General features: G+C 43.1%; 2 protein-coding genes and 1 pseudogene across 3 annotated transcripts; 2 read left to right on the top strand and 1 right to left on the bottom strand.

Moving 5' to 3' along the window:
- Positions 1 to 11,640: 11,640 nt before the first annotated feature.
- Positions 11,641 to 12,785, top strand: LOC147620175 (uncharacterized; annotated as a pseudogene).
- A 13,017-nt stretch (positions 12,786 to 25,802) lies between these two features.
- On the top strand, positions 25,803 to 26,827 carry LOC147620174 (uncharacterized). The gene is made up of 2 exons (XM_086772370.1): positions 25,803 to 26,574; positions 26,723 to 26,827. The coding sequence occupies exons 1-2, from the start codon at positions 25,915 to 25,917 to the stop codon at positions 26,729 to 26,731; spliced, it is 669 nt and encodes a 222-aa protein (XP_086628496.1). The 5' UTR covers positions 25,803 to 25,914; the 3' UTR covers positions 26,732 to 26,827.
- A 4,581-nt stretch (positions 26,828 to 31,408) lies between these two features.
- LOC147620173 (adenine phosphoribosyltransferase 1-like) lies at positions 31,409 to 69,423 on the bottom strand. Of its 2 annotated transcripts, XM_086772369.1 has the most exons (6): positions 68,518 to 69,423; positions 67,873 to 67,983; positions 32,507 to 32,599; positions 32,193 to 32,342; positions 31,998 to 32,056; positions 31,409 to 31,693 (listed from the first exon to the last, which is right to left on the bottom strand). In XM_086772369.1, exons 1-6 carry the CDS (start codon positions 68,729 to 68,731, stop codon positions 31,640 to 31,642), a joined length of 681 nt encoding a protein of 226 aa, XP_086628495.1. In that variant the 5' UTR covers positions 68,732 to 69,423; the 3' UTR covers positions 31,409 to 31,639. The 2 variants fall into 2 exon arrangements, with proteins under 2 accessions (XP_086628495.1, XP_086628494.1); XM_086772368.1 differs by lacking the exon at positions 32,507 to 32,599 and having other exon boundaries at positions 68,518 to 69,422.
- Between the last annotated feature and the right edge of the window lie 2,666 nt (positions 69,424 to 72,089).

The raw sequence follows: 72,089 nt of genomic DNA, 5'->3' as shown, positions 1-72,089 counted from the left end.
CTTACGAAGCTTCTTAAAGAATTCAAGGACATATTTGCTTGGACATATCATGATATGAAGGGTGTTCCACCCTCGGTGGTGCAACACACGATTCCAATGATTAGCACTGCTAAACCAGTCCAGCAACGTCCCTACCCAATGAATCCTAAGTACGCAAAGATTGTACAAGAGGAAATTGAAAAGCTGGTAAAATGTGGATTCATATACCCAATTGAGCACTCAGAATGGGTTTCTCCGATAGTCATCGTGCCAAAGAAGAATGGGAAACTCAGAGTGTGCGTTGATCTCAAAAAGGTTAATGCAGCCACCAGAAGGGATCATTACCCCTTGCCATATTCTGAACATGTGCTTGAAAGAGTGGCAGGCAAGGAGGCATATAGCTTTTTAGATGGGTACTCGGGTTACAATCAGATCACAATTGCAGACGAGGACCAAGCTAAAACAGCATTTATCACGGAGTTTGGAGTGTTTGCCTTTCGCGTCATGGCTTTTGGCCTGACCAATGCACCTGCAACATTCCAACGATTGATAAACACGGCCTTTAAGGAATATCTAAGGGACTTCTGTGAAGCTTTCTTAGATGATCTTTGTGTTCATTCCTCTTGGGACGAGCACTTGATGTGTTTACGAAAAATATTTGAAAGGTGTAGATTATATCGCATCTCCTTGAATCCTTTCAAATGCCAATTCTGGGTTAAACACGGAGTTATCTTAGGGCATATAGTGTCCAAAAATGGGATTTCCACTGATGAGAGCAAAATCAAGGTCATTCTGGAATTACCCCCGCCCACCAACTACAAGGGAGTCCAACGCTTTATGGGCCACGTTGGTTATTATCGAAGGTTTATTCTCTTCTTCGCCGAGATAGCTCGACCATTGTATAAGCTTCTCATCGAGTTTATTTGGACCGAAGAATGTGACCGTGCCTATGAGCTATTAAAGAAGGCCTTGGCGAGTGCTCCAATCTTGAGAATGCCTAACTGGGATTTACTCTTCCATGTGCATATTGATGCATCAAACTTTGCTATTGGGTGTGTGTTAACTCAACCTGGAGAACACAAGCTAGACTACCCCATTAGCTTTGCCAGTCGCCAGTTGAACGATGCTGAGATGAACTACACCACTACGGAGCGAGAAGGGTTGGCAATGATATATGCAGTAAGGAAATTTCGTTATTACCTCCTTGCCACCAAGTTTGTTTTCTATGTGGATCATCAAGCATTGTTGTATCTGGTAAACAAACCATGCTCCACAGGAAGAATCACACGATGGCTATTGATTCTTCTTGAGTTTGATTTCACGGTTGTTGTGAGACCTGGCAAGAAACATGTTATGGCTGATCATTTGTCTCGCATACCCAATGGTGAGGCTCCTACAGGGGTTGATGATGACTTACCTGACACTTCCCTGTTCATGGTGGAGACAATGCCTGAATGGAGTGAGAAGATTGTTAACTTTTTGGTTAATGGCTTTCCACCCAAGGAGCTTCGTAAAGATCTAGCTCGAAAGCTGATCAAAGAATGCGAACCCTATTGCCTGATAGCCGGGACTCTTTATAAAAGAGGAAAGGATGACGTTCTTAGGCGTTGTGCCCGAGAGGATGAGTATCTATACATTTTACAAGAGGCACATATGGGCGTAGCCGGTGGTCACTTCTCAGGAGACTTAACTGCGCGAAAGATCTTACAATCAGGGTATTGGTGGCCCACTATGTTCCAAGATGCATCACTCTTTGTGAAGGGTTGCGATGAATGCCAACGATATAAGAAACCCCAGAGGAAAGATCAGATGCCCCTACATCCAATCAAAGTAAACCAACCATTTGAAAAGTGGGGTTTAGACTTTGTAGGTCCAATTAGCCCAGCGGCCCGAAACACACAATCTCGCTATATTATTGTGGCCACTGACTATATGACCAAATGGACTGAAGCGAAAGCGACACGTAAGGCAGATGCGAGGACAACAGCCAAGTTCCTCTTTGAAAATATAACCACACGCTTCGGTTGTCCTTTTGAACTTGTGAGCGACAATGGAACGCATTTTATAAATGACGTGATTAAGGAGCTCACAACAAATTTCATGATATCCCATCATAAATCTACTCCTTACTATCCGCAAGCGAATGGCCAAGCCGAGAGTACCAACAAGACCTTAATCTCTATTTTGACAAAGACAGTTGAAGCTCATCGCACAGATTGGGATCTAAAGCTTACGACAGCTTTATGGGCCTATCGTACTGCGTACAAAGTGGCTATTAATTGCACACCATTCAAAATGGTATATGGCCAAGAAGCAGTCATGCCGTGGGAATTTGTCATTCCAAGTCTTCGTGTTGCTACTCAAGAGGGTTGGGATGGTAATCCCTTAGCAGAACGTCTGTATATCCTTGAGCGGCTAAACGAAGAAAGACAATTGGCTGTATACAATGCCCTTGTGGAGAAGGATAGAAGGAAAAAATGGTTTGATCGCCATCTAAAGGACAAGGACATCAAGGTTGGGGATAAAGTCCTGATGTATGGAGTGCGAAACGAAAAGAAGAAGCTCAAATATGCTGGTAAGGGACCGTATAGAGTATGTGAAATTACACCGCAAGGTACCATCAGAGTGGAGACTCTCGACGGAGTTGAAACCATTGGATTCCTTAATGGGAGTAAATTCAAAAGATACTATGACCCCCTGAGCCAGGAGGAGTTACACGCAATCCATCAAAAGAAGGCAGCTAAAGAACAGGCTGAGCTTAAAAAGATACAAGCAAGAGTCGAAGCCAAAGAACGTCAACAGCGTGCTAGGAGACAACAAGAAGACAACTTGGGAATTACGCAAGTATTTTTCGAGGAAGCAGAGGAGGATGCATTGGAATCTGACCCACCTCTAAGATACCCAATTGAGTTACAGAGTCCTTACGGGGAGGTGCTGTATAATGCATTATTGGATACAGGAGCTCAACACAATTTGCTATCATATGGCGTGTGGTGTCAACTGGGAAAACCACCTTTAACCAAGAGTTCTATCCAAGTCCAAGGAATCAACAAGAAGAAAACCCCTGTCTCAGGAATTCTGCACACTCCGGTTGCTTATGACAAGGGAACCATAATTCAAAGCTTTTTGGTTATGCCTGCTGGTACCATGGAAGGGACTATAATCTTAGGGCGTAAATGGATGATGGCCACCAAGTGCAATATCGATTGGGCAACCAGACAAGTCACAACGCAAGAACCAACACTAGGTCTGACCGCTCAAAATCCCGCACCTAAGTCATCCACTCAAATATTAGATAACGAAAAATCACAAAGTCCAGTGGCAAAACCATCTTCGATTGTTGGCCACCCCTCTAACGCTTCAACGCCAAGAGTGGAAACAGGCAAGGTGGTTCCTAAAGCTTCGCTTACTATGCCAAAGAGTACATATAAATGGGTCCCCAAAGCTTCGTTAACAGTTACTTCCCCTGCTCAATCTCGTTCAGCCACCAAGAAGCCTCGTAAAAGGAAAGTAGCTACCCACCCGAGAAAGGGCAATGTAACATTGCGGTGGATCCCTAAAAAATTATTAGTAGCCCAAGGGTACTACGAGGGGAATGACCAGATTTGGGTTCCTAAACATAAGGTGAATCCCTCTACATCACCTATAAAACCTTGCAAACCAATTGTTGCCACCCCAATGACAATTCAAGACCGTGGTAAGGGAAAGGTAACAGAGTGCTCCGCACCACTTCCAGAGTTAGTTTGGATTCCCAAACGATATCGATCATTACCACCTAGCTCAGGAAGAGGGGAGCCACATGAAGCTTCTAGCTCCTCATGCCAGGCACACAATCATATAGAAGTTTCTACATGCTCTACACCTACTCTTGTCAACACCCAACAAAAAACCGATGAGTCTACGTCTCCCCTTGTAATAGTATCATCGGAAACCATTTCCTCCATTCGTCAATGGGAGCGTACACTACCATCTCTACAATTGGATGTGGCCACAAGGGTCATAAAAAGCTATTTGCCCACATCACAACCTATGACCCGCTGGACAAATTGGTTCCAAGAGGCTGCAACATCATTGCAAATAATATGATCTACCCAAGGAAAGGGGGAGCATGTACTCACGCTCGACATTCTAATGCTTCCTCCTTAACCTTCTCCCCTGACCATGTAATTGCCAAATTCAAGGGGATGTATATATATAGCTTCATACATAAACAAAACAAAGAAAACAAAATAAAAAAATAGTAAAAAGAGCAAGAGCACGTTAAGAGCAGAGATATCCGTATACAATCAAGAACTAGATTGTCCTGTCATAAACCTACTGATGCTATATCTGTGTTTGCAGATATGGCAGATGCCCGATCATCATACACTTCATCCACTCCTACCTTTGGTGAGAGGTATCATCTGTACCTTTCTCAGATATTCCACATGTGCTATCCTGTAATTGAAACTGAATGGGATCATATAGATGTATTAGCCAGAGAGGAAAATGTTGAGGAATTAGAATGGCTAATTCGCCTATTAACCATGACTGACCCCTACTCCGTAGAGGACATATCCCCGATAGCCCAATGCTTTCCTTTTCCACAAGATGACTATCCTCGCATCGTTACATTCTTAATGAGTCTATGTGGATGGGAAAATGAAAAGGAAATATCTGACAATGATGAATGGACGGATGAAACTCATGGCACTACTGAGGTTGATTTTATTTATTTGGATGAGGCGGATAGAGGCTTAGCCTTAGGGCTAGAGCCAGGACTCTACAACATCCTCTTACCGTATCCTCAGTAGTAGTGTGGTGACTGGTAGGTAGGTTAGTGTTTTCAAGTTTTTTCTAGTTTAGATTCTTTAAACGAGTCTTGAATTTTCACACTCATGTGCCTCTCGAGGTATAGTGCTTGTTAGTTGATTGTACAGGTTAAAAAGTTTGAGATGGGTTCGCTTCCAAGTCCAGAGACTGCCGCAACGTTCATCAAAATATATCTACATCAAATTGCAAGCTGTCTCGTCAAATCAAGGAGATCTCCAATTACAGGTGTAATTCTTCCATACCCACTCTCTTTCGTTTTTACTGTTCAATCAATTGCATAAACTATAATGCATGACCACATGGAAATTATCAATGTACTACTTAGTTTTTGAAGTTGCTTGCATGCTAGTGTAAATCATTAATGAGCTTAACTTTATTGGAAATATTCCTAGGCAGCATGACGTCTTTAGTTAACCTTGGAATACGATTGTCTTAGGTCTAGGGTCAAACCAACTTAATGTTTGAACACCTGGCTGTGTGTGTGTTGACCTCTAGGACATAGATTTTACCCCTTGTCGAAAAGATGTAAGAACACATTTTAGTTCAGGAGCGAAGATCAAAACAAACTTTTAAAAAAAAAAGCCTACAATAAATGGAAATACAAGTCTATGATGTGCTTTAATGTTGGCCTATCGCCTTATTGATACTTGGTAGGCGAGGAGTATTCTACTCCAGACCGATGCCTTGGTTGGTAGGGGGTAGCCTTGCCTAAAGTGAGCTAATAGATTCCTGGATAATGCCTTGTGTTAAACATGGTACCAGGATCGATGTTAGTTTTGCCTTAGGAAGGTCGCCATTGTGTATAAAAATTGTCATGTGCAAAAAAAAAAAAATAAAGGCAAAAGGCTCCTGTAACTCTGATGTTTCTTGTGTCCCTAGGCTCGTGGTAACTACTTGTTCTTAGAGTAGACATAGTATGGTCATCTATTTATTTATTAAGCTTGGTTATTTTCCTTGACTTAGGCCAGTTATAAACCTTGATTAACCTTTGACACCTTGCTAACTCTTGAATTCCTTTCAATAATTTTAAACTCCTATTAATTTGCTACACTAGCTCACTCATGTACCCTTAAACTAAGTTCTAATAGCATCATCCATTGTGGTCTCACACGCTTGAATTTATACACTTTATATCTTTTGAATTCCAGCATACCTTCACTCTACTTCCCTGTTTTGCAGACGGTCTACCACAACAACCCTCTCGAGCTTACCATACCATAGCTTCCGAGGACGGAATCTACATCAGGAAGGGGGGCATGTTAACCCATGGCGGACATTGCGACATACTATATTTTACGTCATTAATTTAAATATTCTGAGTCATGGGCCGGGCTTGTCGGCACCATATGTTAAGGATGAAGGGATTGGGTGATCGCCGATGAGAGGCGCACCTTGGATATCAGTAGGATAAGGGTTAGGGTCGGCCGGCCATGTATGGGCACCCAAGTGTGAACGGCCAAGTCACCTATATGAGTCAAATGTAACCCTAAAATCCTCATTCTCATGTGTTGTGAATAGAAGAGTGCTCTTGCCTTATCTCCTTGTTTTCCTTCTCCTGCGTGTGTGAGAGAGAGAGAGAGAGAGAGAGTGAGAGAGCGATCGAGCGCACTGTGTAGCGGCACGGCGAGACGGCGGAGAGGCGGTAGAGCGGCGACGGCGGCTCCTCCTTCACGGCTGCGACGCGGGAATCCTTCAAGGCAGCAGTTAAGCGGTGAGTGACACACCCTTTGGCATTCTGTTTGAGCTTCCTTCCCTGGTTGTATGCTTGTAGCCATTCGTGGCTCACATACGGTGTCTGGCAAGTCCCCAGCTACGACCTGTGCGGCAAAAGCGCACAATTATGTGTGCTAGTTATATGCACATTATGTATGCATATACTAGGAGGCTAACCCACATTAGGCTTGTGAGCATGGAAGCATGGGAACAAGCTCTAGTGGAGCATGGGTTAGGACTAACCTTAAGGGTTAAGGTTAGGGTCAGTCATCCAAGGGTCACACATGGAAAATGGAGAGTCAAGAGTCACTTGAGGGCCCTCCTATATAATAGGGACATGGGGCACACTCAAGGGAGGCTTCGGAGGCTTGGACGCTATGGTCTGTTGTAGAGGATCATATCTACTCACCTACCATTTCACACTATAGCTACATGCTATTGGATTGGAGTTATACCTCTTGATGGTATGGAACATCAAGGAAGAGGTATGATGTATTTCATTTATAATTCATGTGTGCATCTCTTGGGCTCGGAGGTGGTCGGGTGGATGAGTTTATGCCTGATTTATGTATGTTTATACATAACAAATATCTAGAGAGATTTTAGAGTTTTAACAGTGGTATCAAAGCAATCTCTAGTTAATTGTTGTTGTTTTTTTTGAAGTAAATTTTAATATTTACTAATAAAAATGTTATTTTATTAACTTGTGTTTATGATTTGCACATGGATCGTCGATATGGCGATTGGAATGCGTGTTACTACAATTCAATGGACGAATCGACGTTGCGGGGGAATTTCGTGAGTTTAATGCTATTTTTCAGTTTAAAATAAGCATTAATGGAAAATTTTATGAAAATACCACATATTTTATTGTGAATATTTTTGGCAAAATGGATTTCCTAAATTTCTAGAATTTTTAGGAATTTTTTAATAATTTTTTAAGAATTTTTTCAGCATTTTTATGGTTAAAAATGTATTTTTTATACATTTTTGCGAGTTTTTCCGCGGGTATGCGATCAAATTTTTGTCAATTTTCTATTGAAATGCAGTAGGGGACAGCATGTTGATGCATGAAATGCTCTCCCGTGTGCGTGGGGTCCTCTCTGCCTCTCAATTCTTATTTTCCTGTGTGAATTTCTCTTAAAAGGGATTTTTTTAACTAAACATTAATCATAATTAATGTTAATTATGATTAAGGGTTTACTTAAAAACCTTAATCAAATGATTAATGTTAACCTCTCTGTTAAAACAGAGAGGGGAGGAAAGAGAATGAAAGTGAGAAGAAGGAGAGGAAAGAGGGGAGAAGAGAGAGGGAGTTTTTTTTTATTCTCTCCCTCTCCCACTCTTTTGCGCACGGGGAGGGGGGGCAGCAGTAGCAGCTGGCGGTGGAAAAACCGCTCCCCCCTAAAAAATCAAAAACCATAATAAGCTAATGGAAGCTTATTAATATTTTTTAAAATGAGATTTTTTTTAAAGCTTTTGGAAATGTTTCAAAAAAAAGCTTGAAAAAAGCCTAAAAATTATGAGAAATTATGGGATTTGAGGAAAAAATCTCTGGGAATTTCTGAATTTTTTTTCTCTTAAATTTTTTTGGCTTTTTATCTTCCGAAAAACCTTTGGCTTTCCGTTTTCCCGAAACCTTTTGGCTTTCCAAATTCCGAAAAAACTTTTGACCTTCCATATTCCGAAAACTTTTAACCTTTCACATTCTGATTTTTTTTTTGTCTTTTCATTTTCCCAAAACTTTTGGCTTTCCCTATTCCAAGAAAACCGTTGATATTCTGAAATTTTTTTGACCGTTCGTATTCTAAATGCATTTGGGGTAATTTAACTTAAAAATTAGTGGAAATTAGACAAAGGTTATTTTAAATTTTGGGAAAATGTGGGGTTGGTGTTTGGCATGTGGTGTGTCTAGTCAGGCGCCCGTGACCATTTAAATTCCTTTAAAATATATTTTTTGACCCAAAAAATTAAAAGATCCATTAAAATTAAAAATTTTCATTGGATTTGAGAATTGTCGGGCGGAATTGGAAATTTCGTGAACAATGGGATTCTCAAGAAAAATCAGGAATTTTCTAGAAATTATTTTTAAAAATCCTAAAAATTGATATTTTTAAAATATCAATGGTATTTTGGCAAATTAAAATTGCTAAAAAAATTCTGAAAAAATATAGGTTTGGAATGCCATAAGATAGGTTTGGTGGAACTCAAAATTATCATATTTTGAGGCCCTAGAAAATTAGGAAAAATTAGAAAAAAATTATGTTTTTTTTTCTCAAGAATTTAATATTTTCGAGGGTTATTTAATGTTGAAGTATGTTTTCTCGTGCTAACATTAGATAGATGTAGGTTATTCACATATTATTAATATGATTATACCTCGTATTAATAGTTATTTCTGTTTGGATTAATTCTAAACGATGTTTTCATGATTTTTTACCATTGTTTAGCCATTCTTTTTGGACATGCTCCATACTTTTGATGGCTACAATCTGTGTTCAAAGTGTGTCTCACCTTTGACACTTCTCCATGAAAATTTATTTTGCACTTATTTAAGTGTGGTTTGTGCTTAATTTCTTTAGCCTAAGACAAATTCTATCATGGGTCAGTTGATCATTTGTTTTGGTGGATTTTATTGGATGTTTTTCAAGGTTTATATGGACTCATCAGGTTTTGCCTAGATCACTTGTGTCTAGGGTTTTTTTTATTGTGTGCTACACACGTGTTTGACTTGCTTACTTTGGAGTTTTGTTTGAAAGAGACTACATTCATATACTCCGGATTGATGAGTTGGCCACCAATTTTAATGCTTCTTTTAGCATGAAAAGCATAAAAGCTCCTCGAATCCATAAAAACCATAGTTGATCATAAAAATCAATGCATGCCATCTAATGGGTCGCCGAAGATACCCACATGTGTGTCGGGAAAATGAGTAAATGCTCACATAAGATGAAGAGTTGACGAGTACAAGGTTTATTAGTAAAAAAGTATGAATATTACTAAAAAAAATGAGATATTTTAGGTATAATGATACATTTTTGACACCTTGGTAACGAGAAGGGGGCTCTTCAAGGAGGCACCTATTTCACATGTGTGGAGGTGTTTTAAACTAAAAAATAATGAGATATTTTCATCTCTCCTCTCTCCTGTTTCAACTAGATCCAAAAAGTAAGTTGAACTGACCCAAAAATGGTCAAAAATTGACCAAACTGGTCTGGAAAATTCTAAAATCAGTTTGCTTGGTTAGAGGCTCACGTTTTCCTATAAATAGAAGCCTCCCCCTTTGTAAAAGCTTAACCTTTTCGAGAAAGATAGTTCAGGAAAAATCTTATCCGACTCGAACGTTGAATCAGACTAATACCAAGACCAAACTCTTTCGTCAGTTTCGAGGAAAGAAGGTGCTTCTCCTTGATAATCTCTCACTCATCAAGCTTGATGACAAACTGAAGTACACCTCCTATCTCCTCAAATGTAATATCATAGAACTCCACCATTCTCTTTTGCAAGAGCTCCAAGTCCATGAATATATTGTTGTGTTCATGTTGTAGAATATGCTGCCACCTTCTCCCTTAAACTCTCCTACAATGTGGTATGAGTGACCAACATAGTGAAGCTGTTCTGTGTTTAATTCCTCCCTATGTCTCCAAACTTTTGTAGGTGTTGGAAGTAGCTTTGCTTTAATGCCTTTGGCCTCAAGGAGGGATAACACTGACTTTTGGATGGCACTATAACCCTTACGAGACTGACTCCACTTGATTCCATGGTGGATTGAATATCCCCAGCTAAAACTGTATTGTTGGTTACAAATTCATCCACTATATCTCGTTGAACCATTGAACTTCTTCTCTTTTTTCATTTCTCTTGCCATTCTTAATGTCACGAATGGTTTTAGTTGCTTTTCTGGATTAAGTTTGGGATTGATATTCTCTTTGTCATCAGGATGTATGAGAACCCTACAAATACAACACTACTCATTACTAACGTAGAGAACATGTAAATCCCAAAGAAGTCCAACAAATAAAATAATATTAACTGCTAACACAAAAGACATGTGAATGGGAATGCATTCAATGCAATCTTACCTTATGGCTTGGATTCTCTTCTTCAGGCCTCTAGAACCGAGCCTCAAGTTCTCGACGTTTTTGAGCTTTCTTTTCCGTATGCACCGTCCAATGAGTGTGTCTTTTTCTCTATATTTGCGGAGGTCACTTCTTAGTTTATTGATTTGACATTCTTGTTCTTCCAATCTAACTTTTTGTGTCTTGCATTCACCAGACAAGCCAAGAAGCTCATTTGCTAAGTGTTGTGAATAATGCCTTTCTCTTTCTTGCATGTAAGAAATTGACTTGAAATATCCTAGTAAGCCTGTGGCGCCATCACCTGCAAAACGTAAGAGAGTTGTGGGATTTGAAAAGAGAGGATGTGAAGCAGTACGGGGGTCAATAGGATAGATGGAGCCATCATACCAAAGGTCTATGTGTTGCTTCCCCTGATAACCTCATAAAACATATTAAAGAATTGAAACAAGAATTAACTCGATTAGTAAGGACGTTAATGAGAACATTAATCCAAATTTGGGGATTCCAATCAATCCACCTTCAACAACACATGGAGACACTCAAATTCTTAGTAAACAGTAGTAGAAATGGTGCATGTAAAAGGACATATGATACTTACCATCTTCATGTGGACATACAATCTGAGTACCAGCCTTTGAAGAAATGAAATAAGAGATTTTTTTTATGTTATTAGCAAAAAGAGCAAAGGAGGGATAATGGAGAGCGTCATTTGGACTTGTGGACCGATGGGTCAATGTATCCCAAGGATCCATTTACAAATGCACCACCTCCATTTTACAATATTACAAACCTACTACATTTCACGGGTGATGGTAGACAAGGTTTGCTGGGTTATGCCCAACACTTAGAAACAAAAGCGATGGTTGCAAAACAGCAGAAGGATTTTTTAGAGATAGAGAGCACTAAAATAAAAAAACTAAATGGGTTGTATGCAGAGAAGCCTATGGCAAACAAAGAAACAATTCAAGACTTAGAGAAAAAGATTGATGCTTTAAGGAGAAAGAACACAGTATTAGGGCCACGTAAAAGAAGAAGGCAACTTTGCAACATAGAGAAAATGAAAGTTGGAAGTGGAGGGATGAAGATGCTGTAAGCTAATGTTAACTCTTGTTTCATATATATTTCTCTTTTTAGATTAGGTTCTTTGTTTGAAACTAGACATAAGTAATCAGATTTGATGTTATTCTATTTTTAGATCTTTACTTCATCCAGAGTCCAAGGTACATTCCGAAGCTGGAGTGCATTACAGTCATTTGGTACCAAAAGGAATAGTGGAAGAGATGTTGTATCAAAAGAAGTTTCAAAAAATCAATGAGAAGCATGTGTCTTCTTTTATGAACAAGAACTAGCTCGATGCAACTCAGGTGCAAGCAATGCTAGATGAGACTGGCATCTCTCAGAAAGCATATAGTATACTGTTTAAGGCACTAGCAGAGAAATGTCAAAGTAAGAAGCATAAAGGTTCGTTACTTCCAAAACTAATGTAAGTAAATTTTGCACGCCAATATGTGAACTCAAAGGTGTTTGAGAAGCTTGGTTCACCAGTACATATTGAAGCAACATTCGTTCTCCTAAAGACAGAGAGGTACTCTTTAACCAGCACAACAATATTTTCTTTGATCTTGAAGCTTTACAAAGGTACGGAGTTCAGTTCTTTGAGATTAGTCAAGAAGAATGTGAAGGAGTTCTAAAATTTATTTTGAAACTAGATGAGTGTGAGATTTTAAAGAACAGAAAAATGGAGAGGATTACTATCACTCTAATGAACAGGGCCTTAGACACATCAATTACAAAAGATGATGCAAGATATTTCAGTGTTCAATCAGAGAATAACATATTGCCGCTTGGATCTTTTGAGGTATCTTCTTTATCATTGAATATGACTGTGTATTACACTAAAATAATTTAAACATGAAACTTGTATTAAACATGAGCTTCTTCCTAATGACACAGGTGGATAAAGAAGATACTAAAATTTTGCATTGGGTGTTTTATCAAACTACAATTCCATCACTGATTAGTGAGCAAAGAAATGGAAGGGCCCTTCATGTGCCTAGGTTCAGTGACTATAAAGTGGAATGGCACATGGCAGGTGATTTGAAGACTCTAAAATGCATGTATAACATAAGCAAAGGTGCAAATGCAAAGAGTCCATGTCTATATTGCATGTCAAGTGCCAAGAATTCAGATCTTGTACTATAGAACAAAGCTCCTAATAGGCATTTAAAAGATAAAGATTTCAAAGCAGTGCTTGATATTCCTCTATCTAGAGTGCACATATGCACATTTGTAGAATTGTAGAGAAGCTGGTGTATTTGTACATATAATTTACATGGACGTTAAAGCCTTAAAAAAATCTTTAAAAGAAATCAAAGCAATAGAAAAAGTGCTATCAGACATTGGCTTGTATGGGGGGCATGTTAAAATTGAGGAGGATGACAAGTAGTCACACAAGGGGGCAAAAAAGTACCAAAAAAACCATCAATAGGTCTCTCCTACATGGTTCCCTACCTCTATGGCATGCATAATCAATGACTGCCTTGCATTTGCTATGGTTCTTAATGGAGAGAACCATAACTAGCCTTACTTTGTGCTCAATCATAATCTCGATCAAAGCTTGATCCACATGTGATATATTTACATTCCTTTCATGCTTAAGAAGTAGACTATTGTCGTTTTTGTGAAGTGGTTGAGATACTTTGTGGCTTTTGGTCCATCTTGCACATTCACAAACCTTGAGAAGGTCCATCACATATGTGATAGGAATTCCTTGCCTTTTAATATCCACACACCATGTGGACTTAATATTTCGAAGAGTATCATTTATCCCTACTAGATGACATGTTCCATCTCCCATTGTGTGACATCTTGCACAATGCTTTCCCACTCCTCTATGTAGGATATCTTCAATTTTGGCGGCGGTGAACTTAAGCAAAGATAATAAGAACCACCTTCATTTTGCTCGAGGCACAAGTTGTCTTTCATTTTCCTCCATCTCTTTAAATCAAGCATGCTAGTGTCACACAACTTCAAAGCCTCCAAGGTTATTGAGCTGCTTTTTTGGATCCACACCTTCATCAAGTCGTAACTTTGTTGATCGAAAGAGTAGAATGTGGGAGAAACATACTAATGTGGATTAGGTGGAGAGAAGATTCTTTGCTTGCTTAGCTATTCTAAGCTCGTAATGGTGACTTGAGGTTGATCTTCATCTCTTGAGTCATCACTTTCATGGTCACTTTTTTCATACATGCTCGAACCTTCATCGAAATCAACCTCTGCCCATACGAAGTGACTTATGTAGTTGTCAAGGCACTCCATCCCTTCTATTTTAAAAAAACATCAAACAAGAGGAGCATTACTAGAGGTCATGAGAAAGCAAGGCAAGAACATGAATACAAAAAACCTTCCCAAAATGTAGCTAGGAATAAATCCACCTATATGATAAATAAGGACCCTAATAGGAGTATGGGAATATTGAAGGAGTATGGAATCCCAGATTACTAAGTGTTTACCCCTAGTTTACTTTATAGCCAAGTATCTCCTAGTTCACTCTGAGATCACCCTTAGTTTACTTGATATGCAAGGATAGCCAAAAAACACTTAGTTCACTCTTAGTTTAGCCTAAGTTTACTATAATACTTATCATGGGACCGAGTGCATACCTTAGTTTCTCTTGATTGTGTGAAACATAGGCATGTCCCAAGCCTTTTATAAAGACCCTATGTTAGTTACAGATTTTAAGGCTCCTCTAAAAAATCTCCTCTCAAATCAATTAATCCCTTGCAATCTTCCAAAAAGTTTGTGCAATCCCTAATTCACTTTTTTGTCGAGACCTTCACATCGTAGTTCACCCTTAGTTCACTCTATCCCTGGTTCACCCTAAGTTCACCCCTAGTTCTTAGATCCGACGGGCTGATTCAATGCCAATCGCAATGCCTCTTTCTAGCCATAGATCCCTACTGACACATGGTGTGTCACATAGTCCTGAGGCATGCCTACAAAGTGTGACCTGTCCCAAAGTGTACTCCTGTCCGACTGCCAATTTCTTAGCAGCTCTTCATGGTCTAATAGAGGTCACCAAACTTATCTCTTTGGTCTGCTAAACTTTACTTTGCTCTAGTCTGCAATCTGCTGTACATTTCACCTTTCATAATTTTGCATGGATCAAGAGGAGAATTCTTATGAACAAAATAACTACAAGGAGCATGACATTAAGCGCCAACTCATCGTTTTTCATACACCATAGCAAAATGGTGTTGTAGAATGTTGTAATTGGGCACTCAGTGCATGCTATAGCAGAGCAAAAGGGGAAAAACCGCATGTTTGTGTAATTTTTCGGTATGCCACACCCTTTTCGTACTATGTGCCAGCGCTTGTCCTAGTTTACCCAAAGTGAAACTTGCCACATGAAGCTTGATCGGACCGCCTAGATCACATTGAGCATTGTGCAATGCTTTTCTATGGTCCCAATCCTATTTGTATGGCTTCATTTAAGGAGCATGCTAGATAGTGTGGAGGCCTCTATAGCCCTCAAACTTGAGGGGCTATAGAGTGTATGGGCTATTGCTCTAAGATAGCTAACTGAGGGAAAGAAGTTGTGCATTAATTGTTTGCTCTACTGGATGTATGGAACAATTGGAATAAAAGGAATCTTGAATAAACATTTTGGCCAATCTGTTTGATCTGTTTGATGGCAATGATACTTTCATTCAGCTACTAGCCACCTACAAATTTCCCACTGGTTGGGTGGTGTATGGGTGCATGGGGAGAAGAGAGAGAGAGAGAGAGAGAGAGAGAGAGACAGGCAAGCTTTTTTTCTACGAACGAGAGCTTTTTTAACGTTGTAGGAACAATCTACATTGATCTATCCCACGGGAGCAGCGTTCAACAAAAGACGAGTTTGTTTTAACCCACCTTCGAGAAAATCCTTCTCAGAATTTTTGTGAGAAGGAAATAAAACCCTTTCAAATTTAACACATTTTAGTGATACGAGTTGGTAGGACCCGCCCTACCAACTCTTCATCTTGGCCGCTTTGTGGCCTTTCACGGCCGCCTTAGGAGGCTATTCAAAACCGCCCGCCACCTTCCAACTTCGCCACCAAGAACTGAGCGGGAGAGGGAGAGAGAGAGAGAGAGAGAGAGAGAGAGAGAGAGAGAGAGGACACACTCTCCACCTGCACATAAAAAAATGGCCCCTCAGTAGAGTGAGAGAGAGAGAGAGAGAGAGAGAGAGAGAGAGAGAGAACGCCAAATACAAAAATACGAGAATCAACCGCCGAATACAAAAATACGAGAATCCTCCTTGTGAATACATATCAGAGAGAGAGAGAGAGAGAGAGAGAGAGAGAGAGAGAGAGAGAGAGAGAGAGAGAGAGAGAGAGAGAGAGAGAGAGACCACCTTATTCTGCTGTTGTGTGAGCTGCCCTAGAGGCTGCAAAAGAAGACCTGTGGAGGCAAGAGAGAGTGAGAGATTTACTATTGGAATGCTCTCTCTCTCTCTCTCTCTCTCTCTCTCTCTCTCTCTCTCACACACACACACACACACACACACACACACACACAATGGATTCAGAAAATTCACTCAAAGAGTGAATTTTTATGAGACACCATGCAAGCCTAAGATATTAGGTGTTTACTAATATATTTATTTATTTATTTATATTTATATTTATATTTGTACACATAACTATTTTATAGATTATATTTAGGCAAGCCTAAAATATTAGGTGTTTATATATATATATATATATATATATATATATATTGTACACATAACTATTTCATGCATTATAGCTAGGTAAGCATACATATAAATATAATTGCATACATACATACATATGTGTGTGTGTATAATATATATACGAAAACACATGTTACAATTGTGTATCTGCATATGCAATTACTTGATAGCCCATATCCTACTAGTTGGTTCATCCTAAAGTAGGTTGAAAAATTATTGGATGGGCCGATTGAAAAAAACGAAAGAAAACGGGTAAAAATTGAGGCAATAGTGCAAAAATAGTACGACCATGTGTATTTTTGTAAGTTTGTGTATGTAGTGTGTCTATTCGTGAGTGTGTTTGTGTGTTCATGTATCTCTCTCTCTCTCTCTCTCTCTCTCTCTCTCTCTCTCTCTCTCTCTCTCTCTCTCTCTCTCTCTCTCTTCATCTCGACCATTGATGGTCGCCTTTGGTGGCTATTCAAAGCCACCCACCACCTTCCATGGGGTGGTGCACACTCACTCACGCAAACATATTCTTTCTCCTCATCGACTCTCAATGTCTTCAATGCTTTCTCCTCATCTGCCATGCTTTCAATGTTAGAGAGCTCTTGATCCCTTGAAAGTTAAGCCTAAAGCACGCACACACATGCACACACTCTGTCTATCATTCTGTGGCTCTCATGAAGCTATGGAAAACACACACATAGACTCTAGCACACTGGCATGCAGTAGGGGAAATTCAGGCTCCAAATGGGCCCTTTAAGAGCTTTCTCTCTCCTGCTAGAATCCTAAAAAAGTGCAAAATTAATATTATTATATTGAGTTTCTCTCTCTTCTTTTCGAATGTAAACTCGCCTTTTTTCATATTTTCTAAAGAGATTCAATGCTTATTTTATTCCAATGTTCTTAAATTCTACGTAACTTCAACCACACTGCGATTGGATATTCATAAATGTGAAAAGCTAGTACTCTATAAAGTAAAAAAAACAAGTACGAGGATATTTCTGACATATGTAACTATGCAACTATATTTTTGACGTAAGTACAACATGGAATTAGAAGATGTTGATTGGAAATAGGGGCATTTTTTAAAAGAACTCGAATATATCTTCGGAAGCGAACTTAGTATTATGCAAAGTTCTCTTTTTCAACGCAATTAAACATGATTAAGTTCTATTCTAGTGCATTTTCATAAAGTTATGGTGGTTTTCATTGGGAGAGTTTTCCTAATTCAACAGCGACTCTTCTCCATTTGAATTTTCCTCCATTCAAATCTTCAATCTCTCAAGGAAGCCTTTAAGCTTTCACCTGAATCTCCTCTTTCCTCACATACTATTTATGCATGGACAACAATGAAGAGAGATTTATCTTTCTGGTGCCTTCAAGTGGAACCAAAAAGTCATATTTGCCTTCATTAATTTTCTATACTCCATTATTTTGCTACCAAGAAGTGTTATTGCATCAACAAGGGCATCAAGAAGTGTTGCTACAGTGCTCAATGGAGATATGGCATTAATTTTTATGTTATTTGAAACCCAAGTGTCTAAAATTAATGATAATGTTTTACTGCACCATATATTTTTGCAAAGTTGCAATTCCAGTATTATTTTGTGGTCTGTAGAACATCAGAGATAATTCTAAGAAGTGATGTATACATGTGGACCTAGACGATGAGTATTCTCCTCTCTATAAGAGAACAGAGGCTTCTAAGGTCAACCCTTATGTAATGCAACAAGCAAGGGAATTGGAGAAAGCATGTTGATATATGGGTGAAAGGATCAATTTACCCACCTCATCCCTTGACCCAAAAACCACCTAAATTTTCAGGCCTAACTTCTTTGATTAAATATGTTTGTGATTGATGGCTTGCTTGTTTACACGAGGCTTGCTAGTCAGGTGCAAAGCATTTGGATACTATCACAAAGGATGCTAATGATGAAGGAGGCCAAGAACAATAAATTAGAAGGGGTGTTAGAGAAGACAGTCAAACATGGACCCACCTCTAATTTAGATGCATGCACGAATGAGTAAGAGAAAAAAGACCACTTACTGCATTGTCAAAAAATAGTGGAAACTACAAACACAATATACATGCCGAGGCTGATAAGCTGAAGAACCTTAAACAAGACAGTGGAGCACTCTCAAAAGTCTTCTCAAGACAGATGGTGAAGTCTACACTTTCTCATTCAAAGTTCAAAATAATTAGTGATGATCTCATGCATGCACAATTACAAGATGTGAAGAATGCATTTATGTGGCACGTGAAGCTTAAGGTATTTGTGACAAAATTGGTTTAAGTAAATAATCCTATGCAATGAACTACATAAAAATGGATGTAGGTTTTAAGTCCGTGCTACAAAACAAAAGGGTAACTCCGTTGTCATGCCCTTATAGTGTTAGAAGAGCAAGGCAACAATTGAATAACAATGTCCTTGAACTCATTGTTAAGCCAAAACACATGATCTAAATCCAAACAACAATTTTGTCTTAGATGTGTGCAAATTGCAAGGTGAAGTTCTATGATAGTTCTGTTCAAGAATGTGGTGACACACTGAAATTTGTACTAAAACTTGATGAGAGTGAAATTTTAAAGAATCAAAAGATAGAAAGAGTAAGTTTGACATCGATGAACAGGGCATTGGATGCTTCCATAAATCTAGGTGATCCTTAGTACTTCAGTGTTCAATCTAAAAATGAAATATAGTGGCTCGCAGCATTTAAGATTCCAAAAGAGGACCATGAGATCCTAAAGATGTTTTTCAATCTAACAGAGATTCCTACTGTGGTTCAACATCAAAAAGCAGGTGAAATTCTACATGTGGATGGTTTCGGAGACTACTCAGTGGAATGGCATCTTGCAAGTGATCTAAAGACACTAAAGTGCATATTTGGTGTCTCAAATGCTGCAAATGTAGAGTTCACTTGCTTGTATTGCATGCGCTCAAGGAAAAAGGATAAGAATGAAAAAAAGGCGTGGAATATAAATACTGGGAAGGATGGTGCACCGACTCGTGATCAATTCATATGGGATGGTAGAACAATGGTTAGGGTGGATTCAAAGTGGGACCCTATACTTGACATTCCTTTTAACACGAGTCCATTCTTGTACACTACATGTCGTCTATAGAATTGTGGAAAATTTGGTTTATGAATGTATATGTTTTGCATATAAGATGCAACCAACGTCAGAGGCCCAAGCAATGTGTAAGAGAGTGGAGGAGGTTCTTTCATGCGTGGGTCTACAAAAAGGGAAAGTGGAAATCAAGAAAGATGAGAAGAGGTCATGTGCAAGTGGAAATGTGCCATACAAACCAAGTATTGTGGAGCCAAGGCTAGAAAATTTTTGTCACCACCAAGGAACCATGAAGTTCATTTATTAGTTCTTCAACCATGGAATTATAAGGCATGGAGGAAGTTACACATGGTTGTTCCAGATTGTAGTAATAATGGCGAGACTAGAATTGCAAAGGCTAATGTATGGATTGCCTTTGATAAGGTTGCTACACTTCTACAAAAAATGACATTCAATGAAGGAGATGCGAACGACTTTAAAGAAGCTATGACTACGTTTTACAAGTACATGGTGGAAGCATGGACATTAAGTAGCATAACACATTATATGGTAAGATCCCCAATTTTGTATGATCTTATGTTGTTTAGCAGTTCTTATTGAAAATAACCAATGTGCATATGCTATTGTCACTTTTATTCCAACACATTTTGGAGGCTCATGGCCCCTACTTTGCAAATCAGGGAAGCTTACCTATCTGGTCGACCCAAGGCATGGAGCACTCACATTGGCAAGCTCGTTGTGGGTTTCAGAAGGCTACCTTGCGTAGTGGTGGAATCTATGAAGTCAGTGCACTCCTGTGGTGGTATAGGAGGATCGCAGTTAGGATAGAGGAGAAAGAAGCCAAAGCCGATAGAACACATTGAATTCATGGGGCTTAATGCTTTGGATATTGAAAATTATAAATCAGTGACTTGAATAAAATTTTGATTCGTTTCAATTTATGCTTCTCTATCTATATTCATCACCTCCCAAGGATACTTTCAAACTTTTAGACATTAAAAACATGGATATAATAGAGCCAAATCAAAAAAGGCCATACTCCAGAAGTGTCATTGTAGTATATAAAAAAGTAAATTTTTTACAATGGATGGGAGTCTACTGCTACTCCTGATCCTACCGCGACTAGCATCCTCTGGTGCGTGAAGCTTTGCCCTCTTTGCAAATGGCTCGGCATCATCCTACAATCATAGAACTGGCAGAACTCTTGGTCTTTTGAATTTGAGAAGCTCCCTTTTGCCATATTCACTTAACATCTTGGGATCCCTGATCCCACATGTTAATCCATATGCGATGTAGGCTAAGTAATATTTTCTCCTTAGAGCATACACTCCGGGACCCTCCCGAAGGTTCACACCACTACCTGCTTCTCCAGAAGGATGATTTTTTTTGCATTTCACCTAACGGGGTATCCCCCAAGACATCTAGATAATGTTTTGATCACAAACAATGGGAACTCAGCTTTATCCTTTGAAAACTTTTTATGGAAGATAATGACCTCTAGAAATTTAAGCAAGTTAATACTCGCCCAGTGCTGATTCCTTTCCAAGTCCTCCCACTCATGATCCTAACGCGCGCATGAGAAAATCATCCTCGTAGACCACCAGCTACAAAACAAAGTTGTCGATAAGCTAACAAAACAAATGCAATATCCAGAAGCTTCATCACGATATTCAAAATTATTATAATCAGGCCTTCTGATTCTCGTCTTTAACTAGTAAATTATTTTTCCATAAGGTGATTGATGACTCGACAACTTGGACAGTTGAAGACTCCTCTTCCCTTTGCTGACTATTGAGTCTTTGCTAAACATCTTGAAATTCCTCTTCAATGGGAAGGTTGGCTTCCTAGTGATGAGCATCCTTATACATCATTGATAATATTTGAGCAGGAGTATGGTACTCACTGTCCTTGATATTTGAGTCCAATACAAGATACTTATCCACACTTGGATCGAAAAAATCATCATCTTCTTCAAGATTATGTGCGATGATGGCGAGACAGTAGTCCTCCCTGATGTCAAACAAAGCTTGAATATCTGTTAGGAGGACATATTGGTGGTCACCTATTGGAAACACAGGGAGGACTGAGGTTGGAACATGCCCTATTTCCTCTACCACAGTGAGCTCCTCTCATTAGCAACTGTAACAACTTGGGTGCCTTCTCTTCTAAGGGCATCAATATCAAACTGATGGATTGAGTTCCCTCTCAACAGCCAAGTCTATCATCTCCTCTGCAACCTCATGAACCTCATCATCTTCTGCTCTTAAAGGTTCCTCTGAACTTTCCTCATCTCCCTTTGTTAAACCTTTCTCATCCTCAAGAAGGAATAGATGCAAATAGTAAATAAACCCGTAGTGGTAGTCAACAAGATGACATTTGCGCTTGTGTATTGGGTACTTATGTGTCTTCTTCTTATCCCCTGGCACCTTTGAAATCCATGTTCACCTTATCTCTTGAGGATGTGGCAGAAATAAGATCCTCCATATACACGTGTTGAATATTGTCCAAAGATGACTACATCATTCGAAGTTGTCCACTAGTATTGCTGTTCTTTCTCTTCGAGATATATGCGTCCAAACAAGATCATACTCTCGATGGATATGTTGTAAGAAAACATACATGAAATGTGAGGTTAGAGATTGTGATGGCCAACTTTGTGAAGGAAATCAAACAATTTCTCATTAGGGGTTTCTTTAAACCCAGTATCGAGTTCGACCTCGATCTCAAAAGGATGCATCTACAAGCAAAAAAAGGTTGGCAAAATGATTTTCAACTACACAAAAATGAGAGAATAATGGAGATCTACAGTTACACACTGCAAACGTCATTACAACGCGATTCACAGTGGATATTGGCAAGTGAAGTTTGATATCGCATTGTGCTGAACCAAAATACACAGAGTCTACGTTGTACATATATGCATCAGCTAGCGATACTATAAATTTTAATTACAACACAAACTATAGGGTTTCTGAATTCAAGCTACACTAAGTTTACATTGCTAAAATTTCAACAAACACCCCTATGAGACAGAGAGATGGAAAATGATTCCATATTCGAGCTAAAAAGACCTTCTATATTGCAAGTCACTATAACGCGATTTAACATTGGAAGTTGACGAGGGGAGGCCTTATATCACATTGGCACTACACAAGCTCTATATTACACTAATATGTAACAAATGTCATTACAAGGCGATTCACAGTGGATGTTGGTGAGTGAAGCATGATATCGCATTGTGCTGAACCGAAATACACACGGTCTATGTTGCATATATATGCATCGGATGCTGGCGATACTACAACTTTTCATTACAACACAAACTATGGGGGTTCCGAATTCAAGCTATCTTAAGTCTATATCGCTAAAATATCAACAAACACCATTATGAGACAGAGATATGGAAAAACGTTCCATATTCGAGCTAAAAAGACCTTGTATATTGCAAGTCACTACAACGTGATTTACATTGGACACTGACGAGGAGAGGCCTTATATCGCGTTGTATTGACTTACAATATACAAGGTCTATATTACACTAATATTTAACAAGCGGGCCTCTAAAGTTTACGATACTCAGTTTTTCGTTGTATACAAGGACCGTATAGTTTCATGTTGCACAAGTATGCAACGTAGCCGATTAGAAGTAAGCTTCCATATTCGCACTATAATGAGAGCGTATATTGCAAGTCAGTACAACGTGATATAAGGTGGATGTTATCGAGTGAAGCCTTCTATCGCGTTGTTCTGAATTATAATATACAAGGTCTATATTGAGCAAATATGTAGAGAATACTAAAAAGTGGCTTCTCAGAAACGAGAGTATGGGCTGGCAATCTCCCATATGGTTCTGAATTTACATTATACTAACCTTGTATAACGTAAGTCAGTACAACACGATTTAGGGTGGACGTTCTCGAGTAAAGCCCTATATCGCGTTGTACTGAAGCTCAAAGTAATTTCTACTAAAAACGAGAGTATGGGCCGGAGATCACTCATATTTTTCCGAATTCGTGTTATACTAAACTTGTATAATGCAAGTCAATACAACGCAATTTTGGGTGGACGTTCTCAAGTGAAGCCCTATATCACGTTGTAATGAAACTCAAAATTATTTATCAATTATACATGATTTGCATAGGAAAAGAAGGAATGGTGCTCACAACCATACGAAAATGAACATTTTAAGATCGATAAGACTTCAAGTCCAGAGGACATCTATCCCAAAAAGATGAAAGCAAATAAAGTCCCTAATACATAGCTACTATGCTCACAATACCTACAGCATACTAGTATTTAGACCCTATCTGCCCAAGTAGTAAGTTAGGGTTTACCATACATCATGAAGCCAAGCAGATTATTTAGTACATAAGCCATAGGTTTAGATGTGGAACCATTCTGATGAGATCAAATAATGGCATGTAGTCTATACAAGTAATGCATTCCACCAGCAATTATCTCTTATCTGCTATGTAATCATTAGTGAAAAGCAAAGGGTTTTAGAATAGAGCTCCATTATCCAAATTAAAGACATTGTGCAACCATATTAGGTAAAAACAGAAATTCAAATATACATTGCACCTGTGAAGAGATCATAGTAAGCAATAGAGCCATGATCACAAAACATACCCAAGGGGCTAAGTGAGAGACCTAAGTAAGCAATACGTAAGCAGACTAGTGAGTGTGTGCCACTCACCCCAAATTTGTCTTGATTTATAGCAAATCCTCAGTCAAGGCATCTTCATGCATCAGCAGCCCATGTGGCCTCTCATTATTGCAGGCATATAGTTGAGCCTTAAATAGAGAATATGATAACAATTAAGTTACTCAAATTGTGTTAACCAATAAGTTATATTTTGGGACTCCTCCAAGTTAAAGTATATAGCCTGGTGCCCACATAAAGTAAAAAGGTTATCCCAAGCAATAAATAAAAAAGATTTGACATTATGAGAGGTATGATGTGTGTATTGTGTGTGTGTGTGTGTGTGTGTGTGTGTGTGTGTGTGTGTTCTATAGCAATAAAAAAGCCAAATTCATTTATGGTCTCCAGATGAAAATCCAAGAGAAGCTAAAAAGAAATCTCAGCTCATACCAAAAAATGAATGAAACAGAAATTCTCATTAAGTGACCCAATATTGGGTTAAAGAACAAGTTCAACACTGCCCACAAGTTCCCAAAATTCTCAGAGAAACAGGTTAGAAAATTCAAGGGTCCAATAAAAACCCTTAGTTTAAAAAAATTAGGTAGCAAAATTGTATAAGTTAAGAGAGATGTGTGTGTGTGTGTGTGTATGTGTGTGTGTGTGTGTGTGTGTGTGTGTGTGTGTGTGTGTGTGTGTGTAAAGGCTCGGCACCTCCAAGAGTAGGTCGAGACTAATCGGTGGAGAAAAATAGTATTTTGTTTCGTTGTTTATTTTTTTCAAGGTTCTCAAATACGTTGATGTACCACCACAGGAGAAAAAGAAACCTTCAGGTTTGTTGTTGTAGAAGATTAAGCATGCATATGGGTTTGACATGCATACATACTACAACATAAAAAAAGTTTGATGATAGAGAGAATTTGGTGTGATGAAAAGGGAAAAACAATTATGTTTATATAACATGATGTGATGAAAATAGCATGATGTTTATATGACAATTGTGTTTATATTATAAACATGATGTGATGAAAATGGAGAAATAATTATATTCATACATTTTCCTTTTTAAGAGGGGGCCAAACCCATGCCCTATGTGCATGTGTCATAGACACTAACACATGTGAATAATGGTTTAGACCATTCAATAAAATTGATCGGCCGTAGGTGGGTCTGGGCCACTCGTATTATCTTAAGGAAAAGTTTCACAAAGCTGCCACATGGCAAGAATTTGCAGGTTCGGGAAAGGGAGGAGGAGGTTTGGGTAGGATTTGAATTTGAAGTCTCAAAAGATGTGCGAAGCATGGATTGCCCACTAATTTAGTAACTTGTTTTCCTGTTTGGCCTTAGTCATATGTGGCTCATTTGCAGAAGTATATTCTTGGCCTTACCGCCGCAGTGAGAAACGCCTAATTTGAAGTTAAGTAACGAGCTAGCCTAATTTGATATGCATATTGGATAAGAACTGTTTGTAAAGGTTTTCTTTTAATTAATTATATATATATATATATTTCTTCCCAAAATAAAAGCTTTGATGTAATTTCAATCCTATCGTCCGTTTTTGTCTTCTCCTTCCCTTTTAATATATTTCCAACTCTTTTTTTTAGTAAAGTTATTTCCGGAACGATGAGATTTGAAAGCAAGACATGTATGAGCTAACCAATCAATGATTATCAACCATGGTCCATGTTTTATATATATATACGTGGAGAGAGAGAAGTCAAGAAAAAGTCAATAGCCCCGACAGGAGTGAGATTCGAACACATATATATGAAAGAGAGAGAGAGCACTGTAGAAAAAATCAGTAGCTTGCTGCCCTTGCTCTAAAAGCTGAGCAGATTGGCTTTGTGCGAGAGAGAAGGGCTTTGCGCGCACAGGCTCACAGGTTCTCTCTGTTTTGATGGGGCGCACAGCATTAGCTCTCATTCTCTTCACCCTTGTTGGTTTAACTTGTGCCCTCTCCGCAAATGATAGCGCCTCTGATGAATACATCCGGGGACGCAGAGCCCGTCACAGCTATGTGCGGGCCTCCATGAGCGTGCGCGAGGTCCGCCTCTCTGCCGGTTATTGCTGCAAGCTCGTTTGTTTTTGCGTCGACGCAGACAATGCAACGGCCAACCAATGCGCGGCTATGCAGGATAGGGTTGCAACGCTTTCCCCATCTCTATGTGCTTTGGCCGCCACAGTACAGGATTCGGCCTCATCACTGCTATGCCCGCCCTCCGGAGCTGCCACACTCTGCAACGGTGGTGCCAGCTGCTGCACCGACTCCTGCAATGAATCTTGCACATCAAAACTGGATGCGTGCGCATGTCCTTGCAACCATTGCTCCACATGCTCGTGCTGCAAGCGGGTCGAGAATCGCCTCTGTCGGCTCGGATGCAAGCCTTGCGACAAGGTGTGGATGATGCTACATTTCCAGGACCAGCTTGGAAAACCCCATTCAGTGAATTACTCTCGCAATTTCAGCCTCAACTCCGCGGAGGCAGGAAATTTCTATGATGCACACAAGGGCATCTCGTCCATCATCGCCTACTACAAGCCTGATGATCCCACTATTGTACATGTCTCTCCTATTGTCAATTTCTCATACGCCCATGCCACCTTTCTCGATGTCTCAGAGGACTACCCGGTTGGGCGCTATTGGGCTGCATATCTTGGCGTATTTACAGCTTTTCCTATCTTCACTGTCATTGTTGTTCTCACAGGATTGCTGATTGCACTCCTACTTCAGAGAAGGCGCCGAGCAGATCAGCGGCCATTTAGGATAGCATGGAGTGTGAATCGAGGGCTTTGGATTGGCATCATATGGCCCTTAATCATCGTGCTGCTCATTCTACAGGTACGCTACCCTGCGCCGAGGACGGAAGTCGCACTTTCTTTTCTCTTCGTGCAGCTCATCGCCTGCATCGGCTGGCTGCCTCTCATCCTGTTGTGGCTTTATCACATCATTCATCCTCAGCTCTAGTTTTTTTACAATGATGTCGAAATATCTGTAACTATTTTTATGGCAAGAAGTTCTGAACGTTTCTTCTTCATTTTTCTTTAATATATTATTCAATATAATAATGAGCTTCTGTATGTAGAGGGTCAGCCAAGTCCACATAGGAAATTTTGGACATTTTCCCTTGTGGGAAAGCTGCCTTCTTTTCCCCTTGTTTTTACCTATAGGGTTCAACATCATGAGCTTCTACAAGGGAGGCACCGTGTACCTAGCTAGGTGCAGTTTCAGGGTGGGGGACTAAAAGCCCCAGATGGGGGGCAGACAGTCCACACCTAACCAGGTAGGCGATGCCTCCTCTATAGAGGCTCATGATGTTGTCGTGATCTGTAAAGTGAGAATTTTTCTAAAACTTCTTATTGAAGTTGAGACAAGGACCGTTGGCCCCTAGCTCCCTCGCCCCCAACCGTGCCTAGCTAGGTATGTGGTGCCTCCCTTGCAAAAGCTCATGATGTCGTCGGAATCCACGAAGTCGGAATTATGGTGGAATATTGTCTAACATTCTTGTGTGTAGGCAGTTGCCACAGTAACCAGACTTAATGCACCCATCTACAGTTTCTCATTGATATAGTGTTCCTTGCCTTCATTGTATCACCCTTCTGTTTATAAGATGTGAAGATTGAGAACCTTGGTCCCTCTGCTTTTCTATCTCTTACACATAATAATAATAATTTCTTAATGGAGGCTATATAAGGACATGACATATTGCAAGTTCTGATTTTAAATAAAAGATCAAATGGTTCACAGTGACACACACACACACTTTTAGTAGAAAATCATTGTTCTATTAATCCACACACACACACACACACACATCACAAGGGAATACCAAATAAAATAGTAGCCAGATTTAGTTTGCACAGTGACATCACACACTTTTAGTAGAAAATCATTGTTCTATTAATCCACACACACACACACATCACAAGGGGATACCAAATAAAATAGTAGCCAGATTTAGTTTGCCATTACACAATAATCCCACAGTTGAAGTGCATTGCAAATCCCTATGTGTTTAAAATGACTGTAGTAGAAGATCCGCTAAGCCTTTTTTTGCCAAGAAGAAAAAAAAGGGAGAATTTCATGTTAACGGGAAATTTTATGTTAATACGAAATATTTTATCTCGTCTTTTGTGGGGAAAATTTATGTTAACGAGAATACTTTTTATCTACAACCATATACCTCTTCTCAGAGACCATGTTTTGTGATCGCCATTAGAATCATATGTATGTTAGAATTATTTATATGTAAACTCTTGACTATCCTTTTGTCCCCTCTTCCACCCCTTTTAACTAAGAATCTTTTTGAAGTTTTGTAGTTAATTTTTCAGCTCCTTTTGCTTAATGGCTTGGTTAAAGATGACTAAATTTTTAACCATTAGGAGTTGGCCTAGTGAATAAGGTGTTTCCTGTTGGGGGCCTTGCCTTCATGTACATATATGGTTGTGTGAGTGGGCTTTCTTTTGGGCACTTGGCCAAATCGTGACAAAAAAAAACAACAAAATTTTGTTGTTTCAATAATTCTGCCCACACCTAATCCACTATAAAGTCACAAATTCGCACCTTGGCCACACTTAAACCCAAACAAATGCAGTTGAAGAAAAAAAATGAAAATTAACACAGAGCACTAGCTCGGCTACTAACACATTTGAATGTTGATCCCCAAGTTGTGGGTTCGAATGTCTACTAACTCTCGGTTGTTACCATGTCCTTGTCTTGTGGGATACGGGGGTCCCATTTCTCAGTTGTTCACTCGGCCTTCTGCCCATCCACCCTTGTACCTGAATGGTCACCATAGTACTCTCTCTCTCTCTCTAATATGAAATGTTGCCCATATTAAAAAATAAATAAAAATTGAATGGTTATGGAAAAGGCTGGGAAAGGGCCAAATGGTGGGAAAGTTAGAAAGTGGAAAGTCTTTGAAAGTTAGGGAAGGTAGAGAGAGAAGAGAAGTGGAAAAGGTAGTAAAAGGAGAGCGAAAAAAACAATGCATTTTCAAATTTCAAGCAACAGAAGCCACCAAAGCAACTAGCCTAGTAGAGGTAGAAGCCACTAAATTCCTAATTATGTCTCATTTAGAAGCAAATTTAAAAGCTTTTGCATAAGCCAACACCTCAAACCTTAGGTCTTTTGTAGAAGCCAAGGTACCAAGGTAAAATGATGGTCCAAACATTAGAGCCGCCCTCTACCATTGGGTGCTTATGAATTTAGTGGCACTTTTGAAGTGCCTCCATCACCTTACTCTAGTGGTTTTAACCCAAAAATTCCAAGGCGCTCCCAATACTTCCTTCTCGAATAGTTTTGAAATACACTAACAACAAAACTAGGAACTGCCAGGCTGAGTGCATCAAATCCTGTGCGGAAAGAGTTTTTCTCTCTTGGTGTGCATTTAATTGTAATGAATGACGTCTTTTTTAATTGTTGCCACATTATTAAGTATTAATTCTTTTGAAAGAAGAATAGTTTATTCTAGGTGAACAATGTGCAAGGTGATGCTAAAGCGAGCTCTATCGAACTAGAACTCTTGGCTTGTGAAAAAAAATACCACTAAATTCATAAACGCCACTAGGACATGGCTATTAGTTCTCAATCATATTGATTGCTCCTAAGCCAGGTTAATTTTTGACGAGTGCCCTTACCCATCAAAATGTGCAAAATGCAATATATACGTGGAATTTTATTGTAAAAGTTATAGGGTAGAAATTTTCTAGCCCATTTTTTACGACGACGACAATCCTAAAAACGAGTGTGATGGCCAGTAAAAAACAGCCCTAGGACTCCTAAGGTTCAAACCTTAGTCTTCAAGTCCATTACATTTAGTGAAGGCCCTTGGATTTAATGGAAGAGGTGGGTGAAGTGAATACGAGAGGCAAAATGTGAGACATCAAACAATCAAATTCACTTGCTATGGTCTTCGAGTTTGTGTAGAATTTCAAAAAATTGAGTAAATAAATCTAGATCAACAATTGGTGGATGGCGAAGAAACTAATAAAAGAGGAAAACCTCAAGCAAAACTAGCAAGCCTCCATCAAGCAAGTGTAAGTTTCAATAGCATACACGCAAGCAACATTAGAGAATAGAACTCATACGTATTCTATACAAGGAATTAATGTGTATTGTTTATTGTCAAAAGTGTCAAAAGTGACCTACATACAAGTAACTAATGTACTTGGAGGGTAGTCGTTGATGAGGCTAGTTCTAGGTACGTGTGTTCATGCATGATGTGAAAAAAATGTTATTCCCATTGTTAGCTATATAGGTCAGGTGCATGGACATGGACACACAGTGTGGCATGTGTGTATAACTCAAAGATTTCTTCAACTCAACTACTATCTTTGAGTCACTTTATTGCTTTTTTTGACATTTACTCGACATCCCCTTTCTTCGGGTGTCAAGATCATGAGATGCTTTCTTTGGCAATTACTCGACATCCCTTTTCTTAGAGAGTCACGACGATCATGAGGGTAATGTGTAGTAACGGAGCTTCCCCAAATCTACAATGGAGCTATACAGTCTCTCTTGCCCGAGGGATTTGATATTATCGGGCACAAGGGATATAGGCTATTTGGAGCAATGATTGGTGTGAGGAAAGAAGAGGTTAAGCAAGGTTTTTGTTGATTTAAGGAGGGTCTAAGTAAAGCCACGTGTAATAGTCTGGTCATGTGAGGGGTAGGGATTGGTCATCTTTAAGCAAAAGTTGTTACAAGTACTAGTGCAAATCTTGAACAACCGCAAAGGCTTTCTTTTCTTGCCTCCATCTAGGCATAGAAAATTCTTCCTTCACTTCCTTAGAAAATTTATAACTTTGAGAGTTGGCATCAATGAATTACTAAAAATAGGATGCATAGTGGTTATCTAGCAATTTCAATGAAAAGTTTCCATAAGACTAGGTGTTGCTTTCGTGCTATTATTACATGACAACCTACTATGAAAACTTTTCATAAGACTTAAGTGTTTCTTTTGTGCAATTATACAGGACAACCTATGCACTAGTGCAAAGGTCTTTCGTATGTGCACTACACTTCTATTTTGACTACCCAAGCATATTAGGTTTTAGCTTTGAGAAGAGAAACTCTTAAAACGTGCGATGCTTAAAAGAGAAAAGAAAAATTGCAAATCAAGAGGGAATTACTACAATTTTTTTTGAAAGAAAGTCGTCACCTTGCCCAATGCTTTATGGAGGAAGAAGCATTTGAAAGTGTGTTCTTTTTACACAAGCCATGCTAATCCTTCTATATTCCAATTCAATGTAACCACCCTACATTTATTAGTGCATCAATTTAGAGTTTAAAATTTCATGTAATATTGATTATAGCCATAGTTTCTTCCTTTTCGATATGTATGGGGGGAGGGATTCATTCTAGTATTTGGAAATGAAAAATGGGCAAGCTTAGAAAGTAAATTGCATAAAATGCATTTCATGTTAGCACAAAAGATTAGCCCAAAGCTTTTATATTATTTGTGTCCACAAAAGAAATATACTTCATTACCTGGGTCATAAATATTTTGTTAATTCGAAGTATAGTGACTCAAACTAACTGAATTTGCATCATGTATGGCAACCTCTGAGAGCAATCTTGTTTGTAGTGATGTCTAAGATCCAAAATAATGTATCAGTCAGCCATTACTCTGCTTCTATCAAGATAAAAAGACGTTTATCCGTTAACCTCTCCCGTCCCTGCAGAAAACCCAAAAAAATGACAGGAACACTCAAAACTTTGTTCTATACCAAAAAATGGTTTAAATCCAATGAGGTCCCTATTTTGACCATATAGTTGAGCTCTACTAAAGGACTTCCTTGAGGGTTGGGGACAATAGCCCCCAACTGTACAAGTGGGAGCCCTACTTGCCGGGATGCGAGTTCGAATCAAGCTCACCCCTCGCCCGCACTCCACCAAGGGATGGGTTAAAAAGAGAGATGATTTTACTCCACCAAGGGATGGGATGAAAGAGAGTAAAAAGCATCGCAATTTCCACTTTACCTTGAGTTCAGGTATCTCAATAAGGCAAGCACATTCTACCACTTCAGCTCCAGCCCTCTCTGGATGAACAAAAACCAAACAGGATGTATGTTTAAAAGAACCCCTTTCTTTTGATTTCCTCAAAATGCAAATGCTCAACACTTTTGTTCTTTTATTAGTTTTTAATCCAAAAAAAAAAAAGGAAGTAGAGCTTACCAAGCAATCTAATGGCAGCACACAAGGAGCCACCTGTGGCAATGAGATCATCAACTACCAGGGCCCGATCACCTGGTTCAACTGCACCCACGTGCATCTCCATACGATCTGTTCCATACTCCAGCACATAATCCTCATAAATCACTTCACCTATATAAAACAAAAGAATTACAAAAGATTATTCAGATGAAAGAAGCATAGTCCTCATCCACATGTAAGCCAAATAGAGGAGCATGGTAAAGCTAGGACAAAGAGCAAAAAAATTAAATCAAGTGAAGTGGATTGCATTGGATACTCCCAAAAAATATATATACCTGGTAGCCTTTTGGGCTTTCTCATGGGGACAAACTTAGCACCTATAGCCAAAGCTATAGGTGGCCCAAAGATAAAGCCCCGTGCTTCAATCCCTGCAAAATAGCAACAATCTCTCTCTCTCTCTCTCTCTCTCTCTCTCTCACACACACACACACACACATGCACACAAAAGAACTGGTTTGAATATTGATTCAGAAAACACAGCCAAAACTTCAACGCTTGCCCCTGTAGAAGAAAACGCAACCAAGAACCTGGCCAGCTTGACTTTGTAGGAGAAAACACAGCAAAGAAACTGGCCGGCAGTAAGAAGAGGGCTGGCTGGACCAGAAAACGCAGCCACTGTTTGGGACTCATCTGCAGCCAAGAGGAGTCAAGGCAAAAAACAATGGCCCAGAAGAGATGGCAGGCATATTTGCAGTAGATGGAGCAGCCTGAACCTAAGCAAATGATACCATGTTGGAAAATGCACAGGCAGAAGCATAAACAAGACGAGAGAGAGTAGAGAGAGCTTGTGGACAAGATCACCTTTTATATTAGCTTGAAGCTTTACAATGGCAATTGGCCAGCAAGAGAATGTTGAACTTGTGCAAGGGATTAGATGAAATAGTGAGGAATGGAAGGCCTCCTTATATAGTGAGTATGAGCAACTGGCCGACTGCACTAGAGTAGGCCAACCAGCTCACGACCCAAAACTAGAGGAGAAAATACTATAAATGTTCAATAAATGGTACAACCCAATGACACTGAAATGCATAAATTCTAACAGCACCTTTACTCCACTTCTATCCCATTCCAATCATAGGCTCTTCTCCTCGCTCTACAACTCAACCCAACCTCCAGAGTACCTCTTCTCGATCCTTTGCCAAGGGAACTGCTACGACAGTCATCTCATCCTCCTCCATATTGGTTTTGGATAGAGACTTGAAACTCGTCGGATAACTACTGGCTTTCAAAATATGGCTCCGACTCTTCCATAAACTCTGGCACTTATACCCCTATTGGTCCCTCTCAGATAATGTCCTCCAGAAGCACCTCTGTTCTTGAAAGCTCTTCTGCACATGAAACATACTCAAGCTGAATCTCAACCCTTGGTGAGATTTTTTTTCACGGATTGAGAGACCACCTCTTCCTTAAGCACCCAAAATCGTTGACTCCTCTGGGTTTGAGGTTGCCTCATCTTCAATTTTTGAGGCCTTTTAGAATAAATGAGCCTTCTTGGGAAGACGATGTCATGTGCACACATGGCTGATAATCCAAAGCTAATCCATAATTTGCAGTAGAAAAACACACAATTTAGGGGATGAGCATGGCTTAGGAGGACACCAGAATGGATCCCCATGGATCGGCCAAGTTTGCAAGGCATTCACGGGCTGGTCGGCAGCTTTATTGGCATTTATTTGTCAGATGGAATTATGGATCTGGCCAACAGCAGTCCGCCAGCATTATTAGGTGTCCAGAAGCCTATATAAGGCTTAGCCAAGAATCACTCATTTCATTTGATCCCTCCCAAGGGACTGATCATAAATTTGACTAGGTAGGACAGCATTCTTACGATTTTGGGGCTACCTATGACTGCCAAAACATTGTACCTTTTTGTACTATATATACATACTGAAATTACAGCACCTCTCTCTCTCTCTCTCTCTCTCTCTCTCTCTCTCTCTCTATGTTGATTAGTTCTTGCATCAAGGTTCCTATCACAGAACTTGGGTCCCAGAAGAAGCGCACACGTCAAGGAGAGAAAATCAACATGTGTCAAGTCCCCCAAAAGTTAGTTGGTGTCATGCAAAACCAAGGGGAGGGTTTCATGAGAGTTGGTAGCCAATTGGATGTGACATGTGGAAGCTTATAGACAGGATTATACTTTGATAAGGAATATTCAGCACCTTGGTTCTTGACGATTGCACAATGCAGCAGAGATAACAGTGAGAGAGAGAGAGAGAGAGAGAGAAGAAGAACAACAACAACAACAACAAAGACAAGTACACCCGATTGGGTCCCAAATACCTTCTGAAGGGCCCTCACCAAGGACTGGTGTATTTCCTTTATTGAATGATGAAAATGACTCACTTTCTGTAGATTTCCCTTGGCTGTAAATCTGCAACCTAAATCCTTGACCTTCAAGTTCACCGTTTTCTTAGACTAACAACGAATATGTGTAGACAGTAGACTGCAGATGATCAAGAACTTGAATATGATTGAAGGTACAGCACGAGGGAGGCCCGTGAGTGTTGGTATGTACAAATCAAGGCTGAAAAGGGAGATAAAAATGAGGTGGACTCAGGCACCTATTATATGGATCCTCAAGAGCTCGTCAGCTAGGTCCTACAAGCTGACCTTGACAAAAGTTCATAAAATGCTAGAAAAATACTAAAAATGCTCCCAAAAATGGTGCAAAAATAGCAGAGAAAGCCCATTGTCACCAACCTACTCAACCTCTATGAAAAAAGATATATCTATGATCACGAGGAAAGTATCCTCTGGAGAGGTAGGGGGAGAATCTGTAACTGCCATGTATGCCACTTTGGCATTGCCCTCATCTTTCACCTTTTCCTTGCCTTTATTCTTATTAGAATCCTTATCAAAATCTTGAGAGTTATCTTTGGCTTTGTATTTGGCTTTGGCTGCCCACGAACTGTCGCGTCGAGCAAAGCACCATTCCTCCGTATGGCTTGATCTACCACAAAAAGAACACTCCAAGGTTTGGTTACCTTTGGCCTCTGTAGCATCCTTCTTGCCTTTTCCTTGGGCAACTTTGTTTTTGTTGTTGTTGGTGTTGTTGCCTCCTCATCCTCCTTTGGTCTTGCCCTGATCTTGGGCAACAAAAGCAAATTCCGACTTTCCTTTGCCTCTCATCCAACACTTGTCATGCAGCTAACTCACAACTTCTTCCAAAGATAGAGGAGCGGCGAAAGTAAATATGATCTTTGAAGGAATCAAAAGAGCGAGGCAATTTACCATGCAGCTTGTGGATCGGGTTGTTGATTGCGCTCCCATATTTTTCGAGTTGCCAATCTTATCAGTGATTTGAAGCCATATACTCCTCTTCAAATAGGGCTAGAAGCAGCTAGACCTCCTCTAAAACTAAGCACAGTTAGTATGAGGATGAAGAAGAAGGAATGCAGAGTGGGAGATTGGGAAGAAAAAAACCGAAAAGGGAGAAAAAAAATGATTCTCCAACGTTTAATGGCACCACAGATGCGACACAGCTCTGTGAAGAAAACAAAACACAGCCTAATTGAAGAAACGTAGCACTACTAAGAAAACGCAGATCTGAAAACCCAGATCTTTATGTGCTGAAATCTGTAAACAACAAGTTCGTGAAGAAAAACGTAGGTCCTAGCGCAATTCTAGGCTCTGATACCATGTGAGATTTAAGTGCTACTGCTGTAAACCTGAAAACACAGAATAAACAGCATATATGTGTAGACAGTAGACTGCAAATGTTCAAGAACCTGAATATGATTGAAGGTGCAGCACGAGGGAGCCATGGGAGTGCTGGTATGTATAAATCAGGGCCGAAAAGGGAGATAAAAATGAAGCGGACTGAGGCACCTATTATATAGATCCTCAAGGGTTGGTCGGCCAGGTCCTACAAGCCGACCTGGACAAAAGTCCCTAAAATGCTAGAAAAAAACTAAAAATGGTGCAAAAATAGCAGAGAAAAGCCAATGACGTGATAGCTCAAGTGGTGAAGGTGTTTGCCTAGAGGCTAGGACCAAGAGGTCCTAGGTTCACCATAAGTTGGTCTGGCCTGGAATGTAGCATGCAATAGGTTGATCGTCATAACGCACAACAAAGCCTTCTTTAAACCTATGAGTTTATGCAATCCACTTTACTTTGAGAGACAAGAGTAGAGAGAGAGAAGATAGATAGTCGACACCAGATTGGGTCCCAATTACCCATCAAAGGGTCCCCCCCTGCAAGCATGAGTATTTTCTTGTATTTCTTTGGAGAACTTTGTACAATGATAATGAATGATGACTGAGGACTGCCCAATGCAAGGACAAGGAAGACCGAGCACCGACTGAGCCATATGCTGTCCAAGACACTTTCAATATCTCTTCAATGACCACTACGCAAGCCCAAAACTATTGAGGGATGCACATATGTTGGCTGAATGATGAAGAAAATCTTCACTACGGCCTTTGGGACTGTAGCACAATGAAGTGTTGAATGCTTGATGTATGCACAATAAGAACAGAAATTATGATTGATGATTTATGCAAGGATTGAGCGTTTTCTTATATATGGATAATGCCTGCTGGTTGGTCTTCTTCAGGGGCTGTCGGCCAGCTTTGGACAAGAGAAAAATGCCATAAAATTGCATTAAATGCTGCACTTTCTCACATGTGTGTCCGAAGTGCTGGCCAAGTCTAAGGCTGGCTGATTGGTTGTTTGAAGCCCGACTAGATGTTTGAAAGGTTCCCCCCCCCCCCCCCCCCCCCCCCGCGGAAAAACGATCCTTCTATTAGTTAATGAGAAAACGCCATAAGGCTACAAAGCTCACCTCGCAAGGAGGGATAAAAAACACAGTGAACACTTGAGCTCCACCCCCGTGGCTGGCCGCTCTCTGGGGGGGGCTACCTAGTAGTACATGTGGGAGGTGAGAAAAGCCAAACTGGAGGCCTGTAGTGCCAAGTGACATCCTCGCCCCTCGCGGTGAGGAAAGGGCCAGGCTGCCAAGTGCGGAGGAAAGCCTTGCGGCGCCCTCTCATGCGATCCGAGTCGCCCTGGAGTTTCCCCCAGTGTCCTCTCAAGGTGTGAATGATGTCCACCCAGAGGGCCTGTATGACCTCCGCCGGTGGAGTCGCCTGGCGGTCAATGGCCTCCCTGCATCGGGCTCTCCATATGTGCCAAGCCGTCATGCTGCTGATCATCTCCCATCTGTGCCCGACCCCCTCCTGAGGAGCTGCCGAAGAGAAGTCTGGCGTCGGAACCACCGCCATCGCCCTGTCAGAGACCTGGATGGTCGCACTGCCAGGGACGTCCTCATATCCAAGGGCCGGGCCGCTGTCCGTGGCCCAAGCCACCGCACCCCACGTCACCGGCATCTCACCTGGTGAGCCTGCAAAAACCATCCTGAGAGCGCGCTGCCAGACCTGCTGTGCCTGTGGGCAATCCCATAAGCAGTGCCGCTGCGACTCCTGTGCATAAGCAGTGCCGCTGCGACTCCTGTGCATGGCCGCACCGAGGGCAGGACGCTGGGTGTCTGCCAAAAGCTAGCCACGCCCCCACAGCCAGTCCTCTATGCGCTGTGAGCCAGAGCAACAGCGTCACCTTCCGGGGCCGGAAGCTGGCCCAAAGGCGCTGCCAGAAGTCCCTAAGAAAGGCAGGGGAGAGCCCCTGTCGCCGCCAATGCTCGGCCGCCGCCGGGGTGCTCGCTATCCTGTGCCTCTGAATCCGCCGCCCCAGCCTCACTGTGTACTGAAAAAAGGGGATGCCTGGGCTGGTAGGGGCCGAGTAGGGATCTCGCCAAAACCACTCACCTGGATCCCACTGAAGGCGAATAAGAGGCCTGCTGTCCCAAGCCCATAATCTCCAAGAACAGTCCTCCCCTATCGAGGCCGGTGAGGGGTCTACATGCCACTGTCTCTAATGAAAGCCGACCACCCGCACCCTCTGAAGAATACAACCCTGGAGCCCATCCAAATCTAGTCGTGTCCTCTGAAGCTGGCCACCCTCTCCCACCTCGAAAGTGAGTGGGGCGACTCTCTCCGCTGTGCCGCAGACCGCTAGAAGGATCTCATGCCGAGTAAAGACACCCATCCACTGTGGAGGTGGAGGGTCCTGTACTGGGGTCCGCCACTCCCGGGGGATGGCCGCCTCAATGTCCTGTCTCATCAACTCTCTGCCCCTCATCCCACTGAGTCTCCTCTCCTGAGCCTCTAGAGGCAGCTGCTGAAAACATATCCAGTCGTCTAGGGACTGGGCTGGGCCGGAGCTCAGCGGGCCCCACGACACGTGAGACCGCGATCCAACCATATGGCCACTGGGAAGTCGAATCAAGGGGTTCCAGATCAATGGCTGCCTCAGGCGCTCCTCATCGGTGCCCGGGGGAGTCTGGAAGAGTGACGGCCTCAGATGCGCCCAGGCTCTCAGAAGGCTAGCTGCAAAACGCTCCTCGAAGCCAAGGCCCACTCCTCTGGATCGCTGCTCTGTAAAGATCCACCTAATGCTGGGGGTCCAGGGGCCGCTAGAGAAGGAGTGCGACTGAGCATCCTGGAAACAAGAAACTCCTTCCACGGCTCAGCGCCTGGCAGGAGGCCACGAACTACCAACTTGCCAAGCAAAGCTCGGCTTTGGCAAATAGGATCAACAATGCCCAGGCCGCCTCTCTCCCTCGGCTGAGTGATCACAGCCCATGCCACCTTGGCCCTGGCGGGCCGCCCGTCGCCACCGGACCAAAGAAAGTTCCTGATGAGCCTCTGCCACCTGGCCAATGCACACCCGAGAGAAGGCCCAGCAAGAAGTGATGTACCACATGGTAGCAAGCAAAACCTGGTTGGCCACAACTACTCGGCCAGCCAAAGATAAACGAGCGGTACTCCAATACAGAAGCTTCTTCCGAATGCTCAGAAGAAGGGGGGCTATCTGCTGCTCCCGAGATATGTCAATGCCCACATAGCATCCCAAATAACGCACTGTAGTGCCGGGGGGCAGCCACTGAAAACCATCAACTGGCCTCCAAGTCGGGGGGGGGCATAGAACTGACCCACAACCCACACGACTTGTGCCAGTTGATCAAAGCGCCCGAAGCTCTGCAAAACCTGTCCATGGCTAACGCGAAGCGGCGGAGGTTCTCCTCACCTCCCTGAAGATAGACAGCAGTGTCATCCACAAACTCCGAGTCTAGGAGCTCCTCCGAGGTGCGGATGGGAAGCTGGAGGCCCCGCAAACCTGTATCCTGTGCCGTCAAAAAAGTGCTCATGGCCTCCGCCACAAAAAGAAAAAGAAAGGGCGCGAAGGGGCACCCCTGCCGCACCGAGCGCGAGAGTTGGAACCTCTCTCCGCGCACGCCCTGTATCAGCACCTGGCTATGAGCCGATGTGTAGAGTGCAGAGACCCCACGGATCCACTGAGGGGGGAAGCCCATCCTCTCCATAGTGCCTTCCAGGAAGGCCCAGTCCACCCGATCATATGCCTTCTCGAAGTCGAGAAGGAGCACTGCCAGATCCTCCTGCCGAAATCTAGCCAGAGCCGTAGCCTCCCAGAAAGAGAGAATGTTATCCAGAATGCTCCTATCCTGGATGAAGCCTGTCTGCGTGGAGTGGATGATGTCCGGAAGGTGAGGCTGAAGCCGCCTGCTGATCGCCTTAGCTAGGACCTTGTAGGCCGTGCCTAGCAAGGTGATCGGTCTCCACTGTCTAATCTCTAGTCTGTCTTCTCCCTCTTTGGGGATCAAGTGGATCAACCCCTCTGCCATGCTGTCCGGCATGACTCCCGACTCCATAATCTCTTGGAATGCCAATCTGAAGCCCCTATGTAAGAGGCCCCAGTACCTCTGGAAGAAAGCCACTGAGAGACCGTCCTCTCCTGGGCATTTGCCCCGAGGTAATGCCTGAAGAGCCTCCTCCAGTTCCGTATCCGAGAAGGGGGAGAGAAGGGAGTGCTGCAAATGGGCCGGCACAACCGGTCTCGTGAAGCTCCAGACTGCCTCCCGAGCCTCTCACCCTGTCATCTGCTAGCTCAGCAGAGAGAAGATCCCTGTAAAAATCTGTGGCTATAGCCCGAACCCTGGGGGGATCCACCACAACCTGGCCATCAGCCTGCCGAAGACGCCTGAGACCCTCTCGTCCAAGGGCTCGTAGGATCCCTCTCCTGGAGTCTCTGGAGGGACGCTAGACTCCTCCGTAGGCTCCTCCGTAGGCTCCTCTCCTGCTCTCTGAAGGCCTCCAGCCGGTCCAAGGCAGCCTGTCTGAGCATCTGACTGATCTCCTGCAAGCCACTGGCAAGATCGCTAGCTGCCGATCCTCTCCTGAACTGCAGCTCCTGCCAGACCTGCTCAACTCTGATCGCAATCTCGGGCTCCTCTATGAGACAATCTGGAATCCGGACGCTCTGGCCCTGCTCTCCTCTCGTAGGGTCCTCGATCTGGAGAAGCACTGGAAAGTGGTCTGAAAACGAGGAGCCTGCAAGTATGCCCACAGTGCCACCTCTATCACAAGCCCACTCATCAATGTAAAACCTGTCGATGCGGGAAAGGTTAACTCCTGTGGCCCGTCTATCCGAGCGCGAGAAAGATAGATTTTCGAAGACGCACTCTCGCTTACGCAGAGTGCAGAAATGAAGCATAATGGTGGCAAGCCCAAGACTTCCCAGTTGGCTACTCCCAAGGCTACCGCCTCAGGGGGAAAAGGCCAGAACCAGATGGGGTCTTTCCCAAGACAGAGCACGGGAGCCTCTGGCTCCAAGAACTTGAACAATGCGTCAAGTGGCAAGTTGAGTGCTGAGGAGATTTCTCAGTACAAGAAGGAGGGTAGGTGTTTCTTTTGTCATACAAAAGGACATACTTCTCGAGAATGTTCTAAGAAGACTACCGCTCCAAAGACCGCCGCCGCAGCCTCCCCAGCTTCCGTGTGGTGAGCCCAACTCCCACACAGACCCTAGTTGCTCTGCTTAGTTCTTCATATTCCAATGCTTCAGTTGGAGCAATTATTAGCCGAGAACTCGAAGATAAGCAAAAGGGCACCCATGACCAGGAGTATGAGCGCAACGAATTGCTCAAGTCCTTTGGCTACATAGGTGGCCAGAGAGTCCTTGTCTTGTTTGACAACGACAGCACGGAGGACGTGGTCACGAAACAGGCCGCTCGGCGTGCCCGTTTCGTCTTGACTTCAGTGGACAAACAAGTTGAGGGTTTTAGCACAAGCATGACAACGAGTATCAAGTATGAAGCTCTAGGTGCTAAATTAGTTATTCAAAGAATAGAATTTGTGCGTGATTTTATGGTTGCCCCTCTTATAGGAGGGGCAGACATAATATTGGGCATTCAGTGGTTTCACAAGTTTCTTCCTGATGTCAAGTGGGACAAGCACACATTCCAGATTAATCGGAATGTGTCAAACACCCAAGTGACCATTAAGTGTGAGCCAGGAATTCCGAACTTTCTGCTCATAAGCCACTTGCAGGCTAAGCAAGCAGTCAAGAAAGGCGCACATTGTGCGATGATATACATCCAGACACTCCAAACACTGGCCAGTGCTTCCGAGAATTACTTGGCTCTCCATGAAAAGTTCCAGAAGATTTTTCTTTGAGACAATCTCCCTCCCCAGCTCCCCCGTCCAGACCGAAGGACCACAAGATTGACCTCCTTCCAGGCTCGAAACCCCCGAGCAAGTTTTCGTATCGCCTTTCCAAGGCAATGGAATCGTAATTGGACTGCCAACTCCAAGAATTGTTGCAATCTGGCTTTATCCGCCCCCAGCGTGTCACCATTTGCAGCACCGATCTTGTTTGTCAAGAAGAAAGATGGGTCCTCTCGTTTATGTGTCGATTATCGTGCACTCAATAAGCTGACTATTAAGAGTAGATTTTCGATGCCTCGAATAGATTATATTCTCGAGAGGCTGAATGGAGCAAAGATGTTCTCGAAACTTGATTTAAAGAGTGGATACCACCAGGTGAGGATTGTGGAGGAGGACATCCCCAAGACAGCCTTCCGTACGGAACGAGCCCACTTTGAATTTGTGGTCATGCCATTTGGCTTGACGAACGCCCCAGCTACATTCAACTGCATGATGATGCGTATTTTCCGGGATTTGATTGGAAAGTGTGTCTTCATATTTCTGGACGACATACTGGTATTTTCAGCTACGGTTGAGCAGCATGACATTGTTGTGGAGAAAGTCCTAAGGTTGCTAGAAAGCAACGAGCTCTACGTCAATGAGAAGAAGTCGGAATTTTATTTGTTCCAAGTGTATTATCTGGGATACATAATTAGTGCAGAAAACATTCGACTTGATCCGGCTAAAGTGGCCGAGATTGTCAATTGGGAAGTACCTCAGACAGCATATGACATCAGATCCTTTGTGGGTATATGCCAGGCATACTCCACCCACATAGACAAGTTATGTGACCTCTCGACAGATCTCACCGATCTGCTAAAGAGGGTTAAGACAAGAAGGCAACGGATTCGAATGACTCCACGAGCGCTGGAGGCATTCAAGAACCTCAAGATGGCTTTATCAAAAGCGCCTTGTTTAGCACTTGCCTCGTGGAACGAGCCATTTCAGGTGATCACCGATGCAAGTAACATCGCAATTGGCTGTGTGTTACAACAAAATGGTCATCCAATAGCTTACATGTCTCGTAAGTTACTGTCCGCAGAGAAAAATTACTCAATCTACGATCGTGAACTCCTTGCAGTTATACAAGCCTTGAAACATTGGAAACATTTTCTTTATGGCCGTGACTTTGAGGTTCGCACTGACCATCACTGCATTACGCTGGATTTAGACAATGCCAAGTGCACAGTGAAGTGACCGACAACACCGCTGGAGCCAGATATTCCAGCAATTCGGTGGTATGATTGAGTACCTTCCAAGAAAGGCCAATCCAATGGCCAATGCTTTGAGCAAGAAGGCACAAGTGACTTTGATTCAGACCACTAGACTCGACCTTGTTGGTACGGGACTAGACGACATGAAGCACACGTACGCGGATTCCGAGGAATTTGGTACACAGTGGAAATAGGCATTGGATGCCACAAGACAATGCCACCTTTTGATACGCGATGGTTGGCTTTTCTACAAAGGCCAACTATGTGTCATGAAGTCGTTCAAGACAGCTCTTCTCCATGATGCCCATGACGCCATTACTGGTGGTCATATGGACATGAATTCAACTCTGGAGAAATTGGAACGGCAATATTATTGGCTAAAGATGAGGCAAGATGTGTTTACATATATACAACGCTATGATATTTGTCAGAAGGTGAAAACTCCTCGTGGAAAGAAGATAGGGTTATTACAATCCTTGCCAATTTCTGAGGGCCCTTTCAAAGATATTTCAATGGACTTTGTCACGAATCTGCTTCCCAGTCCGAGTAAGCGTAATACTCAATGCTTAACTATAGTTGATAGATTTAGCAAATTTATTATGCTTATTCCTTGTAGGGCCAATGTGACCACCGAGGATGTTGCCCAATTGTTCATTCGGCATTGATACCCGATTGGCGGGATTCCTAGGACCATAGTGTTAGACCGAGATGCCAAGTTTACAAGTCATTTTTTGGAGGGCATTGTTTGATAACTTTGGTACTAAATTGAATTTTTCCAATGCATTCCACCCACAGACGGACGACCAGACAGAGATATACAACCAGTTGACCTTTGATGTGCTGAAGTGTTATGTCCACGATCAGCAAGGTAAGTGGGAATCATATTTGCCTTTAGTTCAAGTTGTTTTGAATGATTCTTTTTCTTCAGCTATTGACAGGACTCGATATGAGGCAACGTTTGGAAGACCTTTCCAGTCGTTTTTGACCAGGACCTCATCTTCAGTACCTAAAGCGAACAACGTGACAGAGTCTTACCAGGAGATTTTAGAGTCAGTTAAAGATAGGTTGGCTAAAGCGCAAGAGACCTTCACACGACAGGCCAATAAAGACCGAAGGAAGATGAAGTTTTCGAAAGGGGATTGGGTTTATCTTCGGATTATGAAGCAAAGGTTGAAGCAAGTAGGCAAGCAATGCCCAAAGTTGTCTTTCAGGAGCTTCGGACCCTTTTCCATCCAGAAAAAGATTAATGAGATTTCCATGCAGTTGAAGCTACCTCCGACTTGGACTATGCACGATGTGTGTCACGTCAGTTGGTTAAAGCCATATGCAGGTCCGATCCCTTCAGAAGTTGGTTAAAGCCATATGCACGTCCGATCCCTTCAGAAGTTAAAGACAAGACGGAACCAGATATTATTAATGAAGTCTACAGAGGTTATGGTTCCAGAACAGATTCTTTTGCACCGTTTCAAGTATGGCTCAAGCCGAAGGCAAAGACAATTCTTCACGAAGTTTCAGGACTGAGGGACCCACGAAGTAGTATGGCTTGACAAAGAGTTTTTCGAGGACTTTCCAGCATTATTGATGGATTATTTGGAGGCTATGCAACTTCCGTCAAGTGAAGCAAAAGGGGATGTCACATGCATCCCGCACTTGGATGCCACGTAGACATATCTATACAGAAGGTTCAGGACCTAGGATGGTAAACTCGTCTCATGTGAGCCCAGTCTGAGACGAGTCAACCAGGGTTCCATCTTGGTCGTCCGAGGTCAGGTGTGCATTGTCCGGCACATGAAACAGTGCCAATCTGCGCTGTGAGTCTCCCTCTGGAATGATGTCAGTGACTCTGTGTATCTGGTATGATACCGGATGCCAAAACACTGTGTAGACAGTTAGGGTTTGCAGTCAGGGAAAGGGGCCAATCCATAGGGCTACCCCAAGAACTCTCGCGGGCATGGGAAAAGTACAAGACAATCCCCATAAGGGCCAGGAAGGCCCTGGCTGTACCCACCAGCCATGGTTAGGCCATGGAGGGCTGTAGGACAATCCTAGGGACATACAGAGGGTAGCCGACTGGTTATCCAGCCATGGGATGGCTATGGGGCAAGTATGGGGCAGCCCATAGAGGCTGCCCAGCTTTAATGGACAGCATTTATTGTTAAATATGCTGTATTTTATCAGTCATGGGGCAGATTTGAGACAGCCGACTGCTGTTAACCAGCCGACTGGCTGTCTAGAGGGGTATAAATACCCATGCCTCAATTCAGTTCCTTCATCTCATCATTTGCCGAGTGCTGAAGCTAAAGCAAGGGCCAGGACAGCCCAGATCAAGCTAACACAGAAGGGGTGAAGGATTGCAGGTCAAGGGCAGAGATTCCTCTCAGCCAAGAAAGGTTCAGTCAATCTTTTATTTCAGTATTTTACATCATTCTAATAAAAGTAAATACACCATTCGTGGTGGGGGCTCTACAGTCCTGTATATATCATATCATAGTATCTGTGACAGTAATTGAAAGCCAGTACATGACTTTTCTTGCATCTTGATTCCAATCCTTGAATGTCTATCTGCAAGAGTGACATTCTCCTCAGATAACTCTGGAGGCTCCTCATTGTCTCCTTCTACATAATCCCAAAATCCTTTACCTATTAAGAAATTAGTCATTCTGAACTTCTACGCATGGAAGTTCCATGCTTAGAAGTTCAAAATGACTAATTGAAAGCCAGTACATGACTTTTCTTGCATCTTAATTTCAATCCTTGAATGTCTATATCTGCAGGAGTGGCGTTCTCCTCAGATAACTCTGGAGGCTCCTCATTGTCTCCTTCTACATAATCCCAAAATCCTTTACCCATTAAGAAATTAGTCATTCTGAACTTCTAAGCATGGAAGTTATTCTTATCCAACTTCTCACTAACAATCTGATTAATTCCGTCAAACATGTTTTCCTGCAACAATCAAATAACCTGCAAACAGACAACTTTTGTATGCACCCTGTGTGTGCCACTAAATGTAACCAGAGTACATGTACATAGACCCGGTATTAACAATACATGTGCAAATCCTGTCTGCACTTCCAAAATGCACTGTTGCACTGCAATAACCAGATTTCGAGCAGAAATAGTTCTCTACCAAAACTTCAAGAAAATTGACAAAAATACCCTGCAGTGACGAAACAGGACCTGTAACGCATCCAAAACGCGAATCTGGCTGAAAAAATTATGTCCAATAAGACTGTATACCTGCCCTGTAGCTCCGCTCCTGCGAAGGCAGCTCCTCAATCGGAGATGTATAGCTCCCAGAGATACTGAGGGAGTGTTGTACCTAAACTAAGAAGAGGAAAGAGATGATGATGCTCTTACCCGTGTAGTAGCTTCCTTCTTTGCTTGTTCTTGTCTCTTGCTTGCCTCCTTAGCTCTGACATGAACCAGGCTCTGATACTATGAAAAGAATGTGGGAGAGAGGGAGAGCTTCAAACCCTAGCAAGCAAACACACACTAGAGAGAGCAAGACACAAGAGAGATGGATAGCTGAATTTTCTTCTATCTTCTTCTCTACTCAGCCAACATAACATAAAGATAAGAGTACACACTATATGGGTTAGTACTCAACTACTATAACATACAAGGATCGGTCCATAATGTGAACCCGACTAAATGAGCTAGCGCTATAACTATGCCAGTCTCTAGTAATCCAAAATGGCTGTCACACAGCCTATCATCCCACTGGCCGCATATCACCCATAATCTCACCAACCATGCCAGTGGCGTAGATGCGAAAGCTATCACCCAGGCAGGTCATCAATGTTCGCCGTAGCACTAGCTGAGCTCGATATCTCAACAATGTCTTCGGTCATGGCCGTTTGATTACATGAGATCAACATGCAAAACTTACTGAACCGGTCCTCTTAACATAATCATGCACTGTGTGTTCCGAGATCCAAATGCAACAGTAATGGGTCCAACAAAGTCCATACTCATGTTTTGGAAAGAGCCTTCGAGAACAAGCAAAGATTGAAGCAACTATCTTTTTCATAAGAGGAACCTTCACCTTCAAGCATATCTGGCATGCTTGGACATGTTCATATAGGCCAATTAAATGATCGCTCTAGTTTTTACAATGTACTGTTGATACCTCGATGACCTCCAACAAGAGAGTCATGAGCATCATGAAGAAGTGCATGTTGCTTCTCTTTTAGTACGCATAGCCAGTTCTTGTTAAACAACCAGCCATCTTGGATGGTATAGTGGCCCGATTCTAACTGAACGGCCAATCTATACTGAGTCTCGAATTCCAAAGAACCCTCATATTGTGCCTTCAAACTGTCTAAATCTTTTCCTTGTATTTCGAGCACAATTGACTCCTGTAGAGTTTGAATGATACCTTTGCGACTTAGAGCATCCACAATTCTTCTTACCAAAAATGTATTCAATCATACCCCCAAACTCTTGAAAGATCTGACTCCATCTAGCTTATTTGTCACTCCATTGGACACTAGGCATGGTTTGCAACCATTTATGTGCCTGATGATCTGTCTTAACTATGAACTCCCTCTTGCAAAGTGAAGGTTTTCAATGCTTAAGAGCCGTTATCACCCCCAATAACTCTTTGTCATACACTGAATAATTCTTTTTTTGTGTCATTTAATTTCCAGCTATAATAAGTCACTAAGCACCCTCACTGCTGGAGGACGGCTCCTATGGCTAAATTGTTGGCATCGAAATCACCTCAAAAGGATCATTCCATGAAGCCACTTGAGAACTGGAGACTCAGAGGCAACTCTCTTTATTGCATGGAATGCCTAGAGTGCTTTGCCCAAAACGTACACTTTCTATCAATGCGTCTTCACATCCTTGAGTAAGTCTGTAAGAAGTACTGCAAGGTCGGAACATTTGTCCGTGTGAAAATTGTATGCTTGACAACAACAAATCACCAGAGCATTTTTTGGAACATCCCGTTCGAGAATTACCCTTACCTTTTCAAGATCGAGACTAATCCCGTCTGCACTAATGACGTATCCCAGATAGTGGATTTCTTCTACTCCATTTTTTTTTTTTGCATTGATATAGAGCTCTTTGTCTCGCAATAGTTGCACGACCTTTTCAACATTCTGCTCATGTTGCTCTGCAGTAGCAAAAAAATAAGTATATCACCTAAAAAGATGAACGCATATATTTCTATAAGCCCCACAAAAACCAGAGTCATTATCTTGTTAAACGTCGTCGATGCATTGGTGAGTCAGAATGGCATCACCACAAACTCGTAGTAGCCACATTCAATCCTAGAGACGATTTTTGGAATGTTGACGTAAAGTTCTAAACATGATGATAGCCACTCTTGAGATCTATCTTCAAAAAGAACTTTGCACCATTGAGTCGCTCAAGAATATACTCAATCTTGGACATTGGGAGCCTGTTTTTGACTGTGAACTTATTGAGTGCCCTATACCTTGGTTGGTGACCAAGGGTGTTGCAACAGGAGTGGTTGGTGACCGCTCGACCTTGGATCGAGGAGTTGCAGGTAATGTGTTTACCTATGTTTCCACAGTTGGATAAATCTGGTGTGTGTGTCGGCTGGATGAGTGTGTACTCTCCGGGCATCTGTATCTTGAACATATAAATACTTCTGTTGGTAATAAAGATACCTCAGGGGGGGGCTGGCCCAACTTCAACCCCTAGTGCTGTGTCATGTGCAAGTTGGTTTATATTTGCAAGATATATATGCTCATGTGAGGTTTCACAATGATGGTAATCATGTATATGCCAAGAATGGTTGATGTATGTATGCTATTTTGGTAGTGAATTGGTTCCGTATACACGTGCCCGTGTGTGACAAACTAGTCCTTCTTTTGGTCAAATATGATGGGTGCAGCAAATGGTGAGGAAGAAGGCCGAACAAATCCGGCTCGGAGGAGCTCAGATATCTGTCTTTCCAGCTCGCCCTCTAAAGTCTTGGAAAGACGATAGAGAAACCTGCTAGGAGGTTTTGATCCAAGGATCAAATCTATATGATGGTCCTCACGACGTGATGGAGGGAGACTGGGCGGAAGATCGTCCATAAGCATAATGTCCTGATATCTGGACAGGAGGTCTGCTAACTGTGGAACTGAAGATGAGATAGGTGCTACCGATGAGGTAGAGGTTGTCTCAGCACGAACATAAAGTAGTGCTCCTTCCGCTCCCTTGCAGATAGCTCGTCGGGCCTAGAGGTGCGAAATCAATGGGATGCCAAGAATGCTTCTATCCCCACGAATCATGACAGGCTCAGTAAAACCTTTACAGATTGTAAAAGTGTCTTGCCTCCAATCGGGAATAGGCTCATATTGACGAAACCACTAGATTCCTAAGATCATGTCACACCCCAAAAGATGCGAGACAATGAAATCTCATTGGAATGAGGCCTTCTAAACTTCAAAGGCAAACTGTTGTGCCTTTTGAGATATGTGGGTGCAGAGACCAGGTGTGAACCCGCCTACATCCAAATGATATGGTACTAATGTGCAACTCATCTTGTTAGCCAATTAGGGAGAGATGACGTCCTCAAAACTGCCCATGTCAAACAGGACTACACACTGCCGGCCCTTGGCGGAGCCATAAGCTCAAATGAGGCTTTTCTGAGTAGCGTCGCTCTCACCCTCTTGCTTAGCATCAAATACCACGGATGGCATAGGATGCATAGAAGGTAAAAGCTGAACCGCATTTGTGGTAGTAGACGGGGCTGGAGGAGCTGGAGATGCTGTAGCAACTATGGTAGAAGGTGTTTTGGAGGCTTGCTCTGCTTGCCATTTGTGGCAATCCTTCTTACCATGCTCTATGATATGACAGAAAAAACATTTGTTTTCTGACTAGTATTTCCCTTGCTCCTCTGGAGAAAGATAACCTCCAATGATGCTTGCTTTAGCCTTTTCCTCGGGGGTTTTCTTAGGCTTGGATTCTTTATCCTTCTTACCCCCTTATCTAGAGCTATTACTGTCGTCCTTCTTAGCATCTTTAGAAGATGCATTACCTTTCCCTGGCTACGCAGCAGATTGCTGCTACTGGGGTTTGGTACTGGATTGTGATGACTGCTTGGGCTTGTCTCCGTTAACCTTCATTTCTTCGTTTTGAGCAAGAGTCAAAACCTGATCATATGTACTGGGTTCAAAGTTGCGAACTGTGAACCAGATGTTGGGATCTAATCCACGAATAAATTGATCCATCTTGGCCTGCTCAAATAGTCCTAATTGTTGTGCTAAAGTGATAACCTTTCCGGAAAACTGAAGCACTGCTGACCCGTTATGTTTGAGTCCATAAAACTCATCTGCCAAGCTGGTCATATACTGGGTTGGGAGGAATCTGGTCTTAAGGTCATGAACAAATGTATCCCAGCTAAAAGCTGTGACACCTATGGTCTAGTCTGTATGAAGACTAGACCAATGATGCCACCAAGTGACTGCCTCACTTGTAAGGTGGAGAGCCACTACGTGGACTCTATCCTAAGGATCTATGATCCTAGCTAATGAAAAATGAGCAGTAAATTGATGAATCAATAACAGACTGCTAGCTATGGACATAAATCAAAGCACATTCGGCTCCTTTTTTGATGGCTCTTTGGGCCTAGATATGTGAGACGAGTGGAATGTTGGAAATGCTCCTATCACCACAAATCAAGACAGGCTCAGGAACACCATCAACAATTGTGAAAGTGTCATGCCTCCAACCAAGAATGGGTGCATAATCCCTAAACCACTGAATGCCGAGAATCATATCACACCCAAACCCCAAAAGACGTGAGACAATGAAGTCTCGTTGAAATGTGGCCTTTTGAACCTTGAATTCGAACTCTTGAGCCTTATGGAAAACGTGAGTGCGAAGACCGGGTGTAAATCCATCTACATCCAGATGATGGGGTACAAGTGTACAACACACCTTTTTGGCCAACTGAGGAGAAATTGTCACGTGCATCCCGCACTTGGATGCCACGTAGACATTTCTGTACAGAAGGTGCAGGACCTGGGATGGTGAACTGGTCCCATGTGAGCCCAGTCCGGGACGAGTCAGCCAGGGATCCATCTCAATCGTCCGAGGTCAGGTGTGCATTGTCCTACACATGAGTCCAAGGTCAGGTGTGCACCGTCCTGCACATGAAGCAGCGCCAGTCCGCACTGTGAGTCTCCCTCTGGAATGATGTCAGATGTTCTGTGTATCTGGTTTGCAACTGGATGCCAGACATCTGTAGGCATGTAGGTTTGCATGTAAAGATGGGGCCAGCCCATAGGGCTACCCCAGTACTCTTGCACTCTTAGTATGGGCATGGGGGAGGTGTAGAACCACCCCCAAGGGGCCAGGAGGGCCCAAGCTTTGCCCACCAGCCAAGGCATGGGCTGGAGGGGCTGTCGGCCAGCTGTACTGCTGCTGGACAGGCAGCCGACTGGGTCTAATACCCTACCCAGCTAGTCGGCCAGGTGTAGGGAGCAGTCCCACACCCATGCGTTGATTGCCCAGCAGCCAGGATGCTGCACCAGAAGCATGCGCAGGCTGGACAGCAGGGTGGCATAGTGTGAAAGCATTTATTATTAGTGTGCAAGCATTTTATTGGAATAAACTCAGTCGTGGAGCTTTTATTAGCTGGCCGACTGGATGTTAGCGGGGGTATAAAAGCCCAGCCAAGATCTCAATGATCTCATCTCATAATTCACCAAGTGCTCCAAGCAAACAAGGGCCAGGACAGCCAAGAACATTGCTAAAGCAAAGGGGTGAAGGACTGAAGGTCAAGGGCAGGTTTTCCAGCCAAGAAAAGGTCAAGTACTTTGTATTTGTTTTCAGATTTACATCATTCTAATAAAGCAAATACACCATCCGTGGTGGGGGCCCTACAGAGGGTAATTGGGACCCAATACTGTGTCCTCTCCATCTCCCCCTTCTCTCTCTATTTTTTGCACATCGTCTTTCAGTTTGTGCGTTAATTCCGTCGCGAAAAGAGTGCTGATTTCTGAGTTTTGAAGTACCGATCCTTCTCCGAAGCTTCCGCATATTACAGTGGTATCAGAGCTCACTTCAAGGACAAAGATTCAGCAAAGAAAACCAGAAAATTTTTCGCTCGTGTGGTTGGTTTTTAGACGCCGGTGGACTACCCCTTTCAGAGTGACTCCTGTCCCTCGAAGGACGGTTGGTTTTTAGCCTCCGGAAGCCTCCGGAAGTCTCCCACACAGATAGTGGATGGTCAGATTGCGTTCCAGAAAGGAATTGCATTTTCCCGCTATGGCGAGCTTTGGCGACGAGAGAGAACCAGAACCATGGGACCAGAGTGCACCAGGCAGCCCAGCGAGGGCACCCGGCTTGAGTGTAACAGATATGTTCCAACAGATGATGCGAGCAATCACAGACCAGACAACCAAGTTGGATGAGCAGAAGGCGCGGATTTTGGCTCTGGAGGAGCGTTCTCGCTCTCCAGCGTCGCGTTTTCCATCTCCTCCTCCCTCTCCTTCCGTATCCCAGATACCAGATCCTCGTCACACAGGGACCCTCTCGCAGGGTCACAGCCGCAGCCAAGCTCCTTGCTTGAGATGCAGATGCGCGCATTGGAGATTCGACAACACGAAGACGACGCCATGCGACGAGTGGAACACGAGCGTTACCTCAGAGCTTTGGACGCCAGATTGACACCGACGGTGCCCTCGAATCATTTTCCCGAGAAAATGAATTTCAGTAAGTATAATGGTAAACTCGATCCCACTACTCTGTATTCATGGTTACATCAATTTGAAGCTTACTTTGCCGCAGTTAGGAAATCAGATATTGACAAAGTGATCTTAGCCAGTTGGTACTTGGAAGGTGAGGCCATTCCTTGGTGGACTCAGTGGGCTCATGCCCACACCAGATCAGGTATGGCAGCTTATGGGTGGGACGAGTTCGTCCGTGACCTTAAGCAGCGGTTTCTACCGCCCCACTACCTTGAGCGACTCGAAGACGAGTTCAGGGGAGCGCGTCAGAACGCGCAACCAGTCCTTCAGTTTGCCAATAGAATTTCGACCTTGTGTCTGCAATTAGGCTTATCTGATACGGACAAGAAAGGGCAGTTTTTGTATGGCCTGGACACGCAAATCCAATGGGAGGTGCGTATGTTTAGGCCAGCCACCTTTGAGGACGCACTCTCGCTTGCGCAGAGTGCAGAAATGAAACACAATGGTGGCAAGCCCAAGACTTCCCAGCCGGCTTTTCCCAAGGCTAACGCCTCGGGGGGCAAAAGCCAGAACCAGACGGGGTCTTCCCAAGGACAAAGCCCGGGAGCCTCTGGCTCCAAGAACTCGAACAATGCGTCTAAGCTTACTCCAGACCAGAAAGCAGAGGCAGGCAAGACAGGTGGCAAGTTGAGTGCTGAGGAGCTTTCTCAGTACAGGAAGGAGGGTAGATGTTACTTTTGTCACACAAAAGGACATACTTCTCGGGACATACTTTTGCCGCCGCCTCCACAGTTTCCGTGGTGAGCACAGCTCCCACACAGACCCCAGTGGCTACCCCTAGTTCTTCAACCCCCGGTGCTTCAGTTGGAGCAATTATTAGCCGGGAGCTCGAAGATAAGCAGAAGGGCGCCCATGACCAGGAGTATGAGCGCAACGAATTGCTCAAGTCCTTTGGCTACATAGGTGGCCAGAGAGTCGTTGTCTTGTTTGATAGCGGCAACACAGAGGATGTGATCACGGAAGAGGCCGCTAGGCGTGCCCGTTTCGAGCTGACTCCGGTGGACAAACAAGTTGAGGGTTTTAGCACAGGTATGACAACGAGCGTCAAGTATGAAGCTCTAGGTGCTAAGTTAGTGATTCAGGGCATAGAGTTTGTGCGTGACTTTATGGTTGCCCCTCTTGTAGGAGCAGACATAATTTTGGGTATCCAGTGGTTTCACAAGTTTCTTCCTGATGTCAAGTGGGACAAGCACACGTTCCAGATTGATTGGAATGTGTCAAACACCCCGGTGACCATTAAGTGTGAGCCAGGTATTCCAAACTTTCCGCTCATAAGCCACTTGCAGGCTAAGCGAGCAGTCAGGAAAGGCGCACAGTGTGCGATGATTTACATCCAGACAGCCCAGACGGTGGCCAGTGCTTCCGAGAAGTACTCTGTTCTCCATGAAAAGTTCCAGAAGATTTTTCTTCGGGACAGTCTCCCTCCCCAGCTCCCCCCGTCCAGACCGGAGGATCACAAGATTGACCTCCTCCCAGGCTCGGAACCCCCGAGCAAGTTTCCGTATCGCCTTTCTAAGGCAATGGAATCGGAGTTGGACCGCCAACTCCAAGAATTGTTGCAAGCTGGCTTCATCCGCCCCAGCGTGTCGCCATTTGCAGCACCGATCTTATTTGTCAAGAAGAAAGATGGGTCTTCTCGGTTGTGTGTCGATTATCGTGCACTCAACAAGCTGACTATCAAGAGCAGATTCCCGATGCCTCGAATTGACTATATTCTCGAGAGGCTGAATGGAGCTAAGGTGTTCTCCAAACTGGATTTAAAGAGTGGGTACCACCAGGTTCGGATTGTAGAGGGGGACATTCCCAAGACAGCCTTCCATACAGAACGGGCCCACTATGAATTTGTGGTTATGCCATTTGGATTGACGAATGCCCCAGCTACATTTAACCGCATGATGATGCGTATTTTCCGGGAGTTGATTGGAGTGTGTGTGTTCATATTTCTGGACGACATACTCATATTTTCAGCTACAGTTGAGCAGCATGACATTGATGTGGAGAAAGTCCTTAAGTTGCTGGAAAGCAACGAGCTCTATGTCAATGAAAAGAAGTCAGAATTTTATCTGTTCCAGGTACATTACTTGGGATATATAATTAGTGCCGAAGGCATTCTACTTGATCCGGCTAAAGTGGCCGAGATTGTTAACTGGGAAGTACCTCAGACCGCTTATGACGTTAGATCATTTGTGGATATATGCGAGGCATATTCCACCCACATTGACAAGTTTTCTGATCTCTCGGCAGACCTCACCGATCTGCTAAAGGGAGTGAAAACAAGGAGGCAAAAGATTCGAATGACTCCACGAGCGTTGGAGGCATTCCAAAACCTCAAGGTGGCTTTGCCAGAAGCGCCTTGTTTAGCCCTTGCCTCGTGGGACAAACCATTTCAAGTGATCACCGATGCGAGTAACATCGCAATTGGAGGTGTATTGCAACAGAATGGTCACCCAGTAGCTTACATGTCTCATAAGTTACTGCCCGCCGAAAAGAACTACTCAGTCTATGATCGTGAACTCCTAGCAGTTATACAAGCCTTGAAACATTGGAAACATTTCCTGTATGGCCGTGACTTCGAGGTTCGCACTGACCGTCAGGCATTGCGCTGGATTCAGACGATGCCAAGTGCACAGTGGAGTGATCGACAACACCGCTGGAGTCAGATATTCCAGCAGTTCGGTGGTATGATTGAGTACCTTCCAGGAAAGGCCAATCCAGTGGCCGATGCTTTGAGCAGGAAGGGACAAGTATCTGCGATTCAGACCACTAGACTTGACCTTGTTGGTACAGGACTAGAAGACATGAAGCACACGTACGCGGATTCCGAGGAATTCGGTACACAGTGGGAACAGGCATTGGATGCCACAGGACCATGCCATTTTCTGATACGCGATGGTTGGCTTTTCTACAAAGGCCGACTATGTGTCATGAAATCATTCCGGGCAGCTCTTCTCCATGATGCCCATGACGCCATTACAGGTGGTCATAGGGGCATGAATTCGACTCTGGAGAAATTAGAACGGCAATACTTTTGGCCAAAGATGAGGCATGATGTGTTTACATATGTACAACGCTGTGACATTTGTCAAAAGGTGAAAGCTCCTCGTGGAAAGAAGATAGGGTTGTTACAGCCTTTGCCAATTCCTGAGGGTCCTTTCCAAGACATTTCAATGGACTTTGTCACAAATCTGCCTCCTCGTCCGAGTAAGCGTAATACACAGTGTTTAACTATTGTTGACAGGTTCAGCAAATTTGTTATGCTTATTCCTTGCAGGGCCAATGCGACTGCCGAGGATGTTGCCCAGCTATTCATTCGGCATTGGTACCCGATTGGTGGGATTCCTAGGACCATAGTGTCAGACCGAGATGCCAAGTTTACCAGTCATTTTTGGAGGGCATTGTTTGATAATTTTGGTACTAAGTTGAATTTTTCCAGTGCATTCCACCCACAGACAGATGGCCAGACAGAGATATACAACCAGTTGGCCTTTGATGTGCTGAAGTGTTATGTCCACGATCAGCAAGGTAAGTGGGAATCGTTTTTGCCTTTAGTTCAAGCTGTTTTGAATGACTCTTTTTCTTCAGCTATTGGCAGGACTCCATATGAGGCAGCGTTTGGAAGGCCTTTCCAGTCGTTGTTAACCAGGACTTCGTCTTCCGTACCGGAGGCGAACAGAGTGACGGAGTCTTACCAGGAGATCCTAGAGTCCGTTAAAGACAGATTGACTAAAGCACAAGAGGCCTACACTCGACAGGCAATTAAAGACCGAAGGGACATGAAGTTTTCGGAAGGAGATTGGGTATATCTTCGGATTATGAAGCAAAGATTGAAGCAGGTGGGCAAGCGATGCCCAAAGTTGTCTTTCAGGAGCTTCGGACCATTTCCCATCCGGAAAAAGATTAATGAGGTGTCTATGCAGTTAAAGCTACCTCCGAGTTGGACTATGCACGATGTATTTCATGTCAGTTGGTTAAAGCCATATGCAGGTCCACCCCCTTCAGAGGTCAAAGATGAAGCGGAACCAGACATCATTGATGAAGCAGAAGTAATGGTTCCAGAACAGATCCTTCTGCACCGTTTCAAGCATGGCTCAGGCCGAAGACTACGACAGTTTCTCACGAAGTTTCAGGACCGAGGAACTCATGAAGCGGTATGGCTCGACAAAGAATTTTTCGAAGACTATCCGGCATTATTGACGGATTATTTGGAGGCTATGCAGCTTCCGTCAAGTTAAGCAGAAGGGGATGTCACGTGCATCCCGCACTTGGATGCCACGTAGACATTTCTGTACAGAAGGTGCAGGACCTGGGATGGTGAACTGGTCCCATGTGAGCCCAGTCCGGGACGAGTCAGCCAGGGATCCATCTCAGTCGTCCGAGGTCAGGTGTGCATTGTCCTACACATGAGTCCAAGGTCAGGTGTGCACTGTCCTGCACATGAAGCAGTGCCAGTCCGCGCTGTGAGTCTCCCTCTGGAATGATGTAGATGTTCTGTGTATCTGGTTTGCAACTGGATGCCAGACATCTGTAGGCATGTAGGTTTGCATGTAAAGATGGGGCCAGCCCATAGGGCTACCCCAGTACTCTTGCACTCTTAGTATGGGCATGGGGGAGGTGTAGAACCACCCCCAAGGGGCCAGGAGGGCCCAAGCTTTGCCCACCAGCCAAGGCATGGGCTGGAGGGGCTGTCGGCCAGCTGTACTGCTGCTGGACAGGCAGCCGACTGGGTCTAATACCCTACCCAGCTAGTCGGCCAGGTGTAGGGAGCAGTCCCACACCCATGCGTTGATTGCCCAGCAGCCAGGATGCTGCACCAGAAGCATGCGCAGGCTGGACAGCAGGGTGGCATAGTGTGAAAGCATTTATTATTAGTGTGCAAGCATTTTATTGGAATAAACTCAGTCGTGGAGCTTTTATTAGCTGGCCGACTGGATGTTAGGAGGGGTATAAAAGCCCAGCCAAGATCTCAATGATCTCATCTCATAATTCACCAAGTGCTCCAAGCAAACAAGGGCCAGGACAACCAAGAACATTGCTAAAGCAAAGGGGTGAAGGACTGAAGGTCAAGGGCAGGTTTTCCAGCCAAGAAAAGGTCAAGTACTTTGTATTTGTTTTCAGATTTACATCATTCTAATAAAGCAAATACACCATCCGTGGTGGGGGCCCTACAGAGGGTAATTGGGACCCAATACTGTGTCCTCTCCATCCCCCCCTTCTCTCTCTATTTTCTGCACATCGTCTTTCAGTTTGTGCGTTAATTCCGTCGCGAAAAGAGTGCTGATTTCTGAGTTTGAAGTACCGATCCTTCTCCGAAGCTTCCGCATATTACAGAAATGGCATCCTCAGAGCTACCCATATCGAAGAGGACAATGAATTGTTGTCCCTTTGCACTGCCACAAGCACGAATAAGGACTTTCTTTTGCCTCTCAACCTCACCTATCAGCTTATCGTCAAATACCACTATGGGTACTAAGTTCAAGACGGGTAAGAGTTGGATGGCATTAGTGACTAAGGTTGGCGGTGTGGATGCAGTTGTAGCAATGGTGACTGTGGAGACAGAGGTCTTGGAGGCTTGTGCAGCCTACCACTTGGTACAATCATTCTTACCATGCCCCATGGTGTGGCAAACAAAACATCGATTCTCCCTCTTGTCCGCATTTGCTCTTCTGGTTGGAGATATCCACCAGTAATGCCCTCCTTGGCCTTTTTCTCAGGTGTTTTCTTGGGCTTGAACTCCTCATCTTTCTTGCCTCCTTAGGTGCCCTGGGAATCTTTCTTTGTATCTTTGCTATTCAGAGCTCCCTCCCCCAATTGGAATGATCTCTAATAGGTGGTGGATGACTATTGCTAGGATTTGGAGCTAGCCTCGATCTGCTAGGGCTTACCTCCATTCAGCATCATTTCTTGATTTCGAGCGAGAGTAAGGGCCTTGTCATATGATTGTGGCTCAAAATTTCCAATGGTGAATCTAAAGTTAGTATCCAACCCCCTAATAAACTATTTCAATTTATCCTCCTCGAATATCCCCAACTATTGCACTACTTGATAACTCTATTAGAGTATGTCAGTACTTGAGACCCATTTTGGGAGAGTCTGTAGAACTGGTCATGTATTGGGGAGGTAGAAACCGTTTTTTGAGATCAGACACAAAGGTGTCCCATATTAAGTAGCCCCTATGGCCACCAAGGCTACTGCCCTCCTTGCTCTTCTACTAATAAGGCTAGCCATCTTGCTACTAAGAACCCTCTAGGCCTGGCTGACTGGCACATGCGTCCTAGAGATTGGCCAACAGTGGCCATGCCTCCTAGAGGCTGGCCGAGAATCTTTTATGGAGCACTCCAAGGGATAAAGTTCATCCAAGGGGTGGACCCAAGGGTGCCGGAATCAGTTTTTCAAGAAGAAGGATCCATGTTTGTGTTTAGGGACAAGGCAAGAAGGCGAGGGGACAAAGAAGAACAGATGCTCAGATCTCTACATCAGATCTAGAGTAGATTCAGAGATAGGACAAGGATTTCGGTGAAAAGGTTGCCAAGAAGGGAAGGATGACATGTTTGGGAGACCATATGCGGAGACAAAGGATGATGACATATTGTCAAATGTCAAGGTTGGAATCCTATCATGAAGTTTAGCAGGAGGGCATGTCATGTGCAAACATGGACATGGCTGATAATCAAAGGTTATCCATGATTTGCAGCAGATAAATAGACAATTTAGGCATGAGCAAGGCTTAGGAGGACACTAGAATGGATCCTCATGGACCAGGACCAAGCCCACCAGGTTTTTAAGGCATTCAAGGGCTGCTCAGCAGCTTTAATGGCATTTATTTGTTCATTGGGGCTGGCCAACAGCAGTCGGCCAGCATTATTAGGTGTCCAGATGCCTATAGAAGGCTTAGCCCAGAATCATTCATTTCATGATCCCTCCCAAGGGACTGATCATAGATTAGACTAGGTAGAACAGCGTTCTTACCATTCTGGGGCTGCCTATGGCTGCCAAAACATTGTACCTTATATATATATGTACATATGTATGTACACACACACACACACACACACACATATATATATATAGCGTTTACATCAGCATTTACATCAGGTTTACATCAACACACCATCAGTGCTTACATCAGCGTTTATCATTAGCATATCATTGTAATGGGTGCTCCCGATGCATTCCAGTAGCTACTCGCATGCCTAGGTAGCACTCGACTAATGCCGAGGTAGCTACCTAGGCATGTCGGTAGCACCCGCCATGCTTAAGTACCACTCGGAATGTAATGGGAGCTCTCGATGCATCCTGGTAGCTACCTGCATGCCTAGGTAGCACTCGGCTAATGCATACTATATGCATAGAGCTTATAGCTTGCACGAGGCAATGCATAAGGCTATGTATTCCTAGCTGTCAAATCCCCACGGATCTTCCCTCGTGATCGATCTTGGTTCGAAACTCGAATCCTGCAAACAAACGAACAACAAACAACAAAGGGGGTGCAGGCCTGACTCACCTCCCAACCATGACAGCCGTGGGCGAGCCCACAGTCTTGGCTGTCCCCACTGAGCCACGAGCTGAGCTAACTAGGTTGACGTACCGACCAATCTCCTCCTCGCGACGTCCCATACCGCCACGAAGCTGCTCTCGCGGGCCTCGAGATCGCTGCCGGCCTCGGCTGCATAAAGCAGGTGCACGTCTGCACTAGATCCAGGCTCCAAGACCATAGAGCTCTCACAAACTCGCGAGACACTCTATAATACAATAACTAACCTTGGCCACCCTTTTATAGGCTCTTGGCCGGTCATCGGGCGTCCACACTTGGCCGCCCGCCCGTCCATACTTGGGTGCCCGCCCGTTAGTATTTCCCTAACTCAGCTCGTCAATTAGCCTGCCTAGTTCCAAGCTTCCCCAAGCCTCGAAACTAGTCTTGCATGCGTATAGCACACGGTAGATACCCACTGTGCACATGACATACTCCCCTTCCTCTAAGAGCTCACTCCTGAGCTCACTAAAAAGCCAGGGTAATCTCTCTGAAGAGAAGTCAGTGTCTCCCATGTAGCGTCCTCCTCAACACGATCCTTCCACTTGATCTTGTATTCCGTGATAAGCGTATGACGCAATCTTCGTTCACGAAAGCCAAGAATCTTTTCAGGTTCGTGCGGAACAAATGTCATGTCCTAGACATCTATAATTTCTTGAGGAGTAACTAACTGATCTGCTCCACCCAGTACTTCCTTAAGTCTACTGACATGAAATACAGGATGAACTTTCACATGAGAAGGCAAATCCAATTCATATGCAACTGAACCAATCCGTCGTGTAACACGAAATGGTCCACAGTATCTAGGGAATAATTTCGGAGATCTACCTGTCCGTAAAGTCTCGGAATCTTTCGGAACTCGCAAATACACCATCGTTCCTTCAGAGAACTCTCTAGGTGAACGATGTCTATTAGAATAAAACCTGTCTCGGTCTTGAGCACTTCTAATAGATTCCTTTGCAACTTGTAACATTTCCTGCATATCTTGCAAAAAATTACGTGCTGCATCATGCTGAAGTCCTGAGAACCCTACTGTAACAGATGATCTTGGTTGAAAACCGTACATAAGCATGAAAGGACTAAACCCTGTACTCGTATGCTTAGTACTGTTATATGCAAATTCTAACATAGGAAGATAATCCTCCCATGAACTTTGTCTTTTGGATACATATGCTCGAAGCATATCCTCCAAAATCTGATTCACTCTTTCAGTCTGGCCATCAGATTGAGGATGATCAGAGGAACTCGAATTCAAAGTTGTTTCCAACTTCTCAAAAACAAGTTTCCAAAAGTCACTCGTAAACTTAGAGTCCCTATCACTGACTATGTCCTGCGGTAACCCGTACAGTCTAAACAATTGCTCGATAAACTGCCGAGCTAATTGCGTAGCTGTAATAGTCTTCCGGGTTGGTAAAAATCTAGCCATTTTTGTCAAGCGATCTACCACAACCCAAATAGAATCGTGGCCTTGATGTGTTCTTGGCAATCCGGTAATAAAATCCATGGAAATACTTTCCCACTTATTACCTGGGATTTGCAAAGGATGCAACAACCCAGCCTGTCTAAAGCATTCAGCTTTATTTGCCTGACAAATCTGACACTTGAGAACATAATCTTCTACATACCCTTTCATCTTCCGCCAATAAAAAGTGTGTTTCACTAATGATAGTGTCCTGTGTACCCCAGGGTGTCCAGCAGAAGGGGCATTGTGACATTCCCTCAAAATCTTGGACCTAATGTCCGGGATCTGTGGTACACAAATTTTGTCATTACGGAATAGTAAACCATTCCGAATCATCCACTGACCTCCTGCAGCCTGAATGGTAGACTGCGCAGTCACCGAGTCTTGGTCAATCAATGAGCTCCCGTCCTGGATCTTCTGCCAAAATGGACCAAAATAACTATCAGTCCTGCAAAGCCCTCTCAATGACTGAAATAAGTCAGTAGAAATCTCGGTGAACGACAAAGTATTCACCTCTCTAATCCGACTAAGCGCATCTGCAATATTATTCATGGACCCTTTCCGATAACGGATCTCAAAATCAAAATCTTGCATTAACTCTGCCCAACGAGCTTTCCTGCCTCTCAAATCATCCGCATCACACACATACTTGATTGACTGATGATCAGTCAATACCACAAACTTGGAGCCATATAAATAATATCTCCAAACCTTGAGAGCATGAATCACAGCATAAAGCTCCTTCTCAAGGGTTGGCCAACGAGATTGAGTGTCGTCTAGCTTTTTACTTTCAAAAGCAACCGGTCTACCATCTTGAAATAAAGCAGCCCCAATAGCATAGTCACTGGCATCAGTTTCAAGAACATAAGGCCGACTAGGATCAGGCAATGCTAAGATAGGAGCTTCCTTGACTTTATCTTTCAAAAGTCTGAAGGCCATATCCAAATCGTTATTCCAAGTGATAGACTGATTGGACTTACGTCCACGACCTTTCAATAAGTCGGTCATCGGTAGTGTGAGCTGAGAGTACTCCCGTACAGATTTCCTAAGAAAAACAACAAAACCGAGAAAAGAACGAAGTTGTTTCACTGTTCGCGGTATAGGCCAGTCCAAAACCTTCTGAACTCGGTCATAGTCAATGCTCAATCCATCTCTAGTGATCTTGTGTCCCAAGTAAATGATGTCGGTCATAAAGAACTCACATTTACTGAATTTAGCATATAGTCGATTCTGTCTTAAAATAGATAAGACAATCGTGAGGTGTCTGACATGATCCTCAAGAGTACGGCTATATATCAAAATATCATCCAGGAACACCACCACAAATTTTCCCAAATGTTCACGAAAAAGATCGTTCATCATTTGCTGGAAAGTGGCTGGAGCATTGGTTAACCCAAAAGGTAATACGAGAAACTCGTAATGGCCATACCTAGTCCGAAAGGCGGTTCTTTCGACATGCCTTTCATGAATACGTATCTGGTGATAGCCAGTACGCAAATCTATCTTCGTGAAATATTTCGCTCCTGCTAACCGGTCAATTAGGTCATCTGATCTAGGAAGAGGATAACGGTTCTTAATTGTCAGCTTGTTCAATCTTTTGTAATCTATACACATTCTCCAAGTATTGTCCTTCTTTCTCCTAAGCAACACAGGTGCACCCCAAGGTGATTTACTTGGACGGATCTGGCCCATCCTCAAATAATCTTCTAGTTGTTTAGCCAACTCATCTTCCTCAGCTTGGCTCATCCTATAAGGTGGAATACTCACAGGATGAGCACCAGGGATCAAGTCAATACGATGATCTACTGCCCGTTCAGGTGGTAAACCCGATGGCAATTCCTTAGGAAATACATCTTGAAACGAATCAAGTATCTTCTGTAATTCTTTGCTTTCAAACACACTTAATTCATTCACATCCATGGAAGGGATGAGAAAAGAAGAAAGTGGAATCAAGACACAATGGAACGCGGTGTACAAAGAAGAATTCATTATATTTCCAAAATCAATTGTATTTACAAGAGGTCCCTGAGAGAGATGAATACAATCACCTAAAATACTATACTTGGTGTCCCTATGCTGAAAAGAAAAAATATGACTAGACCAATCTATCTGGACATCAAGAGTCTTAAACCACTCAATCCCTAATAACAAGTCTACATTTTCCAGATGCATGACATAGCATTCCAGAGTATCTTTGTAGTCCTGAATCTGGATTGGAAGTATCTCGACCTTGCGATCCCAAACTTGTCTTCCCGCAGGTAGACGTACCTCATAGGTATGGTCGCTGAGTGTCGTGTCAAGACTCAATTTCTGCACAAGTTTGTAGTTAACAAAATTATGCGAACTGCCAGGGTCTAAAAGAATGTGAATTTTATGGCCATTCACTTCTCCATAAACTCGGAGAAGATCATGCATGCCAAATACTTTAGAATTGAACAGACAATCAGAACAAGTACTAGGGCGAGAAAGTAGAGTAATTGACGTACCTGTCAAAGACAACTGGTTAGCTGCCTTTGGCTTGGGTCCTGCGTTTGACTTAGTACCCTTTTGCTTTGGGCACTCATTACGCATGTGTCCTTTTTCTTCGCAAATAAAAGAACGTCCTTCCTTCTTGAGCTTCAAAGCCCGAAAGAGTCGTTTCTTCTTCGCTGGTGTCGAACTGGAATTCTTCGAAGGTTGGTCCGAAGACTTGCCTTCAGTCGTGTTAGCCATAGGTGCGGAGAACTTTCTTTTATGCTTGTTCCCCTGCTCGGTAACGGGTTTCGACTTGGAAGAGACCATCGTATCATCATAGATACGAGCTGAATTAATGGCCTCGTCCAAAGTTTTACATTTGTTATTTTTAACCTGTAATCGGTACGAGTCGGGTAAACCAGCTACGAAAAACCCCAACAGAGTAGTGGGATCCATCTTTGTAGCCTTCATCTGCAAGTCACGAAACTTCTGGAGGTAGACCTCATAAGTGAGGTGCTGCGAGGTCATGGTCAAAGCTGAAAACCGGGCAACAACATCGTAGTCATCCTCTTTCTTGAGGAATTCCTTCTTGAAAATATCTTCAAACTGTGCCCAAGTCGTTGGCTTAGGGTTCAGTTCCTTCCACCAAAGCAAAGCTTTGCCGGACAGGAAACCTGCTGCTAACTGTATCTTCTTTCCATCATCATATGGATGAAACTGAAAGTGAGCTTGCCACTTGTGTAGCCAAGTGTCCACGATCTCCTTGGTTCTCTGCTTTTGCTCGCCCCCGAACGGTTCCGGAGTAATATTGGGGCCTAAAGCAGAAGCCAAGGTATCCATTCCCGAGAAAGTAGAGAGGGTAGTGGTCAAGAGAGCGATGGAGTTCTGCAAAGCCTGCATCTGGGCTGCGATTTGTGCCTGACGTTCCGTCGAAGAAGCTTCGAGAGCTACTTTGAACTCTTGGAAATCTGATTTTGACACAAACTCGCGGCATCAGTGCCTTCCGTAGCCGGCAAGCCTTCGCGTTCCATGAGGGGCTCCAACTCTGATTCTTGGGTCGACATCGTGAAGAGGGTACGTGGAGAGAAAATTCGATCTGTGCACAATGAAAGTGCGAGCGAACTCGAGAGCTTGAGAGCTTGAAAACTTGAGAACTCGAGAGATGTGTGGCAAGAAGCCCACTAGAGGGGTTTATAAAGGTTTCCCAAAAGCCAAAAAAAACTCGAAAAGCTATGCTTAGCTTTTGCTTTAGCTTTTGTGTTTTTTTTTTTCCTCTTGAATAAATATATATATATTTTTTTTAATATATATATATATATATATATATATATATATATATATGGATATATATATTCTAAAGTCTTTAAAAAAAATAAAACCTTGGAAACCTTTTGAACCTTGGAGGTGTCTTTTTAAAACTTTGAAATTTTAAACTTTAAAAAAAAACGAAAGCTAAAAAAAACGAGCTTTCCTTGTGTTTTTTTTTTCAACCTCTTGGATTAGCCGGCGCTTGCAGACTGCTGACGTCGCCTGCACGCCTGCCCGTCGCCTGTTTTCTTGCCGTCACCTGCACGACTGCCGTCGGATGCTGAAATCGGCGCCTGCGACGACAGCCTATGCAAGGGCTATATGGCCACGTAGGCCTGGGCGCTGCCTGGCTGGGGCGCCTGCGTAGGCCTGGGCGCTGCCCGCTTGGCCTAGGCGCCGCCTGGGCTGGCTGCCTTAGCCTGGCCATATGCCTAGCGTAGGCCTGGGCTGGCTGCGCAGAGCTGCCTTGGCCGCCTGGCTGCGCAGGCCTAAGGTGCCTGCAACCGCCTATAGCCAACGCCAGAGACACCTGTCCAGCCTGCCAGCGTGCAAATCCGCTAACATGCCACCTTCTCAAACGCTGCTCTCCTTCGCTCACGTGCTCAAAAAAGCAACGAAAATTATCATGCGTTTTTTTTTTCTGTTTTCTCTCACGACTGTACATGCGACTGCACACAAGCCCTCTTCTTTGCAAAAGCATTCAACCCTACCAAAGCTACCATCTCCCATCAACATGGGGTTCTTTGATGAAGAAAAAACACATACAAAACTGAAATCTGCAGTATGCACAAAAAAAACAGCAAGCTTTTTTAACACATACCGTACTTCGACCTCTTCTTCTCTACCTACCGACTTGCTCGTTCACGAGGTATGCTCTGATACCACTGTCAAATCCCCACGGATCTTCCCTCGTGATCGATCTTGGTTCGAAACTCGAATCCTGCAAACAAACGAACAACAAACAACAAAGGGGGTGCAGGCCTGACTCACCTCCCAACCATGACAGCCGTGGGCGAGCCCACAGTCTTGGCTGTCCCCACCGAGCCACGAGCTGAGCTAACTAGGTTGACGTACCGACCAATCTCCTCCTCGCGACGTCCCATACCGCCACGAAGCTGTCCTCGCGGCCCTCGAGATCGCTGCCGGCCTCGGCTGCATAAAGCAGGTGCACGTCTGCACTAGATCCAGGCTCCAAGACCATAGAGCTCTCACAAACTCGCGAGACTCTCTATAATACAATAACTAACCTTGGCCACCCTTTTATAGGCTCTTGGCCGGTCATCGAGCGTCCACACTTGGCCGCCCGCCCGTCCATACTTGGGTGCCCGCCCGTTAGTATTTCCCTAACTCAGCTCGTCAATCAGCCTGCCTAGTTCCAAGCTTCCCCAAGCCTCGAAACTAGTCTTGCATGCGTATAGCACACGGTAGATACCCACTGTGCACATGACACTAGCCTGCATGAAACTATGCATAAGCCTCATGTAGAAAACCTTGTGCATAAGCCGGTGCATCCATGAGGCTTCTGTATTAGCCATATGGATAAGCCTAATACATAAGCCTCATGTATGCGGCTTATGCATAAGGTTTATGCATGAGCTTATACATAAGCTCAGCACTTTTCTCTCTCTATTATGTCTATGTTGATTAGTTCTTGCATCAAGGTTCCTATCTCAGTACTTCGGGCTTAAAGAAGAGACAGTGCTTCCGCGCATGTAATGGACGATCCACTACTATAAGTGGTTCAGAAATTGCCTCTGAAGACAATGCCCTGATGAAGTTCATTCGTTCCATGCACATCTGTCAGACATGGGATATTGTCTAGATGGCAAGAAAGTATTGGCAGAAGCCTCATGTCTGGGCGAGGCCATCCTCACATTGCAACAGGCCACCATTCTCTGCAAAGTAACACACTTGCATGTCAATTGCCTCTGGCATGAACAGTGCAGATACACATGGAGAGATTGGAAAAGTTGCATATTGTGGGGTCCAGCAGGCAACCTTGGCCTCAAGAGCTTGCGCTCTGACCTTTTGGCCCACAACCAGTTGTAAAAATAGCAGCAATCTTAGTAATTGCAAACACATACTCACCCAGCTCTTCTCAAGATGCAAAAGGACAACTCCCTTCTCCACTATATCAGGCAGACAAGGTCACTTTTCTTTCATCTTGTGAAGCGACTCTAAAGCTTTTCCAAATTCTTTTCGAATTGGCAAGGGCTGTCAATAATCCAGAAGCAAGACAATGACTAACCTTCAACCATAGTTGTCATGACGCTCCCAATGGAATGCAATGTCAACCCCTAAAACATTATAAAACAGATGAACATAAAGACAAAAACGGGTTCCATCACCTTGCCATCATGCCATGTCACAGAGCCATATGAAAGTTTGAGAGTTACCTGCAACTACAGTTATATTCTTGTCTTTGTATCTCTCAACAAAGATGTCGATGCTGTGTTGAAAAGCTTTGTGATCCAACAATAGAGTGGTTATGTCCTGGAACTTGATACCTGAACAGCACATTACCTTGTTTTTTTTTTTTGCTGTGTAGTTTTTGAATAAAAACCAGTGCAAAGTTATGAAACACAGTAAAACAACAAAGAAGAGAAAGCCTTCACATAAGCCATGGTCATTGGTTATGTATGCAGTGGAGGATAAATTTTCAGAGTGCCAAATGAATACCTGCCAACAAAATTAAAATAAAAACCCCCAAAAAGTTTTGAAAAAAATGAAAACAAATGAAAAACAGAAACCCCCAAAAAGTATTGGAAAATGGCAAAAAAGAAAACCATGAAAAATAACAAATATGGTTGGGAAAATGACCTTAATACTTCAGGACATACTAAAAAACCTAGTACTTCAGATTTCTTTTGCTAAAATGCACCTTCAGTAGAAATACGAAGAAGAGAGATTCCATGAAAATGAAATAAAAACTAAGGGAATAAAAAAGAAAATTTAAGAGGCTACAAATGCTGAAAGTGAAACTAATTACATTTCAGAAAGAAAAAATAATATTAAACTGTGCAGATGTATTTAATCGGCACCTGGCTTGGGAAAATCCGGGATAACCCGGATGGTTTTGGCTATCCGTTCCAAGCGAGGGTCAGCCTTCTGGCAACCGGACATCTTGAGTTGCCTCAAGAAAGGAGAGCACCTGCAACAGTGCACACGGAGTGGGTGCTTGCTAATTAAGGAGACGGAAAAGAGGGGAGAGTGGCCAAATGATAGCTTAGAAGAAGCTGGAATGGAAGTTTCCATGAATGTAAAATGGGATCAAATGCAGAAGAACCCAGAGAAGGGTGGGGTGTGGTGGTGCGTGTGTATTGTGGTTGTTGGGTGGGGTACGGGGGGAGAGGGTGATCTTTCGTCGCACTCGCTTTTTTGGGTTTTGGGGGCGGGGTTTAAAGCTGGAGAGGGTGTGTGACACTGTGTGTGTGTGTTTTTAGCTGCAGAGGGGGGGGCGGGGGCGGGGGCGGGGGCGGGAGTGGGGGGGAGGGTGTTTTTGTAGCTGCTGCAGAGGGGGTGTGTGTGTGTGTTTTTTAAAAGCTGCAGAGGGTGGTCTTCCGCGTGTGTGTTTGTTTTGTTGGCGGGGCGGGAGGGCTGCAGAGGGTGATCTTAAATGTGTGTGTTTGTGAGGGCTGCACAGTGCAGCGGAGAGGGTGATCTTCCGTGTGTGTTTGTGTGTATGAGAGAGAGAGAGAGAGAGAGATCTTCCCTATATTTGGGTGTTCAGCTTCGCTCCCTCCTCTCCGGTATTTCAAGGGTGAGACTGTTTCTTGCCCACAAGCAGCCCTAAACCATAGCCATAGCTTCATGACTTTTTCTTTTCTCCACAAAACCTTTCACTATTGCAACCAACAAAACAGCCTTTTCCTTTTCCTTCATGACTGTTGTGAGGTGCATAGCCATAGCCATAGCCATAGCCATAGCTTCGGGACTATTGTAAGCTATGCGTAGGCTTGCCATAGGGCTAAGATTTTGAAATTTTCAATTTTAAAAGACCTTTTTTCTACTAGAGGGCTCAAATTTTGTAATATTTACTGGTTTAAAAATTGTAGTCTAAGCATTTGGGGGTTTGTCTGAGTTTAAATCCTGTTGCCGTAGGACTAAGATTTCGAAATTTTCAATTGTAAAGCCACTTAATGAGTAGATTTGTAATGGAAACTAGTTACTTGATTCGTCCCTGATACGTAAGAGTATTCTTATTTGTCAATCACAAATCAGTGCAGTAGAGAGAGGTGTTTCTCTAGAGTCCCAAGATCACGGATTCAAGCCCTCAATGCGAAAGTGATAGCACGCACGGGTGTGTTTTTTTTCTTACTTTCTAATTCCAAACAATTGAAAAAAAAAGGAACGCTCATCTTCGAATGGTAAGTAAGGATAAGCCTTATATTTGAAGCCCATGATGGGCCCCATGGTCCCTAACTTGCCAACCTATATATAAACACACCATGCTTGCCATATATATACTCCTAAAGCACTCAATCTCATTGAATAAAGCACCAAACTTGGCGTAAATAAACAACCAACATTTCAATCTAAAATAAGGTTGACAATCTCAACACACCTGAACAAAGCTTTAAAACAATCTTCGAACAATTGGATTATCTTTCCTTGGAAACCTATACTCCTCGCCTCCATCTGGCAAAAAAACATCTGGAAACCTATACTCCTCGCCTCCATCTGGCAAAAAAACATTAAAAGAAAAAACATTAGCTAGTGCAAGATAAACTTTTCGTGGAGAAAAAGAAGGAAAACAACAAAACCTTACAGAACTCATTTGGTGGATCAATATTTGAGGGCGAATGGGGTTTGAATAGGCTTGTAGATAGCAAACCGAGAAATTCTATATTGTCCAGTGCCTATGACTCGAAAATCTAACCTATCAGGCTTTTCATAGTCCACAAACATTACATGTACATGAAGTTGATCCGCGATCTTTTGTAATCTCAGACTGTAAATTCCAAGGAGCCCAAAGCTCTCGTTTTGTAAGGGTCTCGACCATACAAATCCAACAATAATTTGGGTCCTAAAAAATAAAGATATTCCTTGTTGCAAAATGAATGCATCAATAGCAATATAAATTCATCAAACAAAACACAAAACCTGTATAAAAAATGGGTTTCTATATATACCATAAAACACCGGTGCTCTCTAATAGTTCGATACTTAGAGATGATGTTGCTTGTCCTTCCCAAAATGGAGGGTCTACAATTTAACCATGAATATTACATAGATTATGGAAAACAAAAATACTTGAATTATAGCAATTTCAAAAATAATTACCTTCAATATCTTCGCCATCACCATAAACAAATGAAAATGATCTCCTTGCCACCTCCATCCTAAGAAATATACCCCTGATATCAAATATAACACTCACAACACTAATAATTTACATAACACTTTAATATCTCCCTCTAGTCCTTTCTCTCTCTATATATATATGTTTAGTATTTTGTGCCAAGCAAGAAAAATAAATAAAAGCAAGTCAAAAGTAAACGTTTGCTTATCCAAATGTCCAAAAATAACAAATAGGAACTCACCAACACCCGTCCGCCATCTCAATAATTAGAATCACCACTTGAGCAATGATGGGGCACTCTCTTTTGTGGATCTACATGGTATCTTTAGCTAAATGCAAGCAGATTTATACACATGAATTCAATAATACCAAAGAGAAGCACCAATGTGAAAGATTGCACAGAAAGACAACATAGATTACACATGTTACATCATTGAAAACATTTTTTTCATTGATACATATATATTTATGATTGTAGTCTCTAGCATTTGTAAGCTACTATATCAATAGCTTGTTCTCTACCTTTTGGGCATAGATTAAACTTACATCTTGATTTATGCCATTTGGAAAATCTCCTTGTAAACAACATTGGTTGTGAAGACTTCGCTTAAACCTTCTATGCTGCTTTCCTGTTCCATATGATGATTCACACACACTTTCACTGCACAGATAATCTAACACGTGACATAGCAACGTACAACTGTCCATGTGTGAATACTTGGGTGGCCAAGTAAAGTCCCAATACACTCAATGTTTATCCTTGGGACTTATTATTGACATACCAAAAGCTAACCTTGCAGGAAATTGTCTCATTCTCATGTCAAAAGACAATTGCAGCATAGTAGGTATGAATGTTATCCTGGGAATAAAGACCATGTCTCCAATGTTGGTACCTGTAATGATTTCTACTTCTATCACCTTTGAGTGAAATTGTGTACATATCAATCTTGTACCATTACAAAGTCCCCGCCGAGGATCCGAATTGCGGAGCAGCATGATAGGAGCGTTAATCTTTAGAATCAAGCGATGAGGAGGGTAACCACCACCCAAGTTCAAACTGTTCAAGTACTCAATTGGGTATAATATTGCATCATTCTCGGAAGAAGCAACCAAATCAGCACTGAGGTATTCTCTTTCAAGACCGGGCAAATACACTCAAGGCTAGTTCATTAACCTCATCAACCTCTAGATTTCGTGATGCAAGTATAGCACGGTCTCTAAAGAAGCATCCATATTCCTCCACCCTCTAAACATTCGTGGTGGTCCTGCCACTCTGCCTTCATTGTTTGGATGGCCTATAGAGCCATCTCC

This window comes from Cibotium barometz, chromosome 32 (genome assembly GCF_041138505.1).
Source record: "Cibotium barometz isolate CiBa-2024 chromosome 32, ASM4113850v1, whole genome shotgun sequence".
NCBI classification, from domain to species: domain Eukaryota; kingdom Viridiplantae; phylum Streptophyta; class Polypodiopsida; order Cyatheales; family Cibotiaceae; genus Cibotium; species Cibotium barometz.
The sequence above is the reverse complement of the archived record's forward strand: the minus strand, read 5'-3'. Positions and strand labels throughout refer to the sequence as shown.

Bases quoted from the DNA above. Each gene is read 5' to 3' on its own strand.
- LOC147620174 (XM_086772370.1), top strand. From the start codon at position 25,915: ATGGGGCGCACAGCATTAGCTCTCATTCTCTTCACCCTTGTTGGTTTA.
- LOC147620173 (XM_086772369.1), bottom strand. From the start codon at position 68,731: ATGGAAACTTCCATTCCAGCTTCTTCTAAGCTATCATTTGGCCACTCT. The intron at 67,984-68,517 runs GTGCCGATTAAA...TGTGCTGTTCAG, and splicing joins CCCGGATTTTCCCAAGCCAG to GTATCAAGTTCCAGGACATA. The intron at 32,343-32,506 runs GTATATATATTT...TGTTTTATATAG, and splicing joins AAAGCCCAAAAGGCTACCAG to GTGAAGTGATTTATGAGGAT.